The sequence below is a fragment of the Patella vulgata genome, chromosome 3 (assembly GCF_932274485.2).
Source record: "Patella vulgata chromosome 3, xgPatVulg1.2, whole genome shotgun sequence".
Lineage (NCBI taxonomy): Eukaryota > Metazoa > Mollusca > Gastropoda > Patellidae > Patella > Patella vulgata.
Genome location: NC_065881.2, coordinates 3,976,787 through 4,037,734, shown reverse-complemented (window position 1 = coordinate 4,037,734; position 60,948 = coordinate 3,976,787). Strand labels below are relative to the sequence as shown.

Here is a 60,948-nt window from a genome sequence, read left to right as displayed (position 1 = left end):
TTTAGTTATACTCTGTTAACCACCCATAGATGTTTTAATGACAATAAATCATATACTTTATTCAGCTCGGCGCAAGACTTAACATGAATAGATGCAGTTCGTTTAACTTGAATGTAGATATTATATATCTATTTTCCATATATATGACCTTTCGGTTGAATCATATCATAATAGTATCTTATTTCATAGTTTTACGTATTTGTCGACAATATGGTGTACTTGTTCTATTGTTCCATTTAGCCCATGAATTTTCTTGTTTCACTTGACTGAACAAAACATATTGTAGGAATGTAGGCTTTTATAGATTGAACAAAAAGCTGATAAATGTTGAGATGTGTGGAACATGGTCGAGACGATTTGTGACAAACCTCAGACACGATATATATTTGATGCTAGTGGAGCATCAGAACAACATGATTATTTCATTGGAAATGGGGCGCAAATACCCAAAGGAGTCGGACAAACTCGAAACCAACTGTGTCTCCTTCACTGGGCCCATTCAATGCCTGTCAACCTGTGGAATAACATGTACATTATTTGTATCTGTTAAATTGTGCGGTTTATATATTAGATAAATATTATTATTTACACATGGGCGGGAAGTGATAACGTCTTACCCCAAACAAATTGCAAAAGAAACCAGAAAGTTTCGGAGAGCTCTATCTCATATCACGTCACTTATGAAACATATGCCTGAAACACATGTCACTTATGAAACATATGCCTGAAACACATGTCACTTATGAAACATATGCCTGAAACACATGTCACTTATGAAACATATGCCTGAAACACATGTCACTTATGAAACATATGCCTGAAACACATGTCACTTATGAAACATATGCCTGAAACACATGTCACTTATGAAACATATACCTGAAACACATGTCACTTATGAAACATATGCCTGAAACACATGTCACTTATGAAACATATGCCTGAAACACATGTCATGCTGTTAGACACCTTTTCTTTAAATTACACTGATTTTACACTGGTTTTAAGCTACGCTGATTTTAAATGTTTTATCCATTAGACAATTTAAAGAAATTTCTATTTTCGAAAAATTGATAATACAATTAATGATCGATGACCGAAAACTGTCACACAATCCGGAATGGCTCCAGACCAAAAAATCATGGAATTTCAGGCATTTATTTTGTCGGCTAGAAGGCAAAAAGGTTTTATCTCACAAATTACTATTTAAATTTTCATTTTTCACTTTACCCGTCTGCACAAACAATCAGGCCTCAAGTTCACAAAGCATTCTCAGACTGAAGTTAAGAATTTACTCAAAATTGTTGGCCATATTTTAACTACAATATAACCCTTTATAAAACTTTTGTTGTTTTAATGTATCAAATACATCAATAAGACACAATGTGCAAACGGTGTCTGAAAGTTGAGTAATTTCTTAACGTAAATCTGAGAATGCTTTGTGAACTCAGGGCCTGATTTTTAAAAGCGTATGCAAGTTAAATATATTTAATAGCGTTTTTATCTGGTGTATCTTTCATTTCATTTTCTCATAAATTAGACTATATTATTATAACCATAATGTGCGTTTTTTGTTGTATAATAATAATAATAATAGTTTGTTCAGCTATACTTTTCGCGTAAAAAAAGTATGTTTTATCTCTTTTTCGCGGAATTCTATGACATAACTATCTACATCCCTGTCGGGGCAGCCGACTTCGACACAACAGTATGGTAGGACATAAAATAGATAGTGAGTAGGTACAAATACTTGGGACCCAAGATGGCGTCTTTGTACACTTGACGTCATATGAAATTTCTGGCTTCACAGTTGTCGCAACTTTATCTATATACGACTTTGGTACTATTGAAGCATTATTGATACATATAACGTCATATAATATTGATGCATAAAACGTCATACCATATTAATACATATAACGTATTGATACATATAACATTATATAATATTGATGCATAATACGTCATACAATATTGATGCATTAAACGTCATATAATAGTGATACATTGATACGATACACATGAGTTCAAAAATATAAATTTAAATAATAGCCTGCATACAACGTTAAACGAAATTGATACATATAATGTTAAATAACATATACATTCATATAATACACCTATCACTGCCAATTGATAATAACGTTTAAAAAATACATAACGCCGTTTTTAGCGCGTGTTTCCAGACACACTATAATATAATGATTTATTGTGAATCACAACTTTCTAGAAGAAGCACAGTTACATTTTTGTAAAATTTATGTCACAATTGTATATGTCTCCCTTTTCTGTAATCTTTGTATCGTCATTGATGTGTGGGGCCGTATTTAAAGCTGTATTATCATTGTTATAGGGGATTTTATCAAACTCTTGTGTAGCAGTCCCGTGTTGCGAGGGTAAAATATCTTCCATGGCCTTACCCAGTGTTTCTGGTAATAAAAACCAAGTCAGAAAACCACTTAACCCCAATATTACTATAACTATAATATACGGTACCATCTCATTATCACTCTGAAAGTATAGAATAACACTATATCATATGGTATCATTATTACTCTGAAAGTATAGAATAATGGTATCATTATTACTCTGGAAATATAGAATAACACCATATCATATGGTATCATTATTACTTTGGAAATATAGAATAACACTATACCATATGGTATCATAATTACTCTGAAAGTATAGAATAGCATTATATCATATGGTATCATTATCACTCTGAAAATATAGAATAACACTATATCATATGGTATCATTATTACTCTGAAAGTATAGAATAACATTATATCATATGGTATCATTTTGAAATGAAATGAAATGGGGTTAACGTCGTACTGTTCTGCTCCTATACTGGACCAATGAAGACCGGCATACGCCATGCAGTGTGCTATGAGGGAAATTTTGCCCGGGCAGCGGCACTATGGCCTACTCTTATATCTAATACCGACTGCCAAGGGATCTTTTACGTGCACGGCTATGTATAAACGGGACCTCGGTTTTTCAGGCCCCCCGTCCTGCACCACTGACAAGGGGAAACCACATCGGAAAATCCTGATATTGGCCAGGGATCGAACATATTATTTTGAAGTGACTATGTCAATATACACAATGCAGATTCTCATTATTACTGTGATTATCACTCTGATAATATTCAATAGAAACTATGGTAACCGATAATCTTACCCCAGCAAAAATAAAAGGTGCTACAATTCCTCCAATACGTGCAGCCATGCTGGAAGCACCATATCCCAGATTTCTGTAATAAACACGTAGACATTTAACAGACATTCATGGACTAAAGTGGGGTTTAAATGTATATTCAACACAGACATGTCATTTTGAGACTAACACATGGTCACTTCTGTGGTAACGTGTGAAATGATAGGGAGAGGACATTTGTCAGAACAACGACGTTTTCGACTTATCTTCGTCGATTCTTTTACTTGCACACCGTTGTGTACAATAGTGGTCTACAGTTTTCCGTACCATTCAAATAAGGCCCCTCCATCTGGGCATTGACACGCTCGCTCATTAGGTGTGGGACACCACCATGTAAGCCCCTCTATCTCGGCCTTGATTAGACGTTGTATCTCAAAGGTGGATTTAGCCAAACTTCCCCTAACGCTAAATGTGTCAGAAGGAAGGTAAATCTCATTCAATATATATGGGTGACGGTTTACGTGACGACGTCATCTTAACTGACAACAGTAGGATAACTTTCATTGGTTACTGTCATCTTACCTGACAACTTTCATTGGTTACTGCCATCTTACCTGACAATAGTAGGATAACTTTCATTGGTTATTGTAATCTTACCTGACAACAGTAGGATAACTTTCGTTGGTTATTGTGTCTATTCCACCCCATGCCTTGCCTGTAAATATTCTAGCAGCCAATGATAGACCTGTTATAATTCCTCCTCTATAACTTCCGGTTACTGAAACAAAACACCATTAGAGTCAAAAGGAAGCAGGGTGTGATGACCTACATATAATTCGACTATTCAACTTATTTATCGTTTGATGTTTGTACCTGTATTCTGAACGATGACAACTCCTGCACAAGACAGTGTACCTCCAGCAAACATTATAGTTGCTACACAACGTCGACCATATCTACAAAATAAACAAAGAACATATTACACTCTCCAACAGCAAAGTCATCTGTGTTAGTTCTAAATTCGGTGTCAACAGATCTCCTCTTGCTTCTTTTAAAGACAAATCCAACTAAATAGACAGGGGCTGGCTGGGCCCTCGGACCAATTCGTTTCTTCGGACCCCCATCGCGGTGACGAATGCGTGACATGACGAGAAAACAAAACTAGTTTGCACCCTACTCATATAGACCCCTTTTCCCCTCGGATTTAAGTCATCATATATTTCATAGGATGTAAAAATGCATTTGATTTTTTAATTGTTTTTTCAATGGGGGACCGAGACCCATCCCCCCGCCCCCGTCGACCCGTATTATATGGGAGATGGATTAACACAAATTAAATATGTCCCTGTGTTACATTCATTACAAGGTTTACAGCGAGAATCTTATCATGGGGGATAACTCCACTGTCCACCAACATCAAACGGTATAATGTATATTTCAATAAATCTGCCATTTATAATATATTGCTTCTTCCGTTCTACAACCAGGCTTTTACTTGGTTTAGTATAGATCTGAACTTATCAAATCAAGTTGACCCTTTATAAATCTTATTATATATCACACTAGCGTGTTGGGGAGGGATTATCTAATACAATCAAATAAGGGTTTGTCTTTAAACAAAACCAAATGCGTGTAGATAACATTTTGCTTTATGTTCTGTAATGTGTATTTCAATAATATTAGTTCCTATGTAGACGCTGGCCCTTTACTTAGTCTCACATCGTCCAAAGTCCAAAATAAATTGGGAGGGGAAATAACTCAACTTGGACTAGTAATTATCTTCCCAGCGTTAAATCCATGGTGTTTCGATATATTGCTAGGTCTGTGCCGTTTTTAAAGGCCATTTGACTACTTCATGCCTTTTTATTTCATGATCCGTTCAGCTCCGAATCATAAATATTCACTAAAACCTGACAGACAATGTAAAGATGACATTCAAAAGAGGTGAAACGGGAGAAAAACAGCAGTGGGAGGAACCGGAGGAAAACCCACAAGGCTGGACAGGTAACCCTACTCCTTGTCACATACAAGCGAGGATTCGAAACCACGCCACGTGACCTTATGATACAACAACGCGCACGCGTTAACCATTCGGCCACCAGACTCCAGTACCATATATCTAGCCTCGGCTAAATGAAAAATTCCGCCATTGGAACTGCTTTCAAGTTACCAGATTACAAATAGCGGCACCCACGAGGACGCATGTGAAGAGTGTTTATTCATACAAAGCTTTCAATGTCTGGCTTTTTTTTTCAAGTTTTTCCGATCTTCGTTAAACAAGGGACAACTTTGCAATGAAAACTCTTCGAACGATGCCATTTCTAGAACTTCGTTCTAAAAGCGGCAATGTTTCCTAATAAATAAATCGATAGCCGCATTGCAATTATACAGCCGAGGCTAGCTGCAGGGTACCGGGATCAGCCGAGGTTTACCGAGTGATTGCAAATGATTTAAATAATACCTATTAAGGGCATATATAACTGGAAGAAAAACAGGAAACTCCAAAATATTCATCAGGAACAGGTTCAAGTAGAAATTACCAGAAAATTTCCCAACACCAAACGAAAACCCATAATACGAAGCCGAGACACACATCCTGAAGAAAACCACATTTAGATCGTTTGTAAACAGAAATAAGTATTCAAACCAATACAAAAATATTTTTGAACTATGCGCGCGCAATCACATAGTGTGCAAAATCTGAGGTCTAACTAACGATCCTCTAACCAAAAACTGTTTTGATAAAGTGAAATTTGGGAGGAACATCGTGGACATTTCTGGTATCACAACAGGGGCCTTCTGGTCTGTGAACAAGCATCGTGACTTAAACTGTCTGTCTACATTATAAAGCTTCACTTAAGAGCAGACGGGGGGGGGGGGCGATTGGTTAGCACGTGCGTGCTGTATCATAAAGCCTGTCATTGAGTCAACTTGCGTGGTTTCGAATTCCCGGTTGTACATGACAAGGAGTAGGGTCGCCTGTCCAATCTCGTGGGTTTTCTCCGGGTCCTCCGGTTTCCTCCCACGCGCAAGCGAATTATTGAAATCAAATTTTAAAAAAAACACATGTTAGTCCCGAAATGACCTAGTTTGTGTCGAGTCGACGTTAAACCCCATTTCTCTCTCTCTCTCTAAGAGCAGACACTAAGCTAGTTGATCGACATTTTAATTCCTAATTCGACGATATTAGTCGAAATCATTAAGTATACTTCGAAAATTTTGAGAGGTAATTTTTCGGCTTAAAATTAATAAAATTGAAAATGTTAATTGGTCTATGTGTGTATGGCAGATGCGAAACGAGGTAGAATCCCACTACAAAATAGCATACTAATATTTTAATAGGGCTGCAGAATGGAAACTAGGTTGACAAATGCCTGGTTAATGATTTAGCGGCGTACTCATCGTGCCGCACCATCGTTTGAAAGGCTGCTGAAATAGGGAAACTCACCAAACCACCTGAAGGACTAAAGTATGTCTAGCAAGCTTCCGGTTTCTATATAAATCTATGTACGAATATTTCTTTACTCCCTTCGTTCTGTTCTGTTCCTCGTCCCTTATTTTCATGATGATGTCCCTGGTGTTAACAGGTTTAGTTCTTCCATTCATTACTGCCACACCTTCTATGATTCTCTCGGCCTCGTCCAACTTACCTTTAACAGATAACCAGCGGATGCTTTCGGGAACAACGCTTCAAAGTACAAACAGACAGATTCAGCGCATAAATCAGAGGAAACAATAAAAATTATAAAATCTTCATAACTACTCTATTAGAGTCTTTTAAAATATTTTGAACCGTTTATGTGTATTTCGAGAAGTCTGCTGAAAGGTACGATGGACAATTTAGAACGCATGCTCATTCGAAACTGCATTGACAGTCCTTATGATCTGACACTCAAATCGGCGTCGTGATTCGATATTTCTACATACACGGAACCCTTTTTACATAAGCTTTAAACATACTTACAACCAGCCCAATAAAAATGGTAAAGTACTAACTCCAGCAGCGATATGCACATAACTCCAGTCATGCATCAACCATGCAGCAAGAGCCAAAAAACAAACCCCGGTAGCCCAGAAAGGAACAACAGTTACAGTCGGTCTCCATTTAAACCCCAGAAACTCTACAGGGAACATGCTGACCACCAAATAAGATCCAATAGTCGTTCCAATCAAACAGCGCATGACAATAAACGCCTGCCATGACGTAACAAATGCTATAGCAACAGTTAGAATAGAATGAAGTAATAGAGTAAGGTAAAAGGTTTTTTTACGACCAAACGTATCAGCTGATTGTCCAGCTACCACGGCACCGACCAACACGCCAGCCATCTGTATAGACGTTATAATAGGAGTTATCCATTTTCTTTCACACATCAAATCCCACTGAAAGGTAATTAAAACAATTTGATTTGGATCTTTTCTATTTCTATAACAGATATAAACATATAGTTGAGTTTGTCATATTTCAGTTAATGACCTTCACCTTCTTGGTGAAATTGATAACGGTTCTTTAATAAGACGTTGAAATGGACAGGAAGAAGGGTTAGCCAAACCAATACGTCGGGTGTTTTGGCACCATGTTCTTTCTGTGGCCCCCTCTTGTCAGCGGTGCAGGACAACGTATAGTCGTTCGGATGGGACGAAGTCCGGTATACATATTGGAGTGCAAGTAAAAGACCCCCAGCAGATGGAACGTGAGTGATATAAGAGTATGCCGTAGCGCCGTTATCCGGGAAAAATGGCCTTCATAGCGCACTGTATGGCCTATGTCCGTCTTCATTAATCATTAGGGTCGCCTGTCCAACCTCGTGGGCTTTCTCTGGGTCCTCCGGTTTCCTCCCACTGCTAAAGACCCTACGCGCATGCGAATTATTGAAATAAAATTAAACCCTATGTTAGTCCCGAAATGACCTAGTTTGTGTCGAGTGGACGTTAAACCCCACTTCTCTCTCTCTCTCTCATTATTCATTAGCCCAGTCAGAGCAGAACAGGACGTTAAATTCCATTTTATTTAATTACATGGTTACGCGTACAACGTCAATAGGGGATTTGTGCCTTCAAATCGAGTAGGGGATTTGTGTATCTGATTCTTCGATTTCAAGGTCTCTTTTACTTGCTCGACAATATGTACACTGGTGTTTTACACTCCAATAAGGCTGCATCATAAGGTCTGTCATTGAGTCGACTGGCGTGGTTTCGATTTCCCGGTTGTACGAGACAAGGAGTAGGGTCGCCTGTCAAACCTCGTGGGTTTTCTCCAGGTCCTCCGGTTTCCTCCCACTGCTAAAGATCCCTACGTGCCAGCGAATTATTGAAATAAAATTGAACCATATGTTAGTCCCGAAATGACCTAGTTTGTATCGAGTGTGCGTCAAACCCATCTCTCTCTCCCTCTCTCACTCTCTCTCCACCCCAATAGAACGTGAGATTACAGGGGCTTGACTGCCACCTATGGGTTGTGTGGCTCACTAAAACTGGTTTAAAATGATTTATTTGTGTTGTATGTATATATTTGGTTGACAAAATGAAATATGATGATAAACCAACAAACATAAACACACAGAATCCGTGTCAATATTTATATGGGGTAGAATTCTATTAACATACTTATAAAAAATGCAAAGAAGATATGTCGCACAGAATGACGTACGTTTTAGTTAAAGTTACAATTTCATATTTTTAAGTTTTATTATTAAAATATATTAAAATAAAGCCCTAAAATAGATGGTATTTATAAAAAGTCCTACCTTGTTAAAGAATAATGTGGGGGGAACAGGAGGACCTGGAGAAAAGCTACGAGTTTGGACAGGACACCCTACTCCTTGTCGTGTTCAACCAGGGAATCGAAACCACGCCAGTTGACTCAATGACAGGCCTTATGATACAGCGCGCACACGCCCAGAACATAGAGAAACTCCTAAATATCCCTTACAGTAAAAGTTGGGTTCTCTTGTGGTAATATTGTGAACTTTGCTTCCTTTTTCTCAATGGACGGGCTTTGTCCAAATGCCTCTTGGGCTTCGGGTTTATTGGTCTGGTCTGCAAGATGGGGAGTAGGGTGGTGAGGCGGAGTACGGGGGGGGGGACTCTCCAATACTTTTTATAGTATCACCACCTAATTCAAACCATACCGCCTATGTATATAATCTCCAAAGCAATGGCATTCTTGACATAGTTATCTCGAGCGCCTGAGATAATTGTAATTTACTTGTCCTAAATCAGCCACTGCAGTAAGGCTCTGATTATCTTGGTTTACTGTCTTATCAAAGTCAAAGGTAGTATTATTCTAGACTCGTGTTAAATCATTCCAAGGTTAATAAAAAAATATTTGAAATTGAGTTACGTACCTCTGTAACCACGGTTCTGGCATAGTCATCATAGACTCTAGTACAAGTCGAGTTACCGTCATCAGCACAATATTTATACGTCACATTATTCCTGCTATTATTAGACATGACGTCATCAACACACCACCAATCATTGACGTAAGCACCAAATGACATCAGAAGCATGTTGTAGCCTATCGAAAGCTTAGGTACCAGAATCATGAAAAGCATCAAAACTTGGAATTTCCCATAAGAACCTATTTCTTCTATTAAATTATCCAAATGCATCTTGTTCCAGTAATACAGACAATAGTTTAATTCAGAATGGACAATCGATAGTTTCACCACTCTCTCTCTATAGTATGTTGGTATCAATACAGATTTGGGTCCATTTTTATTAAGTTTTAATCTTTTTCTCAAGTGGTTGTTGACAGAGAGACAACTCCCTGATCATAATCTTGTTTATATGACCCTCGACCTATATTTTTATCGGATTATTATTATTATTATTACGATGACAATGTTATTATTTTAACATATATGTTCATCATTTACAATAGAGTTCAGATGTCGCTTTACAACCCATACATGAGTGGCATTTAATACTTGTGTGCTGACACACACAAAATTGAATAGTCTAAAATCAATAAACTATCGACACGTTTCTTCCATTCTTCAGAGAGAGAGAGAGAGAGAGAGAGAGAGAGAGAGAGCGACAGAGAGACAGACAGAGACAGAGAGTGATAGAAATGTGGTTTAACGTCCACTCGACACAAACTAGGTTATTTTGGGATTAACATATGGTTTAATTTATTTCAATAATTCGCTTGCTCGTAGGGGTCTTTAGCAGTGGGAGGAAACCGGAGGACCCGGAGAAAACCCACAAGGCTGAACAGACGACCCTACCCCTTGTCATCTACAAACGGGGAATCGAAACCACGCCAGCTGACTCAATGACAGACCTCATGATGCAGCGCGCACGTGCTAACCATTCGGCCATCTGCCCCACCCCTTCCATTCTTCATAGAGGACAGAAATGTAATACGAATAGTTTTCTAATTCTTATTTGTAAAAGAGAAACAATCTTACATTTAGAAGCGGATATTTATGGTGGCTGATTGGTATCATGTCGTAATGTCGTGATGTCGCCTTTCATAACGCGACAACCCGACAACCCGACATCACGACATTTCTACCCGACAACACGACAACCCGACAACCCGACATCACGACATTTCTACCCGACATCACGACATTTTTACCCGACATTACGACACTAAAAATGTCGTGATGTCGGGTAAAAATGTCGTGGTGTCGGGTTGTCGTGATGTCGTGATGTCGGGTTGTCGACTTTCATGATCAATGTTATAAGCGGCCACGATGATATTCATAACAAAAAACTGGCAATTAAGAAAATGGTTGATCAAGTGGAAGTAGATTCACACCCACATTGCAGTTTGAGTTGCATTCGTATCTATTTGTATACGTCCACATTCATAATGTGAACCGTCTTCATTAGCTCAGTCGGAGCAGAACAGTAGGACGTTAAACTCCATTTCATTTCATTTGTCACGCCCACTTTTCGTGAATATTTTGTAATTCTTATGAGATTTTTTTCAGACTTGGCATGATCAAGACAGGATGGTAAACACTCTACAGGTTGCAAATTTTATACGCACACATTGAAATATATCGTCGTCGCCCCCGTCTGTCCGTCAGTCCGTCCGTCGGTCAGATTGTGGACTCTCTAGGGCCTAAAGTTATCATTCGATTGGTTTTAGACGGGGAGCCTTTCATAACGCGACAACCCGACAACCCGACATCACGACAACCCGACAACCGGACATTTTTACCCGACATTACGACATTTTTAGTTTCGTAATGTCGGGTAAAAATGTCGTGATGTCGGGTAAAAATATCGTGGTGTCGGGTTGTCGGGTTGTCGTGATGTCGGGTAGAAATGTCGTGATGTCGCGTTGTCGGGTTGTCGCGTTATGAAAGGCGACATCACGACATTACGACATGATACCAATCAGCCACCATATGTAATAGATATCTTTAAGAAATGAAACATCCCCAGTTTTTATATATTATGACCTTCCATGGGAGAGCTTTGTAAAGCAGTATAAACCTAACAAATACAATACCACTAGCAAGTGAAGGAGAACCGTACTACATGAGAGAGAGAGAGAGAGAGAGAGAGAGGGGGGAGGGGGAGAGAGGGAGAGAGAGAGAGAGGGGGAGAGAGAGAGAGAGAGGGGGAGGGAGAGAGAGAGGGAGAGAGAGAGAGAGGGAGGGAGAGAGAGGGAGAGAGAGAGAGAGAGAGAGAGAGGAGAGGGGGAGAGAGAGAGGGGAGGGAGAGAGAGAGAGAGAGGGAGGGAGAGAGGGAGAGCGAGAGGGGAGGGAGAGAGAGGGAGAGAGAGAGAGACACACACACACACAGAGAGCTTTGTAAAGCAGTAACCTTACAAATACAATACGACTGGTAAGTGAAGGAGAACCGTACTACATGAGAGAGAGAGAGAGAGAGAGAGAGAGAGAGAGAGGGAGGGAGAGAGAGAGGGAAGGACAACCGTACTACATGCAAAACGAAATCGACAAGACAAACCTACGGTGAAGACAAATTAGACAGACATTGTAAGAAATAAACCACAAATATCAAATCACGTGAATGGATCCGAGGGCCAGTAACAAACGCCAACTGCGCTGCACAGTTCCGGGCCAGTGATAATACAGGCTTCAGTCAAAATGAAAAAAAAATCTAATAAATACTTATACATGTATTATACAATAGATATTTTTCCACGGTTATGTATGTCACATTATATTACATAATATACGCGTAACACTTGTATAAAATTTATTATATAACATTCACTAGTTGTTTGCTTCGTCTCTTACGACGATTAAAATGTCTTATTGAAAGGGTTAATCTTTGTAGATTTATCTGTAACCCCCTTAACGTGTTTAATAATGCTCCGAGTTAAGTTCTGAACTGATGATAAAGTTAGTTAATGTACGACAAGAGAAATATGGCCAGTATTACTTGCTATGTCAGTCTCGAATAAACATGTCTATATATAGTAATGTCCAAAAGAAAGTATACACACTTAAAATATGACTACGTTTTGTTTAAAGCAACAAAATGTGATAAAACTACACTGAACATGTCCCGTGCATCCAAACTCAATATTTCTAACCAAAAAAACGGCAAAACAAATTGACATCGTACCCAAATAACGCATACAATGGAAAAACGACTTTGTTTGAAGCAGGACGAAATGCTCCGTGTATACTTTCTTTTGGACATTAGTATATTTTATTTGGAAGCTACGATATTGTTTCGCGGGTATTAAAGCAGTTGCCAATATCACTCTTCAGTTATGGTCAGTGAAAAGAGAGTTGTGTCCCTTCAATTAAAATATATACTACAAGAAACCCGTGATTATGCAACTGGACAGTCGAGTAGGAAACCAAGTGAGCCTATGGACACATAATTCTGTTTTTTAAAGATGAAGGTACAAATCGAAAAAAGTGGGTGTGACCTTTTGAAAAATTGCTATTGACATATATATATATAAAGGGGCACATAACTCTATTCTTTAGGACCTTAAAATAGACGAAGATGATTGTAAAAGCACGTATTAATGTAATATGAATGTATGTAAAATGATTTATATTCAATTTATAATAATTTGTATTTGGTGAAACACTTTTGCAGTCCAAATTGATCTGGGGTCACTTACGCCTGCTTAGTAAATTCTACAAGTTTTTAAAAATGAATATTTTGTTGGTTTTTTTTTGTTGGTTTTTTTTTGTGAATCAGCCATTACTAATTACTTTTGCCTTGTCTGGAAGAATAGGTTTTATTTTTGTCCATTACAATTGGCGCCCGAACCCATTAAATACACGATTCTTGTATTGATTTTAACATGTTCGTTTTATTTTAAATATTGAATATTATGATGCAATATTATCACGGCAAGATACCAACATCAATAAATATTGAAATGGACTAATATTGAATTTTTGTTGGTTTTTTAATTTCGAATTTTATGGAAAATATTGAGTTAGAGCAGTGGTTCTCAACCTTTTTTGCCAACGGCACACCTTGGAACACATGAATAAATAGGGGCACAGCTGGCTAAATATGAAAAATATTTGAAAAACATGGTAGGTTAGGCGGCATACAACTGTAGACAGAGACTAGTCATAGACACAAAGATTGACTCAAAATAAGTAAAGAAAAACACAGCTATGAACTTATCAGTAGACAACAGTGAATACTCGACCGGTATTATACGGTGTCTGGATAAAACCAGACTTTTATTTTATAAAAATAATGTGTAGAAGAAATTTACCTTTCGTATCAAGTACAGCACATGGGTCAATCACTGTATAGACCTCTAAAGGAACGGGAATCGATTATCAGGTCACCCAACAAAAAAATCGACCCAAAATCTTAAAAGGGTTACGTGTCCGGATAAGGGAGAGAGGACGTGCGAGAGAGAGGGTGTGAGAGAGAGAGGGCAAGAGTGGGGGAAGGGGGAGAGAAGGAGAAGGGAGAGAGGACGAGCGAGAGAGAGGGTGTGAGAGAGAGAGGGCAAGAGTGGGGGAAGGGGGAGAGAAGGAGAAGGGAGAGAGAACGAGCGAGAGAGAGGGTGTGAGAGAGAGAGGGCAAGAGTGGGGGAAGGGGGAGAGAAGGAGAAGGGAGAGAGGGCGAGCGAGAGAGAGGGTGTGAGAGAGAGAGAGAGAGAGAGAGAGAGAGAGGGGGGAGGGAGGATGAGAGAAATGGAGTTTAACGTCCACTCGACACAAACTAGGTTATTTTGTGTATAACATATCGTTCAATTTTATTTCAATGATTCGCTTACGCGTAGGGGTCATTAGCAGTGGGAAGACAATGACCCGGAGAGAACCCACGAAGTTAGACAGGCGATCCTCATGGTCTAATACTCCCGTCAGACCGGAGTGGCGTTCGTTTTTAGCAAAGGTTCTGCGATCTGACCTGGAGAGCTATGAGAAAGCGGCTTTATTCAAGTTGGTAATTTTTGGGGACATTAACTCACGTTGTGTTCACTATTGCCGGTGACCTTGTTCATTTTCTGGTCGCCGTACGGTCGCAGAAGCGCTGTAAGGACACAATCCCGGTCTGATGGGGACATAGCACACTCAACTCTCCTGAACACCATTGAGGAAAACAACCTGAAAATCCACAGGTTTTCGTGGACCCCAATCCTCATAATGGTGGTTCGGCTATAAAAAGAAGTTTTTGATAAAAAAAAAAACATAACTCAAATTATACATGTGCTGATAAATAGTACAATTGTTTAACGCCCCACTTTAAAAGTTATTAAATTAGTTGGTGTTGAAGTTGATCCTCTACTTGACCTCTATACAACAAGTTAATTAGTTTAATTATTGAACAATGTAATTAATTAGTGAAAGTACAACAATTAAAATCTGACCTTCAACAATCATCTGATGTTTGGGTAACAAGGTTCCCAGTTCAAAATGAAATGTAGTTTAACGTCCTACTTTTCTGTGCGAGCTGGGATATTGACGATCGGCATACGGCATACAGTGTGCTATGAGGGGGATTTTTCCCGGGCAGCGGCACTTTGGCCTACTCTTATATCGAATAAAATGAAATGAAATGGGGTTAACGTCCTACTGTTCTGCTCAGAATGGGATAATAAAGACGGGCATACTACGTCATACAGTGTACTATAAGGGGAATTTAACGGTTCAATTACGTTCAAGCAAACGACTAGACACTGTTCTTTGTCAGGCTCCCCGTCTTGCATCTCTGGCAAACAGAAACTACGATAGAGTTCCCAGATGTTAACTGTCAGGGAGGGCAATATTGCCCGCGTTGCGATCTTTCCGCCTACACGTCTTAAAATTCCAGTTGCCAAGGCTTCTTTTGTGAGAACGTCAGCTGTCAAGGCTTCTAATGTGTACACGAATAGACGGAGTTGGGGGATGCTCGTACTATCCGAAGGACTAGGCACAACACGTGCATCCTATGACAATGTTCTCGTCGACCCCCTCTGGGATTCGAACCCGTACTACTGCGGCCCGGCGTAATAACAATTACCACCCAATTGGGTAAGACGCTAGCTCACTAGCCTGGAGGTCGGGTGTTCGATCCCTGCATTGGCCGAGAAAGTTCATCTGGATTTTCCGACGTGGTTTCCCCTTGTCAGTGGTGTAGAACGGAGGGCCTGACAAGGACAGCTGTATAGTCCTTCGGATGAGACGAAAAACCGAGATCCCGTGTATACATTTGAATGCACGTAAAAGATCCTTTGGCAGTTGGAATTCGATATATGAGTAGGCGATAGTGCCGCTGCCCTGGCAAAATTTCCCTCATAGCACACCGTTTGGCGTATGTCCGTCTTCATTAGCCCAGTATAGGAACAGAACAGTAGGACGTTAAACCCCATTTCATTTCATTTCACCACCCATACTTGCTAACTAATGCAACATAGTTAAGGCATCATGGTGTAAGAGCTATCTGTCTATTGACGGTCTTTAATTATTATTTAGACATTTACTCTCTCTGTCTCTCTCTGATCTTACATCGTGCGTGTTTAATGAGCAGTGTTAAGGAGGATTTCGTTTCGTATTTCCTTTTGTTGGTAGACGGGGGTGGGAGCGAATGGTTAGCGCGTTATATCATAAGGTCTTCCATGGAGTCAACTGCTAAAGACCCTCAACCGCAAGCGAATTGTTGCAATAAGAATTGAACCATATGTTAGTCTCGAAATGAGTCGGGTTGACGTCAAAATATCTCTCGCTCTCTCCCTCTCTCTCTCTCTCTCTCTCTCTCTGTTGGTGGACCCCCCACCCACCTGGTTAGCGATAGGCCTCACCAGCAACCTTAATAGACTAATTACACTTACGATCAATGTGCACCGATTCAAAGAATGATATTGACAACGTATAGAGAGAGTTTTTATAGTCATTTCAATTGTGATCATTTCAAGCGAATCATAGAAAGTATATACATGTTATAGAATTGATATGAAATATTAATGTACACAATTTTTTTACAATACATCATGCGCTAGTATGTCGGTTTCATTTTGATGTCTTTCTAAATAAATTATGACTGCGTCTCAAATCAAAAGGAATGTCATTTGAGTGAAGTTATGTGACTTCAACACGACGCCTGTACGTGAAAATAAAATAAAACCAAGTACGAACAATCCAAACCATAAGACAGAACTCGAAGTCCTGAAAAACGTTATAGGCAAAATAGTGTAATCAGGCAAAATGGTGTAATCAGCAAATGGACTGTTCACCGTGTACAAAATACACGACAAGCAGTGGTAACAGGTGTCCGGAAGAGTAAGCTTACCCTGCCTGGCGCCACACCCGCCAAGGAACATGACAGGGAGTAGGATCGCCTCTTTAACCTTTTTGGTTGTCGCTGGGTCCCCGGGTTTCTTCCTTTCCTAAAGACCTCTACGCGTAAACGAGAAATTGAAATAAAATTTTACCACATGTTAGTCCCGATATAACCTAGTTAGTTTTTGTTGCATGGACGTTAAACACCGTTTTTCTGTTTCTCCCGAATACAAAAAAAAAGACAGATTGGTCTTGTGAAGTGCAGTTGATTGTGTATTACTGGTAACATGCCTAACGAGAGGCGGCTGGGGGGGGGGGGGGGGGTGCAGCCCGTGGCCCCGCCCCAGGGCCCACAAGAGTCTATGGGGACCATGAATATCAAATTTCAAAATTGAAATGGGCAATTTTGGTCCACAGACCTTTTAAAAAGATTTTTGATTCCTCAGAACATAATATATAGCGTAACTGAATCAGCTAGATATGACTAGAGTGGGAAGGTGTGGGTGGAGGGGGGGCAAGAAAGATCTCGCCCAGCACATTGTTTTCCTCCCAAGGGCCCTGGGCTGGTACTGTTTTTGTATTGCTAGTTCCTTTCGCAAATTTATCATTGGAAAATCCCAGACTTTCCGGAATTAAAGACATTAACACAAATCGGTTCAATCATGACATTCTGTCCACAGATTTATCCATTCTCGTATTACTTCCAGACTCCAATATTGTAACTCATTGATTGTTGGTCTTCCAGTCAAAAGCTCCCCCCCCCCCCACCAACTCATTCAGAACAAAGCTACTTTAACTAATGCCCAACCATTTACATATCACCTCCATTCTCAAAAACTGGCTTGAAATGAAATGAGGTTTAGCGTTTTACTGCTCTTGCCCGACTAGACTAAAGAAAAAATTAAATGTGGTTTAACGTCCTATTGTTCTACATGCATCGCGTGGGCTAATGAAGATGGGTGTACGTCATTCAGCGATGCGGGAAATGTTGTCCTGACAGTGGCGCTACGACCTACTCATATTTCAAATTCCCACTGTCAAGGGTTCTTTTACGTGCACGCTAATGTGTGCAATCACTATACATATTGACTTGCCAGACCATCCGTCCTGCACAAATCACAAGGGGATGGGTGTGTGCGTGTGTGTGGGGGGGGGGGGGCATGCTAGAATTTCCCGTTGATCTTTCTCGGCCCAACAGCGGGATTTACCACAAGGAGGTTTGGAAGTCAGCCACTAAGTCCCATAAATGAATATAAGAAAATCTTAAGAATTATAAATCCCATCGTCAACTTCGTTCACGTCGTTGATAAAAAGTCAACGCTCCTGAGGACCAGTTCAAGTTTCAGTCTGTTGAACGAGAATCCAAAAAACAGAATTGTTTTTAAAGGCCTCCCTACATGTTGTAAAATATGATCGGTTTTACCACATATGTTGATATTATATCTGTACCACTATCTGTTTCACATAGTTTGATGCTTTAACGTGCACCTAAAATATCCCTTGACAGTTGGAATTCAATGTAAAAGTAGGCCGGGTTAAATTTTCCTCATAGCACACTGTATGGCGTATACCCGTCTTCATTAGCCCAGTTCGGAGCAGAACAGTAGGACGTTAAACCCCATTTCATATGATACTCTATCACTATCTGTCTAAATGGATTCTGCTATTTTTGATTTTAGTTTTTTATTAAATTTATAGACAGAGAAGTGGGGTTTACCGTCCACTGGGCGCAAACTTGGTCATTTCGGGACTAATATATGGTTCAACTGCATTTCCATAATTCACATGCGCGTATGTTTTTTGTATTTTTTTTTTAGGGGGGGGGGGAGGAATCGAAAAAAAAACCCACGATGTTAGACAGGCGACCCTACTCCTTGTCAAGTATAAGCGGGAAATCTAAATCAGGTCAACTGACAATCTGATCAAAATACAGATATATATTTCGTTTCGTTTTTTATACTTCCAATGGCCTCTACTACATGAAGATCCGACAAGTTGTAGTGGGGGGTCGCGTCAGGGGTCATACGAACAGCGTTTAACCCTATGACGTCATTGTCTATGTAGGAGTCTTTAGACGTGGAAGCAAACCAGATTTTTTAAATGTGTGTTCGACGCGCCAGCATTTATTGTTGCGCTATACAAGCCCAATATAGTATATTAAAAGAAATAAGTAAATTTATCTATTTTGTCAATATAAATAAACTTTTACAAGGACACGGATGGTGATCTTAATTAACAGAAGAATAGCATGTATCAGTCATTTCGAGGATGTTTTTGTCTGTTCCCGCTGTTCGATTGTTTATATAAAAGACATAAAATAATAATAATCTATGAAATATTAATCATGAAATTCGATCAAAGCATAGCTTGTGTCTTAAATATTGAATACTAGCAGGATACCCGGCTTCGCTCGGGGGTCATAACTCCGAAACCGGAAGTGGTAGACTAACGCCACCTGGCCTATGTCACTCCCCGGTCCGAGCTACCCCTATACCCCAACCCTGAACAGACCGGTTCGCTCGGGGGTCATACCTCCGAAACGCCACCTGGCCTAAGTTACTCTTCGGTCCGAGCTACCCCCTATACCCCAAATTTCAGACTCGGGGCAGACCTAGTGTAGCCGTCAACCCCGAACAGACAGACAGACAGATACCCGGCTTCGCTAGGGGGTCATAACTCCGAAACCGGAAGTAGTAGACTAACGCCACCTGGCCTATGTTACTCCCCTGTCCGAGCTACCCCTATACCCCAAATTTCAGACTCGGGGCAGACCTAGTGTAGCCGCCAACCCCGAACAGACCGGCTTCGCTCGGGGGTCATAACTCCGAAACCGGAAGTGGTAGACTAACGCCACCTGGCCTATGTTACTTCCCGGTCCGAGCTACCCCTATACCCCAAATTTCAGACTCGGGGCAGACCTAGTGTAGCCGCCAACCCCGAACAGACAGACAGACAGACAGACAGACAAACAGACAGACAAACGACAGTCACAAATATATATATAGAAGATCAGGAGCCCATATTTCACGGTAACAACATCAATATGGATTGAAAGTACCAATATTGAATTCTAATTCGTGTTTTTAATATTACCAATATTATAGCTACTATTGAGTTTGTTCTATACTACATTGTGTTGGGTGGTCGGATGGCTAACACATTGCGCGATGGATAATAATGTCTGTCATTGACTCATGTGGCGCGGTTTCGATTCCCCGGTTGTACGTGACACGGAGTAGGTTTGCCTGTCCAAGCTCGTGAGTTTTCTCCGGGTCCTTCGATTCCCTCCCAGTGCGAGCAAGCATTGTATTAACAACAGACGTCAGGACTTCTTCATACTTAGTAGACAACAGGTAGACGAAGTGTGTGTTAATTAACGTCAAGCGATAAACAACCGAGAGCAATTAGTGCCGTCCACTTAAAAGAACAATTAAATTCGATCATTGATTCTAACAAACTATCGAATTCAAAGTCCGTGAAGACAAAATAGATCAGCAAGAGACACCTGAAGGATAGCATAATCTTACAGCCATGGCTCACGGTGTAACACTGGTCCTAATCATGTCTATGTCGGTTGTTTGCGCCACAAACAAAATGTGTGCAAACCTGGACACTTTCGGATATAAAGTTTCAAGAAACACTTTCCGTACTGGAGAAATGATTTTAACAGTTGAAGGAAGTGAATTGGTCACATGCATGCGAACATGTCTTGAATATAATCTGTGTTCATTTATCAATTTCAATACTGAGTTGGTTGTATGCCATTTGATGACACCAAAAGACAATTTGATGACTCAAGAAGGCACCCCGACCACTATCGAATCTCTGGGTGTAGTGTCCAGCATGGCGAGTTCATGGACCAAGGATATATTGCGTGGTCCGTGTTTCAATCACAGTTGCCCGAATAATACCCATTGTATCGTTCACGATCAAGAGATGGGCGAATGTGAAGTTATTGGTTGTGTGGGTGCACCATCGGTATCATATATTAACCAAAGCGCTTTTCAGATCAAGACTACGTGGCATATAGACGAGGTTGTCATGTTACCGTGTTTATATGAATCTTCAGGGTCAGCGAATTGTACTTCCGGTGGCTCCTGGTCTGAATTTGAATGTCAACGAGGTAAGTTAAAACTGGACAGGAAAAATAATACAGAAAATTACGTTCGAACTCTGAAATCACTTTTATCTTAATTTGTTATTGTTTCATTTAATCTCTGGTTATTTCCAATTACCGCATAAAAACTACAGATACACTGAAACTGTATAAGGCATTTGATGAAATAGCATAACGTCTTAAGCCTTTGATGAAATAGCGTATCGTCTTTAGCCTTTGATGAAATAGCGTATCGTCTTAAGCCTTTGCGGCACAGGGACTCATTGAGTATGATGCTGGCTCACAAGAGTTCCTAGGTTCGATCGCGGTGTTTTCCCAGACAATTCCTGGTTCTATATTCTCCTGGTGCAATAGAAAAGTATTGGCAAGGAATAGCGTCTAGTTCTTTAGATAAGGCAAAATACCGAGGCCCCTGAAAGTCGCAAATTGAACTTATAGTAGACCCGATTGGCGAACAAGAATTAAAGTGTTTCAATATGAGTCATCTCTGTGATAGCTGGTAAATTATTTGGAGATATTTCCGATCAAAAGGCTGTATTTGTTTAATTTCAGTTCCGCCGACAGACTGTTCCGATGCCGTTGATAAAAATTACACTGTAGGGGATACCCCGATCATTATTGACGTTGATGGCAATGGTCCATTAGAGAAAATAGAAGTTACTTGTGATGGGAAGTCTACAGTTATTGGTAAGTTTACAGTTATTTATATGTTTTCTGTTTTTAGAAAGTTTACAGTAATCAGTAACTTAACTGTTATTTATAAGTTTTCTGTTTTTAGAAAGTTTACAATTATTAGAATGTTTACAATTACTAGAAATAAAATAAAACCAAGTACGAACAATCCAAACCATTAGACAAAATTCAAAGTCCTAAAAAACGGTATAGGCAAAATAGTGTAATCAGGCAAAATAGTGTAATCAGCATATGGACTGTTCACCGTGTACAAAATACACGACAAACAGTTAAGTTTACAGTAATTATTAAGTTCACAGCTATTATTAAGTTTTGCAGTTATTATTAAGTTTACAGTTATTAGCAAGTTTACTGTATTTAGAAAGTATTAAAATACAAAATAAATCATAGCGAGGTGTAATTCTGTATCTACATTAAAATATAAATCTTTAATGAAGTCATTACTTTCTTCTGATCCTATATTACCATCAAAGCAGCTAGGCGCATTACCACACCAGCCTTTCATCTGCTGAATTTCCTGCCAAAATGTATTGGTTTTTTTATTTAGAAGGTTATTTGAACAAATGCGATCACTATTATTCAACTTCAAAGACCTGAGAGAATAATGAGTCCTGGTGCGTTGCCATATATCGACAAGATATCCAGATCGTGTCTTTCCATAGCATATACGCCAACATATGGATATTGTTCTGATGTGATTGTTCTAGTCCGGTTTAGAGTGTGGTATTCTTCGACATGCTGCAGATACTACAGTTAACGATAGTATTCAAATACTCATTTAGAATTGTCCCTGAAAGCTACACGGCTTAGTCCCGAAATGACGTTATTTTTGTCAAGTGGACGTTAAACCCATCTCTCTCTCTCTCTCTCTCTCTCTCTCTCTCTCTCTCTCTCTCAATACTTTATCTGGACCTAAATCAAAGTTGTTAGCTCCTAGAAAGATCAAATGTGTGGATGTCTGCCTGAATGGTAGAACAGCCGCCATTTGGTTTCACGAATGCGCCACAAGCTGTTCATATGAGTAACGGATCCTAAAACTAAAGGTTTTATGATTTATTGTATCATATAATTTTAACCCAGGAACCGAAAGGCTTTTATGATTTATTATGACATAAAATTTTAGCCCAGTAATCCAAAAGTTTTTATCATTTATTGTATCTTACAATTCCAGCCTAGGGATCCAAAGCTTTCATCATGATTGTAACATCTAATTACAGGTCACGATACAACAAATAGAACATATATAGACGACTACGAGCCGAAGTATTCGTATAAACTTGATCTACATTACACAGTCTCATTAGAACACATTAAAGTCATCAAACAAAATGCCGACTATTGTGAGCAGTTTCTGCGATATGAATGCTTTGGTGCGTTACGTTCAGACGCAGCATGGATAAATATGCATCATCAAAGAGCATTATATTTTGCTGGGAATGGAACTGACAATGATGCATGTGCTTGTGGTATTGAAGGCTCGTGTGATGCAGAGGGTGTGAAATGTAATTGCCAAATAAACGACGCTGTTTGGAGAGAAGATTCGGGTTTCATTACAAACATCACTGCTTTGCCAATGATTACCTTTGAAGGCGGCGATACTGGTATCCGAAGTAAGTCAAGCGTTGGTTCAATTTATCAATATATTCATTTCTCATTGTCTATATTTAAACTATTTGAGCAAGAACACGCAGCTATTATCAATATCTCACATAATACATATTTAAGCAATGTACATAAATGTTATCGGTCGACCAATAGATTTTTCCAGACCCTAATCACAGACAATTCCACAATTATGTGTCAATACTTGATTATTCCTAACATTTGACTGATTGTCTACTAAACGCCATGGATACCAGAACATCATAAAGTTATAATCGTTCATTCGTTCTGAAGGGTTAACGTCCACGTCCACCTTGGGTGATATTGCTGACAAGTGTTTCATAAGAAACTTGCCACGTGGGCGTACAGTTAGATTTTGAAATAAGCGTAGGTCGTAGCGCCGCTGTCCGGGCAGAATCTTCCTTGTAGCACACTGCATGACGTATCCCCATCTTTATTATGTTATTATATTACTCAATCTTATTAAAACACAGATCCTATTTCGTTTCGTTTTTTTATAGTTCAAAATTTCGTTTTACTTGTCTTCACAACACTAAAATGTGAACGAGTTGTTATATTAGCAGCGTTCTGGTTAAAGTGAGGGATTAGTCAATGAAACGATCTGTTACGTCAACGCTGATTGAATAATCAATATCTGACGTCATAGGGTCAAAAGCCGCTGGTACGACCCCGACGCGACCCTCCACTAGAACCTGTCAGATCTTTATGTAGTGTAGGCCATCGAAAGTAGAAAAAATGAAACGATATATAGATGGTATATTACTTATCGATGTATGAACGATGTTGATAACTGCAGGGGACCGGGCTGAAGACCCAAGATAATCAATATATATAGATTGTATATTACTTATCGATGTATGAATGATGTCGATAACTGCAGGGGACCGGGCTGAAGACTAATATAATCATTATCAGACGCACTGAGCTATGTCAATCGTGTTATTGGTCGATTCCTGGGTTTTGCCGGACCCTAACCACAGACACTTCCATGTAAATAGTTCAATATTCAGACAATTGACTTGCTGTATAATAAACGCCAAGAATAACAGAACATCCAGACGTTATAATTTTATCCTCGTATTTTTTTTTACATTGCAGATGGTATAGATGAAAGAGCTTATGTTACAATCGGACCACTTCGTTGTCAGCGATTAGACGTATGATATGATCATGGTGGTGGACAATACCCTAACACATCGGCAAGATAAGACCACGTTCTCATGTAGTTGAAGGACTTGAATTTACGTTGTTTTTGATGGACTGGTCTCTATGATATTCTGTTTGAAGTTCGGCAGTATGTGGAGGTTTTTTAGTCAGGATTGTCTCTAGAAAATCCCATTTAGATTCATTTTGTTTCTTCACAAACCTGCCTTGTATGAATTGTCTGATATCATCAAGTCGAACTACGGACAAACGTACCTTAATTGACCTCTATTACTTGAAGTGGAAGTATCTTGATAGCATTAGATTAAATTTTTACCGTTGCCAGTGGATACATCAAATGTTTGCCAGACCAGTGTAATATCATCAAGTGTTAAACGTTTTAAAAGAGACATAATTACTTTATAGAAAACTTGGCAGTTCTAATTCGTTATAAGAGTAATACCGTGGTGCCCTCATAGCACACCGGCTATTACGTATGCCCGTCTTCATTTGTATATTTTAAATATTTATTTGCGTTGTGATATTTATTTTTAATTTTTAAAAATTCGTAACTGTGATATTTGTTTTTATTGATATATATGAATAGTGATTCATAACTGTGATATTTGTTGAAGTGGAAGTATCTTGATAGCATTAGATTAAATTTTTACCGTTGCCAGTGGATACATCAAATGTTTGCCAGACCAGTGTAATAGCATCAAGTGTTAAACGTTTTAAAAGAGACATAATTACTTTATAGAAAACTTGGCAGTTCTAATTCGATATAAGAGTAATACCGTGGTGCCCTCATAGCACACCGGCTATTACGTATGCCCGTCTTCATTTGTATATTTTAAATATTTATTTGCGTTGTGATATTTATTTTTAATTTTTTTAAAAATTCGTAACTGTGATATTTGTTTTTATTGATATATATGAATAGTGATTCATAACTGTGATATTTGTTTTTATTGATGTATATATGAATAGTGATATAATTTAGCCTGTCTCATATTTCATCCTATGTTTGACGTAATATAATTATATGCCCGGATAGAATCAACATTACGTGATATATACCTAAAGATAACCATCATAAATTAATTGTTTATTGGGTATTAAATATATTTTTATATGTTTAGTTTGAACTCTCACAAAAAGCTTCACAAATGATAAATATCCATTTGTATATTTCACACACGGACATAATAAAATTCTTCAATCCTTAAAATACATATATATTCTAGAAATCATTTTATCATTGATATAAATTTAAAAAATAAAATATCTTAGAAATCTAAAAAAAAAATTACGAGATTTTCTATTTGACTTTACCGGTCCGAGGTGGCTCAGTGAGTAAGGAACTGGTTTAATAACCATGGGGTAAGGGGTTCGATCCCTAGAAAGTACCTCGAGGTGGTTTCCCCTTGTCAGTGATATTGGACAGTCGAGTATCTAGTATTCTGATGAAACGAAAATCCAAGGTTCCGTTTACACGTTGACGTGCACGGAAAGGGGCCTTGGCAGCCTAGCCTAGCCTAGTGTTTAACTTCCGCTTCCACCGATGGTCATATCGCAGACAAGTTGTCTTACTTTATTATGCTTAGCACACGATGCGCATGCGTGTGCGAGGAAACCGGAGTAAACCCACGAGATTGGGAATCCGTCCTTATATTAACTTTGTAATTGTCAACTCTCTAATAACATCCAGACTCTGATCGATTATTGGAACTCATCCAGAACAAAGCTAACTGTATAATTGCACTAAAACCCACCGGTTAACACAGTATCCCTGTTCTCTTAAACACCTTCACTGTCTCTTAAATATATGTATCAAACTGTCCTGAAATGAAATGAAATGGGGTTTAACGTTCTATTGTTCTGTGCCAACTGGTCTAAAGAAGATGGGCGTACGCCATTCAGTGTAGTATTTAAATGGTCTGATCCCTGGTAGCATTGTTTATTACCAAAGATTCTGTATTCATGAAACAAAGAACCACTCTATGGAATATTTATTACGAAAATCAATACAGAACATGGCTTCGAGTGTTTCAACGAAAAAATTAAATGCAAATCAGCATATAGGCAATTAAAGGTTGTGTAACTCGAGAGACGTTTTGTTTTCAATAATTCGCTTTTCGTAGGGTTCTTTAGCTTTAGCAGTGGAATGAAATCGGAGAACGTCGAGTGTATATAAACTAATTTACATTCATTTATAAAATTTATTTCTGTAATTTCTGTACGGTTATGTTTTTTGAAATACATGAGTGATCAAAATTGAATGGCAGTCGTTTCCGTCTGGTTAATCCAGTCTACAAGATTATTTCTTTACCATTTTGGTGTTTGTGGATCAGCCATTTTTTAAATTGGGATTTTTTTTTCTTTCTTTATTATAAATGATGCTTGATACCATAGAGAACTCGACACCGGGAAAATATTTTTAAAAATTGTGACTGCGTCTTAAATATTGGATAATTGCTTCACGGTAAGGTAACAAAATCATTATATTGAATTCTAATTCGTGTTTTTAAATTTCGAATTTTTGAACTATACCCCCTTTAATATCCATAGTGTCTTTACAAATAGCTAATAAATAGTTGTCACAGAGAGAGAGAGAGAGAGAGAGAGGGAGAGCAGTGAGGTTTAACGTCCACTCGACACAAACTAGGTCATTTCGGGACTAACATTTTTTTTCAATTTTATTTCCATAATTCGCCTGGGCGTAGGGGTCTTTAACTGTGGGAGGAAACCGCGGGACCCGGAGAAAACCCACGAGGTTGGACAGGCGACCCTACCCCTTGTCACGTAAAACCGGGGAATAGAAACCCCGTCAGTTGAGTTGTTCCAGCTATGCTAATTGGATTGAAATACAGACAGACTTCAGGAACTTTTCATACCTAGTAAACATTAGGTATAGAGACAAACTGTATCATGATTTCTTTGAATTAGAACTCGAGGTCTGTAAGTAACGTCAAGCACTATTACCCCAGAACAATTAGTCACATCGATTTTAAACGCGATAGAACTCCGTGAAGTCAAAAGAGTTCAGTAAAAACCTCCTGAGGGAAACATGTCATTTGTCTAAGCGTCATTTATGTACCTGGATGAGAATAACACATAACACAATTATATGGAATACAAGTTACTTGAAGGATTTATTTCTGGCGACGTTTCAACGACATTATAACTTAGCTGCATTGTAAATTACGGCCATGGCTCATGCGGTAACGCTGGTCTTAATCATGTTTATGTCGGTTGTTTGGGCCACAAACAAAATGTGTGCAAACTTGGACACTTTCGGATATGAAGTTTCAAGAAACACTTTCCGTAATGGAGAAACTATTTTAACAGTTGAAGGAAGTGAATTGGTCACGTGCATGCGAACGTGTCTTCAATATAGCCTGTGCTCATTTATCAATTTTAATTCTGAGTTGGGTGTGTGTCATTTAATGACACCAAAAGACAATCTGATGACTCAAGAAGGCACCCCGATCACTATCGAATCTCTGGGTGTAGTGTCCAGCATGGCGAGTTCATGGACCAAGGATATATTGCGCGGTCCGTGTTTCAATCACAGTTGTCCGAATAATACCCATTGTATCGTCAACGATCAAGAATTAAGCGAATGTGAAGTTATTAATTGTGTGGGTGCACCATCGGTATCATATATTAACCAAAGCGCCTTTCAGATCAAGACTATGTGGCATATAGACGAGGTTGTCATGTTACCGTGTTTATATGAATCTTCAGGGTCAGCGAATTGTACTTCCGGTGGCTCCTGGTCAGAATTTGAATGTCAACGAGGTAAGTTAAATCTGGACAGGATAAAATAATACAGAAAATTACATTCGAACTCTGAAATCACTTTTATCTTAATTTGTTATTGTTACATTTAATTTCTTGTTATTGCCGATCACCGCCTAATCTGTTCATCTCGACGATCGGTACCTGATTGAATACTGTCAGACAGCATTTCCGGCAGTCTATTTTTCAAAATTTTCTGGGGGAGGTCTCCCATACCCTCCGTAAGGATTCCCTGCTTTGAGGCTCGTGAGTGGGCTTCGTCGAGATTCGCAAGTCCGTTCGTTTGACACTTTACCTCAACGACCAGTGCCTAAAATACTGCCAGACTGCATTTCCGGCAAACTGTTTTTCAAAATTGAAGCTCGTGCCTTTGCCCCCTTAACCATGGACTTTGCCCCAGCTTTGCCCCTTCAATCACCGACGGCTGGCGCCGCCACTGATTATGATGCTGGCTAACAAGAGTTCCTAGGTTCGATCCCGGGGTTTGCCCAAATAGGTTCCTGGTTTTGTATTCCCCTGTTGCAATAGAAAAGAATTGGCAAGGAATAGCGTCTAGTTCTGTGGATAGGGCGAAATACCGATCAAAGGGCTGCATTTGTTTGATTTCAGTTCCACCGACAGACTGTTCCGATGCCGTTAATAAAAATTACACTGTAGGGACTACTCCGATCATTATTGACGTTGATGGCAATGGTCCATTAGAGAAAATAGAAGTTACTTGTGATGACAAGTTTACAGTTATTGGTAAGTTTACAGTTATTTATATGTTTTCTGTTTTTAGAAAGTTTACAGTAATCAGTAACTTAACTGTTATTTATAAGTTTTCTGTTTTTAGAAAGTTTACAATTATTAGAATGTTTACAATTACTAGACAGTTTACAGTAATTATTAAGTTTTGCAGTTATTATTAAGTTTACAGTTATTAGCAAGTTTACCGTATTTAGAAAATACAAAATAAATCGTAGCTAGGTGTAATTCTGTATCTATATTAAAATATAAATCTTTAATGAAGTCATTACTTTCTTCTGATCCTATATTACCATCAAAGTGGTAAGGCGTACTCAAAGCTATTAATAACGCAATGCCAAATTCAAAGTTTATTTACTGCAATAACTTTTAACAAATGTACATAACAATTGACAAAATCGAGATAACAAGCATCTGTGGATAATTTCATGAAAGAATTCACTACAAATGCACAAAACCGAAACGTCAGAGAACTATAAAACAAAGCAGGGGTCAGCTGAAGTCATTATCGGGTATTTCCACCCTGAGCTCTTACACATGATTGAAGTCGCCTTTGCATGGACTGGCACAGATGTCTCATTACACGCTGTGGGATTGTTTGCCAATGATTTTGGAGTGCCTGTACCAACTCTGCAACAGTTCGTGGTGGCACGGCTTGAGTTCGAATCCGTCGTCCAAGTTCATCCACAAGGTGTTCGATCGGGTTCATGTCGGGAGACATAGCGGGCCAATCCATAACACGGACATGATGATTGTTCAGAAAGTCTCATGTCAACCTGGCAGTGTGGGGTCGGGCGTTGTCATGCTGCAAACCTATCTGACGACGGACGCCATGTTGATCCAGCAATGAAAGCAACACCGGACGAAGGATGGCGTCAACATAATGTTGAGCGTTGAGATTGCCTTGGACCACCGCCAACTGGGACCCGAAGTTGACGTTAATAGCGACCAAACCATGACGCCACCTCCCCCGAAACGATCCCTTTCCAGCAAGCAGTTACGGGCAAAGCGTTCATGTCGACATCGGTAGATACGGTGACGTCCATCAGGAAAACTGAGGTTGAATCGGGATTCATCCGAGACGATGACATTGCGCCATGGTGTGTTGTGCAGATACCCCTGATTTGCGGCCCATTGCTGTCTGGTAAGTCGTTGACGATGCAAAAGGATTTGACCTTGGTAAGGTCGACGGCAGCGTAAGCAGCCAGACGCCTTCGGACTGTTTGAGGGCTGATCTGGCGTTGCCGTGTTCCAACAGTTCCCCAGTAGCAGTAGCTGACTGGAACCTGTTGCGAAGATGCTGTAGTCGGGTGTGGCGATCTTGAGCAGCGGGTTTGCGTGGAAGCGTTGTCTGAGGCGTGCAATGGTCGATGGGCATTAAAGTGCCAATAGCTCAGTTCCTGTTTTCTTGTGTAAGGCGTGGCATTTTTCCGAAGAGATGAATGTTGAAATTTTGATCTGTATTTAAAGGGCCAGAGTGCAGGGAATGCAGGTGCAAAATGTGTGACATGGGACAGTTTAAAATAGTGTTACGTTTGCACAAACAAAGTTCATTACCGAGAACCCAGCAAAAAGAAACCCATCAAAAGTTTCACCTATGTGCCATAAGATAGGAAAGGCCAAGAAAACGTTTACCAGAAATATTTCACGAATTAGGCATTGCGTTCTTTATGACTTTTAGTATATTTAGATGGTTATTTGAAAAAAAATGCGATCACTATTCAACTTCAAAGACCTGAGAGAATAATGAGCTTTGGTGGGTCGTCATATATCGGCAAGGTATCCAGATCGTGTCTTTCCATAGCCTATATGCTAACATATTGTTATTGTTCTGTACTCTCTAATATGATTGTTCCAGCCAGGAAGGTATTCTTCGACATGCTGCAGATATTGCAGTTAATGTGATCCTGTTGAAATACTCATTTAGAATTGTCCCATGAAAGCCACACGACCTAATTCCGAAATGAGCTAGTTTGTGTCGAGTGGACGTTAAACCCCATCTCTCTCTCTCTCTCTCTCTCAATACTTTACCTGGACCTAAATCAAAGTTGTTCAGAACAGCAGCCATTTGAGTAACGGATCCTAAAAGGTTTTATGATTTATTGTATGATACAATTTTAACCCAGGGACCGAAAGGCTTTTTATGATTTATTATGTCATACAATTTTAGCCCAGTAATCCAAAACTTTTTATCATTTATTTTATCTTACAATTCCAGCCTAGGGATCGAAAACCTTTTATCATGATTGTAACATCTAATTACAGGCCACGATACCACAAATAGAACATATATAGACGACTACGAGCCGACATATTCGTATAAACTTGATCTAATTTACACAGTCTCATTGGAACACATTAAAGCCATCAAACAAAATTCAGACAACTGTGAGCAGTTTCTTCGATATGAATGCTTTGCTGCGTTACGCTCAGACGCAGCGTGGATAAATATGCATCATCAAAGAGCATTATATTTTGCTGGGAATGGAACTGACAATGATGCATGTGCTTGTGGTATTGAAGGCTCGTGTGATGCCCAGGGTGTGAAATGTAATTGCCAAATAAACGACGCTGTTTGGAGAGAAGATTCGGGTTTCATTACAAACATCACTGCTTTGCCAATGATTACCTTTGAAGGCGGCGATACTGGTATCCGAGGTTAGTCAAGCGTTGGTTCAATTTATCAATATATTCATTTCTCATTGTCTATATTTAAACTATTTGAGCAAGAACCCGCAGCTATTTATCTATATCTAACATAGAACATATTTAAGCAAGGTACATAAATGTTATCGGTCGACCAATAGATTTTTCCAGACCCTAACCACAGACAATTCCACAATCCGTGTCAATACTTGATTATTCCGAACATTTGCGACTGACTGTCTAATAAACGCCATGGATACCAGAACATCATAAAGTTATAATCGTTCATTCGTTCTGAAGGGTTAACGTCCGCGTCCACCTTAGGTGATATTACTGACAAGTGTTTCCTAAGAAACTTGTAAGAGGTTAGTAGTAATCACACGTGGGCTTATGTCGTAGCACCGCTGTCCGAGCAGAATCCTATTTCGTTTCGTTTTTTTATAGTTCTAAATTTCATTTCATTGTACTTGTCTTCACAACACTAGAATCTGGAAGAGTTGTTATATTAGCAGTGTTCTGGTTAAAGTGAGGAATTAGCCAATGAAATGATCTGTTACGCAACTGTGGGTAAACCACTAGAAACGTTAATTCTGATTGAATAATCAATATCTGACGTCATAGGGTCAGAAGCCGCTGGTACGACCCCTGATGCGACCTTCCGCTAGAACCGGTCAGATCTTCATGTCGTGTGCAGTGTAGTCCATTGAAAGTATAAAAAACGAAACAAAATATAGATGTGTCTTTTAATCAGAGTGTATATTACTTATCGATGTATGATCGATGTCGATAACTGTCGGAGACCGGGCTGAAGACCAAGATAATCAATATCAGACGCACTAAGCAATGTCAATCGTGTTATTGGTCGATTCCTGGGTTTTGCCGGACCCTAACCACAGACACTTCCATGTAAATAGTTCAATATTCAGACAATTGACTTGCTGTATAATAAACGCCAAGAATAACAGAACATCCAGAAGTTATAATTTTATCCTCGTATTTTGTTTTACATTGTAGATGGTATAGATGAAAGAGCTTATGTTACAATCGGACCACTTCGTTGTCAGCGATTAGACGTATGATATTATCATAGTGGTGGACAATACCCTAACACATCGGCAAGATAAGACCACGTTCTCGTGTAGTTGGAGGACTTGAATTTACGTTGTTTTTAATGGACTGGTCTCTATGATATTCTGTTTGAAGGTCGGTAGTATGTGGAGGTTTGTTAGTCAGGATTGTCTCTAGAAAATCCCATTTACATTCATTTCTCTTTTTTTTAAACTGCCTTGGATATGAATTGTCCGATATCATCAAGTCCAGCTACGGACAAACGTAACTTAATTGACCTCTATTACTTGAAGTGGTAGTATTTTGATAACATTACATTAAATTTTTTACCGTTGCCAGTGAATACATCAAATGTTTACCAGACCAGTGTAATAGCATCAAGTGTTAAACTTTTCAAAAGAGACATAATTACTTTATAGAAAACTTGGCAGTTCTAATTCGATATAAGAGTAATACCGTAGTGCCGGTGTCCGGGGGAAAGTCCCCTCATAGCACATCGGATATTACGTATGCCCGTCTTCATTTGTATATTTTAAATATTTATATGCGTTTATTTTTAATTTTAAAAAATTCGTAACTGTGATATTTGTTTTTGTTGATGTATATGAATAGTGATTCATAACTGTGATATTTGTTTTTATTAATATATATGAATAGTGATTCATAACTGTAAAATTTGTTTTTATTGATGTATATATGAATAGTAATATGGTTTAGCCTGTCTCATATTTCATCTTATGTTTGACGTAATATAATTATATCCCGGATAGAATCAACACTACGTCATATATAACTAAAGATAACCATCATAAATTAATTGTTTATTGAGTATTAAATATATATTTTATATGTTTAGTTTGAACTCTCACAAAAAGTTTCAAAAATGATAAATATCCATTTATATATTTCACACACGGACATAATAAAATTCTTCAATCCTTAAAATACAGATATATTCTAGAAATCATTTTATCATTAATATAAATTTAAAAAATAAAATGTCTTTAAAATCTAATAAAAATTACGAGATTTTTTATTTTACTTTACCGGTCCGAGGTGGCTCAGTGAGTAAGGCACTGGTTTAATAGAAAGTACCTTGAGGTGGTTTCCCCTTGTCAGTGATGTTGGACAGTCGTATATCTAGTCTTTCTGATGAAACGAAAATCCAAGGTTCCGTTTACACGTTGACGTGCACGGAAAGGGGCCTTTGCAGCCTAGCCTAGCCTAGCCTAGCCTAGCCTACTGTTTAACTTCCGCTTCCACCGATGGTCATATCGCAGACAAGTTGTCTTACTTTATTATGCTTAGCACACGATGCGCATGCGTGTGGGAGGAAACCGGAGTACTCGAAGTAAACCCACGAGGTTGGAAATCCGTCCTTATATTAACTTTGTAATTGTCAACTCTCTAATTACATCCAGACTCTGATCGATTATTGGAACTCATCCAGAACAAAGCTACCTGTATAATTGCACTAAAACCCACCGGTTAACACAGTATCCCTGTTCTCTTAAACACCTTCACTGTCTCTTAAATATATGTATCAGACTGTCCTGAAATGAAATGAAATGGGGTTTAACGTTCTATTGTTCTGTGCCAACTGGTCTAAAGAAGATGGGCGTACGCCATTCAGTGTAGCATTTAAATGGTCTGATCCCTGATAGCATTGTTTATATAAAAGAGAATATAAATAACTACCCAAGATTCTGTATTCATGAAACAAAGAACCACTCTATGGAATATTTATTACGAAAATCAATACAGAGCATGGCTTCGAGTGTTTCAACGAAAAAATTAAATGCAAATCAGCATATAGGCAGTTAAAGGTTGTGTAACTCGAGAGAGATAGAGAGAGAGGGGGGAGAGAGAGGGGGAGAGAGAGAGAGAGGGGAAGAAAACGGGGGAGTGAGAGAGAGAGAGGGGAGAGAGAGCGAAGGGAGAGAGAGGGGAGAGAGAGAGAGAAAGAGAGAGAGGGGAAGAAAACGGGGGAGAGAGGGAGAGAGAGAGAGAGAGAGAGAGAGAGAGATACGTTTTGTTTTCAATTATTCGCTTTTCGTAGGGGTCTTTAGCAGTGGGATAAAATCGGAGGACGCCGAGAAAACCTACGAGGTTGGACATCCGACCATACTTTCTTGAAACCACGCCACTTGACTCAATGACAGGTCTTCAAAATGGGTGAAAAACGCATATGAGTGTATATAAATTTACTAATCTACATTCATTTATATTTTGTTTCTGTAATTTATGTACGGTTATGTTTGTTGAAATACGTGAGTGGTCAAAATTGAATGGCAGTCGTTTCCGTCTGGTTAATCCAGTCTACAAGATTATCTCTTTACCATGTTGGCGTTTGTGGATCAGCCATTTTTTAAATTGGGATTTTTTTCTTTCTTTATTATAAATGATGATTGATACCATAGAGAACCCGACACTGGGAAAATATTTTTTTTAAAAATTGTGACTGCGTCTTAAATATTGGATATTTCACGGTAAGGCAACAACATCATTATGGATTGAATAGGTCAATATTGAATTTTAATTCGTGTTTTTAAATTTCGAATTTTTGAACTATACTCCCTTTAATACCCATAGTTTCTTTACAAATAGCTAATAAATAGTTGTCACAGACGTTGCATTCACACAGCTGTGCTAGTTGGACGTTATCATACTTAGTAAACAATAGGTAGCGAGACAAACTGTTTCACTATTAGTCCAGAATAATTGGTCACATCGATTTAAAAGAGCGATAAAACTCCGTGAAGTCAACTCCGGAGGTATAACAAAATCAATTGTCAAAGCAGCATTTAGTAACTGGATTAGACGATTATATGGAATACAGGTTACTTGAAGGATTTATTTCTGGCGACGTTTCCACGACATATAACTTAACTGCATTGTAAATTACGGCCATGGCTCATCTGGTAACGCTGGTCCTGATTATGTCTATGTCGGTTGTTTGGGCCACAAACAAAATGTGTGCAAACCTGGACACTTTTGGATATGAAGTTTCAAGAAACACTTTCCGTAATGGAGAAACTATTTTAACAGTTGAAGAAAGTGAATTGGTCACGTGTATGCGAACGTGTCTTCAATATAGCCTGTGCTCATTTATCAATTTTAATACTGAGTTGGGTGTGTGTCATTTAATGACACCAAAAGACAATTTGATGACTCAAGAAGGCACCCCGACCACAGTCCAATCTCTGGCTGTAGTGTCCAGCATGGCGAGTTCATGGACCAAGGATATATTGCGCGGTCCGTGTTTCATTCACAGTTGTCCGAATAATACCCATTGTATCGTCAACGATCAAGAATTAGGCAAATGTGAAGTTATTGGTTGTGTGGGTGCACCATCGGTATCATATATTAACCAAAGCGCCTTTCAGATCAAGACTATGTGGCATATAGACGAGGTTGTCATGTTACCGTGTTTATATGAATCTTCAGGGTCAGCGAATTGTACTTCTGGTGGATCCTGGTCTGAATTTGAATGTCAACGAGGTATGTTAAAACTGGACAGGAAAATAATACAGAAAATTACATTCGAACTCTGAAATCACTTTTATCTTAATTTGTTATTGTTTCATTTAATCTCTGGTTATTTCCGATTACCGCATAAAAACTAAAGATACACTGAAACTGTATAGGGCATTTGATGAAATAGCGTATCGTCTTTAGCCTTTGCGGCACAGGGACTCATTGAGTATGATGCTGGCTCACAAGAGTTCCTAGGTTCGATCCCGGTGTTTCCCTAGAACATTCCTGGTTCTATGTTCCCCTGGTGCAATAGAAAAGTATTGGCAAGGAATAGCGTCTAGTTCTTTGGATAAGGCGAAATACCGAAGCCCCTGCAAGTCGGAAATTGAACTTATAGTAGGCCCGATTGGCGAACAAGATTTGGAGGTAGCCCTTAGAGACCTCGATTAAAGTGTTTCAATATGAGTCATCTCTGTGATAGCTGGTAAATTATTTGGAGATATTTCCGATCAAAAGGCTGTATTTGTTTAATTTTAGTTCCACCGACTGACTGTTCCGATGCCGTTGATAAAAATTACACTGTAGGGACTACTCCGATCATTATTGACGTTGATGGCAATGGTCCATTAGAGCAAGTAGAAGTTTCTTGTGATGGCAAGTTTACAGTTATTGGTAAGTTTACAGTTATTGGTAAGTTTACAGTTATTGGTAAGTTTACAGTAAAAATATTGGTAAGTTTACAGTTATTGGTAAGTTTACAGTTATTGGTAAGTTTACAGTTATTGGTAAGTTTACAGTTATTAAGTTGACAGTTATTGGTAAGTTTACAGTTATTGTTAACTTGGTAGTTATGAGCATGTTGGGAGTTATGAGCAAGTTGGCAGTTATTATTAAGTTGGCAGTTATTAATAAGTTTACAGTTATTTGTAAGTTTACGGTGATTTATATGTTTTCTATTTTCGGAAAGTGTACAGTAATAAATAGCTTAACTGTTTTTAGTAAATTACAGTAATTATAAGTTATTAGTAAATTACAGTAATTATAAGTTATTAGTAAGTTTACAGTAATTATAAGTTATTAGTAAATTTACAGTAGTTATAAGTTATTAGTAAATTTACAGTTGTGTTTACAGATTATTGGTAAGTTTACGGTTATTAGTGCATGTAAGTATAAAGTTGTTAGAAAGTTTACGATTATTATTTATTTATTTCACATTTATTCGTACATTACAATATTTACAATGTATATATATATATTAGTCAATATATAAGTAATTATTTCATTACAATCTTTTCTATGTATGGTACTCCTTTGTGCATATACGTTTGGAGTTATTAGGTAGTGTTGAGAGTGAGAAATGGGGTTTAACGTCCACTCGACACAAACTATGTCATTTCGGTGTAATGTATGGTTCAGTTTTATTTCAATACTTCCCGTGCGCGTAGGGGTCTTTATCAGTGGGAGGAAATCTTAGGACCTGAAGAACACCCACGAGTTTGGACAGGCAACACTACTCCTTGTCAAGTACAAGCGGAGAATCGAGAAACAAGACACAGGCGCGTTAAATCATTCACTTCCATCCCAGGGTTTGTTTTGTCTTCTATAGTGTTATTTTCTCCAGCCTTCTTTCAGACTTCAGCTTTACAAGACAGCAAAGGACACTTCAATTCTATGCTTTATGGATTTTTATTCATTAGTATTTAATTAAATATATAATAGATAACTTGAAGATTACATACACAATTAAGGACAGACTAAAATCGTAAATTAATTGTTTGTTAAACATTTTTATCTGATATTTATTTTAATGTATGTCTTACCTTATTTTAATTACATTATTTTATTTGTGTATTTAATTTGTTTGCCGTACTTCGTAAAGCGCGCAGGCGGATTGGATGCCCGAATGGTTAGAAAGTGCGTGCTGTATCATAAGGCCTGTAGGGTTGACTGTCCAACCTCTCGTAAGTTTTCTCCGAGTCCTACCACTGCTAAAGACACCTACGCGCAAACGAATTTTTAAAATAAGATTAAACCATATGTTAGTCCCGAAATTACCTAGTCTGTGTCGAGTGGACGTTAAACCCATCTCTCTCTCTCTCTCTCTCTCTCTCTCTCTCTCTCTCTCACTCTCGTGTAAAGCGCGCGCTAGCACTTAGTCGTTGAATGTTTAATTTAATTTAATATCGCCATACAGTAGGAGGGGTTCATTGTCAAATTTGACACTACAAGGAAGGGTTGATGAAAACTGCCGCGTGCTGGTTTATCTATCCTTGTTTGCTTTACTATCGGTTCTTGCATAAGATTTACTGTATTGCGCATCTTTGCTTTAGTGTGTTACGTTTAATTTGATCGGGAGACGTGTTCGTCGACGTCAATGTCAAACGACCACATTGCAAGAATTGGCCGTGGCACTGCAAGAGGAGTGGGTCAGATTGCCCCAAATCGTGATTGGACGATTGATTAGGAACATGCCACGACGAATTGCTGAATGTCTGAGGATTGGTGGAGCAATTACTCATTATTAAGACAAAAATCAAAAACGTCCATTTTCACTTTGGACGGTGTATCTCTTTGCTAGTGAAATGGGGCCGTCAAATAAGCCTCCCATATGAACTGTTTATGTTCATGTGTAGGCAATTGGCCTGTTATTAACATACACTGGTTACCTCTAATAAAAACAGCATTTCCGTAGTTTTGTATTGTTTCTGAATATCCCCTACCTTTTTTGAAGAGTATATATAAATCGTATCTAGAGACACCGTAGACATAACTAATATTATTAATATTCTTGGAAGAACTTCCATGTAAGGCATGACGGGCACATATCTTATATGTACCCAATCGAAATTAGTGCAGAAATATGCAGGTATTACGTGAAGGCCTTGATAAGATGTACGTAGTTAAAGCGAGATCAAGCCTTTTATTGAAGATGATGTAAGGCATGACGTGTACACATTCATTATTATTTTGAATTGAACTAATAAACTGTTTTACAAATCGTTTATAAAGCTGAGCTTCAACAGATAAATCGTGACTAATTAAGGGAATAAGGACAGTATGTGTTCGACATGGAATATCCAACAGTCTTCAAATGCATTTACTTTAAGTACTGTAAAATTTCAATGGACCCATCGGGGAAACCTACAGTTGATAACCGTACAGTGACGTTAAACCCCATTTCTCTCTCTCTCTCTCTCTCCCTCTCTCTCCCTCTCTCTCTCTCGTAAAGCGCGCGTTAGCACTTAGTCGTGGAATGTTTAATTTAATACGAGGCTAGATTGTACATTTTCATAGGGAACTTTATTGTTCTGGACTTGCATACTGGCCCTGGGAAACAGACTAAAATCCCCGTTTGACCGATAAACGGTTCTGGTGTACATGGTCTAAATGTCTTTATGTCTGATCCAAAATTCTGTGCCTTTAAATTGACTACATCTTTCTGATTCGGGTCAAAACATAAACTGTCGATTTCAATAGATTCTACGGCTACAGATTAAAGCACGATTGGCCAATCGGAAAGTAACAGAAATAAACAAACCTAGACAAAATGCTAAAGAAATAATGCATTAGATCAATCGAACTCAATTCAATACTTTATCTGGACCTAAATCAAGGTTGTCAGTAGCTCCTCGAAAGATCAAATGTGTGGATGTCTGCCTGAATGGCACAACAGCCGCCATTTGGTTTTACGAATGCGCCGGGGTTGTTCAGATGAGTAACGGATCCAAAATGTTTTATGATTTATTGTATCATACAGTTTTAAGCTAGTAATCTAAACGTTTTTATCATTTATTTTATCATACAATTAATTTCAGGCCACAATACCACAAATAGAACATATATAAACGACTACGAGCAGAAATATTCGTATAAACTTGATTTACATTACACAGTTTCATTGCAACACATTAAAGCCATCAAACAAAATGCCGACTACTGTGAGCAGTTTCTTCGATATGAATGCTTTGCTGCGTTACGCTCAGACGCAGCGTGGATAAATATGCATCATCAAAGAGCATTTTATTTTGCTGGGAATGGAACTGACAATGATGCATGTGCTTGTGGTATTGAAGACTCGTGTGATGCACAGGGTGTGAAATGTAATTGCCAAATAAACGACAACGTTTGGAGAGAAGATTCGGGTTTCATTACAAACATCACTGCTTTGCCAATGATTACCTTTGAAGGCGGCGATACTGGTTAGTAGTACTTGCAATACTGTTATCTACTTCGAGAGCTTAGTCAGGCACTGGTTCACTCCACAATAGATCATGGATTCGGTCGCGGTGTTGTCTGAGAAAGTTCTTTGGGATTTTCTGGGTGGTTCCCCTTTGTCAATGCTGTATTTTGGAGGCCCTTGCAATGAACAACGTATAGTCGTTCGCATGGCACGAAAACCCGATGACGTTGAATTTCGAAATAAGAGTAGGCCTTAGGCCCATAGCACCGCAGTCCAGCTAAATTCCCCTCATAGCACACGTATGCCCGTTTTCATTATGCTATAACTATTATATACTATTCAAAAAAAGTAGGGGATATTTGATTTTGGGGGCATAATACTAAAATATGCAAATGACTACGAAAAAAGTCACTATAGAACCTAACGGAAGAAACAATTCCAGTTACATGTGACGCCCAAACGCACCAATAGCTACCGCATGGAATGCAGGTGATGCTTGGGATCATCATGGGGGTCCAACCCAAGATTTGCACGACTCTGACTTTGAATGTTACAGTCATTGTGGCATTGAATTCCAGGGTGGAAACATCAGTTTAATTGTTTTAGTGACCAGAAAACAAATTTTGATATGCGTCGGCTTACCCAAAATGAAAGGTTACGTGCCCTTGGCATGCTACAGATCGGCACAACACAGGCGGTTGTGGCGCGGACGATGAATGTTTCTCAGTCTGTCATAAGCAGGCTATGGTCCAGATACCGTGATACACAATCTGTACAGGACAGACCACGCTCAGGTCGACAACTCAAGCCCAGGATAGATTTATTCGTACCTTGGCCTTGAGAAATCGTGTCATCACAGCAAATCAGATCAGCGCTCGTCTTCAAACAGACACTGGTGTGAGAGTGAGTGGCCAGACGATTCGGAATCGACTGCATAGGGGTCACCTTCGCGCCCGACGTCCTCGCGTGATCCCTTGTTTGAGAGATCATCACATTCAGGCAAGACGTCGTTGGTGTAGGGATCGTCAACACTGGGATAATCGACGCTGGAGCAATGTGATGTTTTCAGATGAGTCAAGGTTCACTGTTGATTTTTTGGACAGACGTAGGAGGGTGTGGCGTCGTCGAAACGAGCGCTTCCAAGACGTTAACGTCATCAGACATGATCGATTTGGGGGTGGTTCTGTTATGGTGTGGGGAGGCATCACTGTTGCTGGAAGAACGGCTTTACATGTTGTTGCAGGGCGTGTTACAGGCCAGTACTACCGGGACAACATCTTGGCAGTCCATGTTGTGCCGTTCGCACGACGTCATGGCCGCCGTTTCATCTTCCAGGATGACAACGCAAGATGTCACAGGGCCAGGATCGTTACAGGTTACCTCCAACAACAGAACATCACCACATTACCTTGGCCAGCACTGAGTCCCGACCTCTCCCCCATCGAGCATGTCTGGGACATGCTTGGACAGAGGTTACGTCAACGTCAACAACGTCCTGCCAATGTCCAAGAACTTGCTGCTGCGTTGCAACAGGAATGGGACAATCTGGACCAAAATGACCTTAGACGTCTCATTAGGAGTATGCCACGTCGGATCAATGCTTGTTTGGCAAACAGAGGAGGATTTACCCGTTACTGACTTGGTTGTGATGCTGTGGTTACTTTGCTGTTTGACCCCGGGTATCATTTTACCCTTATAATGGTCAGTCTGTGCCTTACTTAGTCTAACGATCATTTGGAATAAATCGATGAATGTGAACTTCATTTCATTTTGTCATTTGTTTCTTCGTCAGTTTCATTAGGTGACTTTAATAACACTTAAAAATCAAATATCCCCTACTTTTTTTGAATAGTATATTAATGTTTGATCGATGTCTCTAACAAGGCTATGCCACATCTTGTCAAAACTTCAAAGGGCATAACTTCGCCAAGATTATAGTAATTTGAATAAATGTTTCAGTATTCATTTCTTAGTATCTACACTCAAAGCCATTTAAAACGCAATGCCAAATTCAAAGTTTATTTACTGCAACAACTTTTAACAAATGTACATAATAATTGACAAAATCGAGATAACAAGCATCTGTGGATAATTTCATGAAAGAATTCACTAGAAATGCACAAAACCGAAACGTCAGAGAACGATAAAACAAAGCAGGGGTCAGCTGAAGTCGATTTCGGGTATGTCCACCCGGAGTTCTTACATATGCCTGAAGTCGCGTTGGCATGGACTGGCACCACAGATGTCTCACTACACGCTGTAGGATTGTTTGCCAATGATTTTGGAGTGCCTGTGCCAACTCTGCAACAGTTCGTGGTGGCACGGCTTGAGTTCGAACCCGTCGTCCAAGTTCATCCCAAAGGTGTTCGATCGGGTAACGAGCAAAGATGTTCAAGTCGACGTCGACAGATACGGTGACGTCCATCAGGAAAACTGAGGATGAATCGGGATTCATCCGAGAAGATGACATTTCGTCATGGTGTGTTGTGCAGATATCCCCGATTTGCGGCCCATTGCTGTCTGGTAAATCGATGACGATGCAAAAGGATATGACCTTGGTAAGGTCGGCGGCAGCGTAACCCAAGAGCAGCCAGGCCCCTTCAGACTGTTTGAGGGCTGATCTGACGTTGCCGTGTTCCAACAGTTCCCCTGGCAGTAGCAGTAGCTAACTGGCACCTGTTGCGCAGATGCTGTAATCGGATGTGGCGATCTTGATCAGCGGTTATTACGGGTGGCGCTCCAGGTCGGGGTCGATCGGCAACTCTTCCAGTGGCGTTGTCTGAGGCGAGCAATTGTCGATGGGTGGACATTAAAGTGTCTGGCGACGGCTACCTGTGAAGCCCCCTGATCCAGCATGTCAATGGCTCTGTTACAAGGCGTGGTATTTTTCCGAAGTGATGAATGTTGAAATTTTTATCTGTATTGAAAGGGCCAGAGTGCAGAGAACTGATGGTGGGTTCAAACCCAGAACTCCACAAAAAGAGACCCATCACAATTTCACGAATTAGCCCTTGCGTTTTTAATGACTTTGGGTATATATATATTTAGACTATTATAGCAAGAACGGCTAGCTCTTTATCTAAATCTTACATTAAGCAATGTATATAAATGTTATTGGTCGACCCCCAGATTTTGGCGGACACTAGCCACAGACAATTCCACAATTATGTGTAAATACTTGATTATTCCAGAACATCATGAAGTTATAATCGTTCGTTCTTAAGGCTTAAGGTCTACGTCCACCTTGGCTGATATCGCGGTCTAGTGTTTCCTAGAAATGGCAAATAGTAGGCTTAGACTAGGATAGGCGGGAGATACGATCAGGAGGCCAATTCGATCTAGTTTCCTTTGGTAAAGACCGAATGCCTTTTGCAGGGGAGCGTCCAATGTAAGTTCATCCAAAGGATAGACCGAAGGAATGAGGGGAGCCTTGCCATCAACGCTGGTAGCTGGGCCAGGCGAAAAGTTATAATCTTAAGCGCATGTTTTTTTATATTGTAGGTAGTACACATGAAAGAGCGTATGTTACAATCGGACCACTTCGTTGTCAGCGACTAGATGTATGATATATGGGCGTGGCGTATCGTACCAAAACGGCTAGATCTAATTATTAAGTCCAGCTCAAGATTTCGCCAAGGTCGTCGAGATGCAAATAACGTTGCGATTGTTGGCGTGATGGTAGGTTAGGTTTGGAATAAATCTTAGGGCTAGGATTAGCGCTAGCCCTGTTTACATCTCGTGACCTTTAAGCAAACTTAACGTTGGTCTTATGAAATGGGTCTAACCTACCAAAACAACCGGCAAGATATTTACACCAGGGACGGACCATAGAGTTATATACAGAAACTAGAGTTCGGACTAATCATGTGACTCGCATGACAGGTTTTTATTATAAATTTTAATTGTATACAATTCAATATTTTAAATATTTATATGCTTTGTGATATTTATTTTTAATTTTAGAAAATTCGTAACTGTAATATTTGTTTTTGTTGATGTATAGGAATAGTGATTCATAACTGTGAAATTTGTTTTTATTGATGTATACATGAATAGTGGAATAATTTAGCCTGTCTCATATTTCATCCAATGTTTGACGTAATATAATTATATGCCCGGATAGAATCCACACTACGTCGGGGGGTTGGATGGCTGAATGGTTAGCGTGCGCGCGCTGTATCATAAAGTCTGTCATTGAGTCGACTGGCGTGGTTTCGAATCCCCGGTTGTACGTGGCAAGGAGTAGGTCGCCTGTCCAACCTCGTGGGTTTTCTCCGGGGCCTCCGGTTTCCTCCCACTGCTAAAGACCCCTACGTGCAAGCGAATTATGTAAATAAAATTAAACCATATGTTAGTCCCGAAATGACCTAGTTTGTGTCGAGTGGACGTTAAACCCCATTTCTCTCTCTCTCTCCCCCACACTACGTCATATATAACCATCAGCATATGTTTGATGTAATATATAGCCCGGTTGGAGCTGACGTGCCAAAAAACTCCGTTTCATGTATTCATTCATGTATTCATTCATGTGAATACATGACGTGTTTGAGAAGTTAATAATTATGGAACATTTTGCCGAAGATGTGATTTCTACTCACCAAAACAACTATTTGCAGGTTGAACAGATTCCATGCATACTACGTTGATTTTAACCAAAGAAAAAACTTTCATAAATTTTTGTATTATATTATGAAATATAATATATTTTTATATGTTTGGTTTGAAATCTCACAAAAAGCTTCACAAATGATAAATATCTATTTATATATTTCACACACGGACATAATAAAATTCTTCAATCCTTAAAATACATATACATTCTATAAATCATTTTATCATTGATATAAATTTAAAAAATAAAATGTCTTTAAAATCTAATAAAAATTACGAGATTTTCTATTTGACTTTACGGGGCTGAGGTGGCTCCGTGAGTAAGGCGCAGGTTTGATAACCATGGGGTAAGAGGTTCGATCCCGAGACTGTACCCTAAGGTTTCCCCAGTAAGGGATGCAGGACGGAGTGCCCGTCAAGGAACAGTCAGCGTTTAGTCTGTCTGACGAAACGAAAAACCAGGGTTCGGTTTAAACGTCGACGTACACAACAAAACGTCCCTCTTAATACCCTGCATGGCGGGTGGTCGCCTTTATTAGCCCGGTTAAAATGAAATGAAATGGGGTTTAACGACCTACTCCTACCCTGGGCTAATGAAGACGGGCATACGCCATACAGTGTGCTATGAGGAAAATATTGCCCGGGCAGCGTCGCTACGGCCTACTCTTATATCGAATTCCAACTGCCAAAGGACCTTTTCATGCACGCCTATTTGTACACGGTATTAGCCCGGTTGAACAAGAACAGCAGAACCTTATTATAAATATACTACCAAGCCAAGTCAATATATGATATTATCATATCCTTAAAAACATCCAAGTAACATAACAACTACTTACAAAATGACTACTGTCTGACTATTTTAATTGACTATTTAACATTATACAAAACAAAAGACGACCTAGAGTTCTTCGTGGCGGATATTCCCAGTAACAAAAATCATTTGTTCACAAGTGAAACATATCAATTTTACAGTGGTTCAGACAAGCTGTGGGAGAAAGAAAAACTTGCTACTTTTATTAGAATATTGGAAGCCATTTTACAATCCAACAATTTATTAGATTTTAAAGGTGATTTCCCACGAAAGTATTTATAGGGCATTTATTTCCAATAAAGGTATGGTATTTTTGGAATGGTACATGTAAGAGATGACACCCAATCTTACTAGAAAAATAATGGATTCCCTAAAAAAAACATTCATGAGATCCACACAGGACAAAAAAGTAAGGGGATCGCTGCTTGGGGTAGTTTTCTTCCGATTGAAATGTTTTGATAAGGGTTTGAACAAATTTTGATATATAATTTAGTATGAATATGTTTATAGCTCAAATAAAATAATCAAATCACACAGTTTGTATGTGGGAAGGCCTCTTTAATGCTAAATGAAATTATCCTGGCATATACATAAACACAGCAAAAAATAATATTCATAAATAGGTAAAATAAATTAATCAATGCTGAATTTAATGTAATAGGGCCTAATTGACACAAATTTAAACTAAAATATTTTAAGAAATGAAATGAAATGGAGTTTAACATCCTACTGTTCTGCTCCTATGCTTAGGCTAATGAAGACGGGCATACGCTATACAGTGAGCTGTGGGGGAAATTTTGCCCGGACAGCGGCACTACAGCCTACTCTTATATCGAATTCCAACTGCCAAGGGATCTTTTACGTGCACGCCAATATGTTCACAGGACCTTGGTTTTCGTCCCATCCGAACGACTAGACAGCTGTCCTTGTCAGGTCCTCTGTCCTGCATCACTGACAAGGGGAAACCACGCCGGAAAATAAATATTTTAAGAGAATGCAAGCATTTCATTGGTATATCAATAAAATCTTGGTAGGAATTTGATCTCTTCGTCAGTGAAAGAACTGAATTTTAACATATTTTAGTTTATTTGCAAACATATTTTAGGATACTATTTTGTGAATAAGGTCCCCGGTTTGAAAATTTAATGCAATAGGACCAGCCTTTTCATTGGCTGATGATTGACATCTTGGTGTAAATTTTAACTCTTAGCTAATGAAAAGGCTGCATTCTTAAAGTATTTTAGGTTAAGATTTCGTGAATAAGGCTCCAGGATTGTAAATATATAATCAGTGCTGAAATTCATCACAACACACAGGGGCCTGTTTCACGAAATTTTAACTAAGATAAAATCCAAATTTTAGTAATTTGATTGTAGTGCTTAGCCAATCAAAATTGAAGTATCTACTTAAATTGGATTTTATCTTTAGTTAAAATTTCGAGAAACAGGGCCCAGATAAACAATTTTATTTCTGTTTAAAATGGGGAAAAAAACATAATATTTATAAATATGTCGAATGTGTGAAATAAATTAATGCTGAATCTAATATAATACAATCAAATATATAAATTCTCTCCATCCCTACTGTAATCAAAATATAAGTTTAATTATTTAAAATATAATAATGCTTAATTTAAAGATGAATTATGTAAGATTTAGCTAAAGAGCTGTAATAGTTTTAAAAAAACATTAAAAAATTGAATATATTGCCAATTTCAGTCAAACTACTTTATTCCAGAGCAAATTTATGAATGAGGTTCGAAAAAGAAATATCATAAATAGTCCTAATTGTCAAGTACCAATGCTAGGCTACAATAATAAACAAAGTCTTGACTTCCCATGTTAAAGTTTAACGAAGATATAGCAGACATTGTCTAATCTACTCATCTATCCGATGGTCTGGAGGGTTGATATGGGCCTGTTATGTGAATAAATGTCTAATTAATAATTTATATAGCATTTGATTGAAGTCAGAAAATAGATCTGCAATCGACAGATGTAGCTCTTAAATAATTCATCTCTAATACAATAGAATCAGACTTGTAAAATATATTAATTCTCCCCACCCCTACTGTAATAAAAATATATCTTAAATTATTTAAAATAAATTAATGCTGATTTCTGTAATATATACAATAATATAACTGGGGATATACAACACATTAATATAAGTAAAATAAACTAAAAAATTGTATAATTAGACGGGACGGATTTCAGTATGTACCTGAATATACAATACATAATTTGGAATTCAATACGGAGAGACAAGTGCTATTTAATAAAAGGTATTTTTTATAACTGTGAAATGAAATGAAATGGAGTTTAACGTCCAACTGTTCTGCTCCAAATGGGCTACTGAAGACAGGCATACGCCATACGGTGTGCTACTATTTTATCAAATTATGTTATGGATTTTTTTACATGCACATCAATGTGTACACAGGCCCAGTAGAAGCAGAACAGTAGGACCTTAAACCATATTTCATTTCTCATCTTATTTCATGCGTACACGGAACCTTGATTTTTTTTTGTCTTATGCATCAATGACAAGGGGGAAACCACACCATAAAAATATTAATGAACTTATGTACACTAATGACAGCTTGTTCAAGATCAAAGACTATCTGATAGTTGGAACTTGAAATAAGAGCAGACTACAGCACCCCTGTCCGGACAAACTTTTCTTCATAGCGCACTGCATGGCTAATGCTCCCCCTAGTTGGAAAAGAACAATGGTACGCTAAACCCCCTTTCATTTCAATTCTTTAACTTACATCCAAACTTATTCACACACAGCTAAAACAATATATTTTTTTTTTTTTTGGGGAGATAAAAACAAAGTTTAAAAATAATTTTTCTGAAAAGCCATCAATTTTAACTTATCATTCAAGACCTAAAATCTGTTTAAAAAATGACAAAATAGGTTAATATTCCACATTTTATCCATTTTAAAAGATAAATCTGAATTAAATAAATTCATCACTTTGACATGCAGTTATAAAAAACATCATGTCCAATATCTCTAGAATTTTTAAATCTTGAAAATGTTAAAAAAACATTTAAAAAATCAGACATTTATTTTTGATAATAGCTGATTAGAAGGATCTGAAATATACTCATGACAAGCGCAGATTTATTGTAATATTTCATAAAAATATTTTCGCTTAAAATCAAATTGATTTCGACGTTCAGGAATGCATTAAGCAGGAATATTATGACAACACAATGGATTATTTTTGGTTAGAAAAATGTTAAATATGACAATGTTAAAGCTTTTTTCTAAACTTTATTTTTTTGGGAACATGTTTTTCTAGTTTAATGGATTTTTTGTCAGTCCATAAAATACTGGATCTTGTTCATAAAACTATCAAATTAATTTATCTTTAAAAGAATGGTAAAATAATATAATTATTGAGTTTAAAAGATTTGAAATTTGATTAGGGGTGTTCAGGACTAAATCTTTCGATTCTTGGGAATATTGTTGAAGGCGATGATCATCATTGGAGGGATTTGAATCCCTTGCAAACTACTTCATTATGAAACTGTTGAAGGTTAAAACCCTATTTGTCTAATATCCATGTTTAAAAATTTCATTGGGATTGTATCCTTTACCAACATTTCAAATCAATAATTACATCCTGTCAGTCTAACGGACCAGAACAATTTAATTTTCCATTGTTTGGAATCTTGATAAAGGAATAGCAACTTGAGTCTCCTGAAATTGCCAAACATACAAATTTGGGATTAAAGGCTTTTGAGAAGAGCCATAAATTCATTTTTGTCCCAAGGAAGCAGGAGGCAAAAATTTAAATAATTAACTCTTTTAAGGGGAAGGAAACTTTAAATAATAACCCTACATGATCCCTTAATCATAACAGATAATTAGTCACGAATTGACTTAGTTTGTGTCAGTGGACAATAAACTCTCTCTCTCTGTGTGTGTGTGTCTCATAACAAATAGATAAATAAATAAATTCACAAAATAACAAGAAATTCCTCCATATCCTTTAATTATTATATCTATCTCTTTCTTTGATTGTAAAAGGAGTTGCTTTATATTTACATATTATATAGTAATGCTATTTTAGGGGACGGAAACTTTAAATAATGACTCTGCAATAAATATACAAATAAATAAATCACAAAATAACAAGAAATTCCAACATATCGTTTTGTCTATTAAAACAGCAGTAAAATGTATAGCTCATACCATTTAAATATGCCTTTTTTTACTATCTTTGATACTAAAATTCAAAAACCACCATTTACATAAAAGTCTATAACACATTCATTCCTTTAAATAATAAACAAGGCTTTCATGTTCAGGTAAAATAAGACAATGAACCTATTTTATTTCCAGCTCTTTCTATAATGCATTTCAATAAATAAGCAATCAGACTAACACAAGAGACCGATTTGACCTATTTTCTCAAATCTGATCTCTTTTTGACCAGATCAAAGTCAAAACTAGCAAAATCTCTAGGCCATAACAAAACATTATTCTAGTTTTCAGACAATCAGACAATCGTTCAAAACATTATTGTAGTTTTCAGACAATCGGTCCCAAAAATTATTCTGATTTAACTAGTCACATCCCTTTACCCAAGGAAATGTTTCATTGATTAATGGTTTAACCTTAAAAAATAAAAAAAAGGGTTGTACAGCCCTTTTTAAGTGAAGCCGCAGTATCAAGAGAACTGGAATAATTTTTATTTAATCCGATTAAATTTAAAATACAGATCCTATTTTGATTCGTTTTTTTTATAATTCATAATTTCATTTTACTTGTCTTTACCAGCTAGGATCTGGAAGATTTGTTATATAACCAGGGGTCTGTTTCACGAAATTTTAACTAAGATAAAATCCAAATTTTAGCAATTTGATTGGATAATATTAGATTGATTTTAGTGCTTAGCCAATCAAAATTGAAGTATCTACTAAAATTTGGATTTTATCTTTAGTTAAGATTTCGAGAAACAGGGCCCTGTTTTACTTGTCTTCACTACTAGGGTTAAATAACCCGAGTTCTGGTTGCTGTGAGGGATTAGCCAATCAAATTGTGTGTTGAGCAAAGTTCTTCTCATCTAGCACGAGGAACTCGGGGTAGACATTCGCGGCAATAGAAAACAGATTAAAGCAAAAGTTACATCTCTGAATACCTACTTAAAACACAGACGCTGATTGTTTAATCGAATAACTAATGTCATAGGTTCAAAAGACGCTTGTACGACCCCTGACGCAACCAATCAAATTGTGTGTTGAGTCAAGTTCTTCTCATCTAGCACAAGGAACTTGGGGTAGACATTCGCGGCAATAGAAAACAGATTAAAGCAGGTTCAAAAGACGCTTGTACGACCCCTGACGCAACCTCCCACTACAAACGGTCAGATCTTAATGTAGTGGAAGCCATCGAAACTATAAAAAAACGAGACGAAATATAGATCTGTATGTTAATCAGATTTGTATTCACATTGTATAAAATTACATTGATTAAGGCGGTTGTTGGCTTCTGTTTAATTTAAACCAGTTTGATGTAAAAATTCTATTTGACAAATTTTTTATTAAATGAAGGCAATGGTAGTGGTTTTGTAGGATTGAGTTTTGCATCGTGTAATGGTGAATTAGGCAACGGATCGAGACGTTGTGATAAGGTAGGAGCACTAGAATGTTTCAACGGGGCTTTATCACCTTTCTTTCCTCTGGGCTGAAATTTAAATTATTATTATTATTGTACATTTTCATACATGTGCGTTTTACAAAATAAGGTTCAGAAATTAAATATACAAATAAAATAAACTAAAATTCAAATAAGACATCGGCCTACATGTAAACATTGAAATCCACTTATAATCTTATAAATGTAATTAATGCATAAACTACCATTACTATGCATAAATTAAAATGATGTATTACATATAACAAAGTTACTAATGTAATACTCATATTGATTATGCTAAGGGATAAGGGGTATTTATTATGCTAAGGGATATTTATTATACTAAGGGATATTTATTATGCTAAGGGATAAGAGATATTTATTATGCTAAGGGATATTTATTATGCTAAGATTTATTTATTATGCTAAGGGATATTTATTTATTATGCTAAGGGATAAGGGATATTTTTTATTCTAAGGGATATTTATTATGCTAAGAGATATTTATTATGCTAAGAGATATTTAGATATTTATTATGTTAAGGGATATTTATTATGCTAAGAGATATTGATTATGCTAAGGGGTATTTAGATATTTATTATGTTAAGGGATATTTATTATGCTAAGAGATATTTAGATATTTATTATGTTAAGGGATATTTATTATGCTAAGAGATATTGATTATGCTAAGGGATATTTAGATATTTATTATGTTAAGGGATATTTATTATGCTAAGAGATATTTAGATATTTATTATGTTAAGGGATATTTAGATATTTATTATGCTAAGAGATATTTAGATATTTATTATGTTAAGGGATATTTATTATGCTAAGAGATATTGATTATGCTAAGGGATATTTAGATATTTATTATGTTAAGGGATATTTATTATGCTAAGAGATATTGATTATGTTAAGGGATATTTATTATGCTAAGAGATATTGATTATGCTAAGGGATATTTAGATATTTATTATGTTAAGGGATATTTATTATGCTAAGAGATATTTTGATATTTATTATGTTAAGGGATATTTAGATATTTATTATGCTAAGAGATATTTAGATATTTATTATGTTAAGGGATATTTATTATGCTAAGAGATATTGATTATGCTAAGGGATATTTAGATATTTATTATGTTAAGGGATATTTATTATGCTAAGAGATATTTAGATATTTATTATGCTAAGAGATATTGATTATGCTAAGAGATATTTAGATATTTATTATGTTAAGGGATATTTATTATGCTAAGAGATATTGATTATGCTAAGGGATATTTAGATATTTATTATGTTAAGGGATATTTATTATGCTAAGAGATATTTAGATATTTATTATGTTAAGGGATATTTATTATGCTAAGGGATATTTAGATATTTATTATGTTAAGGGATATTTTTTATGCTAAGAGATATTTATTCTGCTAAGAGATATTTATTATGCTATGGGATATTTATTATGCTAAGGGATATCTATTATGCTAAGGGATATTTATTACGATTCTAAAAGGAATAAGGATATTCTCGTTTTGTTATTGGTTGAGAGTAGGGAACCTTCAATCTGATATTCAAATTGACATTAAATGAATAAATCTTTTTGGGCCAATTTCAGAGGATTTTATAATTTGATTCTATTTGTCTGGTGACAATCTCATTTGTTGACAATTTTACATCTATAAATACAACCAGTAATTTTGTGTTCCACAGTAGGTCAAAAACTAACATTAGTAATCTAGCAACTTAAAGATGCATTATGTAAGAGGTAAATTTGCCTATTGCAGGCCATTCTTTTCGCCTCAATGTTATATATAAATTATTAATTAGACATTTATTAACTTGACAAGCCCATAATCAACTCTCTAGACAATCAGATGCTTGCTATTTTCAATAGGTTAAAACAAGATTGTTGTTTAAATATTTAATTAAAAAAACGGATAATCAAGACTTTAACCGTAACGGTAACAATAACAATCGCTATTCCACTATTCTCTGAACAGTCATAATTTTGCTCAGAATGAAGTAATTTGACTGAAATTTTCAATATACTCATTTCTCACTATCTATTTTGAAACTATTCTAGCGTGAAATGTCAGCTCTTTATCTAAATCTTACATAATACATCTTTAGTCTTGATAAAAAAAAAATTACTGGCATAGACCTTGGTCCATCACTGAGCAACCCAATTCAATACAATTTTTTGACATAAAGAGGTTTAGTTCCTTTAAAGATAAAAAGTTATGGATACCTGTCTGACAGGCAGAACAGAGGCCATTTGGATTCATCAATGCACCTGAGTCGTTCAGGTGAGTAATGAATTCAAAACCATGCAGCAGTTTTAATTCCGAAAATTATAATTTGGAAAGAAAACATGTTAAGATAAAAGTTTAAACATAAATAGGTACTGTACCTTCGCCGTTAGTGGATTTAAAACTCCAATATTTTGAGTTGTGTTGAATATTTTATTAAAGTTGGTTTCTCTATTCACCAGTTCTAACTGATAAAATCTCTTCTCATCCTGAAATAAACAAATCAAATGAAATGAAATGGGGTTTAACATCCTACTCCAACTTGGCTAATGAAGAAAGGCATTAGCCACAGTGCTATGAAGGAAATTTTGCCCAGACAGCAGCACTGAAGGCCTACTCTTATATCGAATTCCAACTGTCAAGGGTTCTTTTACATGAATGCCAATGTTTACATGGGAGCTCATTTTTTTTTTGTCCTATCCAATCAACTAGAAGTTGTTCGTTGTCAAGTCCTCCGTCCTGCACCACTGACATGGGGGAAACTACGCGTGGAAATCCAGAGGAAGAGACATGAGTTACCGGTATATAAATATAGGGACAGTAACAATGTTGAACCTAGACTTTTGTGTGCCAGGGGCAATCTTTTGAGTTTATCCCTACGAAAATCACAACACCCATACACATAAAAAATTACTTCTGAGATATATGCAGTGTTTTTGTGGAAAATCAAATCCGTCTATAGTCCCAACAAAAAAAAAACCTTCTTTATTTTCTTTTAATGCAGTTGAGCAAATTTGCCACCCTCAAAATATTTGAAGAGAATACTTTCTAATTTTCTGGGGTAATATTCACAGATGTTCATTTATACTGGTAAATCAGTATATCCTGGTCATAATGTGTTGCATCATCAGACACTGGAAAAAACCTTGAGTTTAAATAGAATTTAAGTTTGAATCCATCCTGAAAAACCACATGGTTTCCAGTGAGCTTCATCAGATTGTGGTCATGAAAGGCTTATTCTGGCCATAAATAAACTGCCATAAGAGGGGGAGAGAGTGAGAAACGGGGTTTAATGTTGGTTGTTTCAGGACAAACAAATCGTCTTTAGCAGTGGGAGGAAACCAGAGGAACTCGAGGGAAACCTGCGAGGTTGGACAGGTGACCCTACTGCTGGTCACGTACAAGTAGAGAATCGAAACTAGACCCCTTGACTCAATGACAGACTGTATGATTTGAAGTGCACATGTTAAATTATTTGGTCACCAACACGCCTTTACCCTCTTCACAGGGTAACGACAAAGCCAACATTTCAACTTACAATTAATTCCTTGACGCGTAATTCTCGCTCGGATATAGAGTCTCGTAACTGCATGATAAGTTCCAGGTCTTCTGGTCGTGATTCACGATTTCTGTATCTTTCTTCTGCTTCCTGTAATCTGAAAAAACAAAAAGGGTGGTGAGTCCATTACTAAGGCTCTGTGGACAGACATTAAATGCCTTTTACATAATTGGCCAATAAATTATGAATGGAATGACATTTAACATATAATGTAAAAACACAAATTTATATGGAAAACAATCAGTATAGTAATGTTTAATTACTAAATGTTGTATAGGGATTTCATTTGACAACTAGTTGGTATTTTACTAAGACAGAAACATTTCAGTCTACTCTCCTGTGAGTTCTAACTGCCAAATGTTGTTCTACATGCTTATAAAGGACCTCCGTTTTCCATGCCACATCGTCTATCCAGCACCACTGACAAGGGGAAACCACACTGGAAAACCTCAAGGAACAATCTTGGCCTACACCAGAATCAAACCCAGAAATGATGGCCACTGAGCCACCATGGTTCCAACTTCCAATTGATACAGGGGACCTTATTTTTTTTTATTTATTTATTTATCACATCCGATGACAAGACTGAAATGTGCTTTATTGCTTCCAGTACGGCAAAATAGGGGGTGTTTCAGAATAGCTACGGAGATTACGCACAGTAGCGGTGTGTAAATGCAGCGTGAAGCACATAAATTGATGACTTAGTGTACAAACTACTACATACAATAATCTAATTATTCTCACGTTGGGAAATATTCTGCGTGTAAATTACGCAGCATCCGTCAATATTTGTATCTTTTTTTTTTAAAAAATGTGTGAAAAAAGCAGATTTTTGCGTGATTGTGATCTCTGCTCCCACCCCACCCTAAGTACATGTAATAAAGTATAACTTCAAATTGACTGCTTCAATTCTCAGTGAAAATTAAGAGTTACTATTACATGTGTTCTTATCTGAATAAAATTTCAAAAGCTTACTCAAACTGTATAGAAGATATTTTATCTTTTAATAAACTTTGAGCCTGGTTAAATTGGGCTACCATCTCCTCTACTTCACGGACATGATCCGACTGCAAGTTATCAACATTACGTTGATATTCGTGACGGAACTCTTCTTCCAAATGTCTAAAAGATCAAAATAAAAAATTATGGATTATCACAGGAGCGACATTTTGGTTTCAAATAGGATTCTCTACTCTGCATCATTTGCTTGATAAATGTTGCTCAGTGGTAATGAAATGAAATGGGGTTTAATGTCCTACTGTTCTGCTCCAACTGGGCTAATGAAGATGGGCATACGCCATACAGAGGAAAATTTATACCAGGACAGCGGTGCTACGGCCTACTCTTATATCGAATTATAACTGCCAAGGGATCTTTTACGTGCATGCCAATGTGTACAGGGGACCTCTGTTTTTCATTCCATCAGAAAGACTAGACAGCTGTCCTTGTCAGGCCCTCTCCGTCCTGCACCACTTACAAATGGAAACCACACCAGAAAGTTCATCAGGATTTTCGGAAGCAAACCTGTGACCTCCAGAATCTTAATCACTTAGCCACCATGGCTCTCTACATTGGTAAGCAGTACGTCTGTTCCATAGTATTCTGCCCTGCATATGTCAACACTTCACTAGGATTCTCTGAATCATTTGCAAGCATCCATGTTTAATTATATAACTGTATCATTTGCTTGATACAGAATAGAGATTCCTAGTCGAAATGCAATCTGATTAAAATCCAGATCTATATTTCGTTTTGTTTTTTTATACTTTCAATGGCCTACCCTACATGAAGATCTGACTGCTTGTAGTGATAGGTCGCGCTAGAGGTCATACGAGCGGCTTTTCACTCTATAACGTCAGACATTTGATTAACCAATCAGCATTATTGTTGCTAGTGGATTACCCACAGTTCCATGCAAAACATGTCTGAAGCTCGCCGTAACAGACCTTTTCATTGGATAATTCCTCACACAATTCAGAACATGTCAATAATAACAACTTTTCCAGATCCTAGTGTAGTAAAGACAAGTAAAACGAGCAAAACGAAATTTTGAACTATAAAAACGAAACGGGTTCTGTGTTTTAATGAGACTGAGTCGAAATGTTGCTCAGTAATAAACAAAAAAGTTTGATAAAGAGTAGGGAATCGGAGTTGAAACGTTGCCCAGAAAATCAATCGCTATAAAATTACTGAAGAGATTCTTCTTTGAGCGACATTTAGCAATCGATACATGTCATAAACATAAAAACATAATATGGAACACATTTATTATTTAATTAAAGCAATGTTTTGTTGAGGGCTCTCTCAAATTTATCAAACATCGATTTAATAAAAAAAGTAATTGAAGAGTCCAGGGAAAGAACGATCTTTTGTCTTTTAGCAAAAAAGATTTTTGGATGAGAATGCTTGACACGAACAGAACGAGTGGGTTTAATTACAACTTCAAAATGATGATTAATACGAATCATAATTACCAGTACAACAACTTACTTCCACTTTTCAGCCAAATTAAGGTCAAATAAAGGGTACAATGGACGTATTGGTCGGAAGGCCATTTCAGAAAGGCCTTGGTTCGATGTAACTCCGATCGTTTTTACCTGAAATTGATTGTTCCACAGAAAGCTTATACAATTTGCTACCACTGGGTATCAGATGGCGCCATTAACTGGGGTTCGTTGAAAAAGTGACTTAGATCGTTCTTCCCCGGGGCTCTTCAATTGTGTCCCATATTATGCGTTTATTACTGAAGAGTTATTAGAACTAGACGTTACTTGATTTGATTTTTTGCTTCATGTTTGACTTGTTTGATGTCTTGATCCCGTTGTTTCATGTCTTTCTTTAATTGTTCGATGGATCTCTTCAAAGATCTCACTTCATCTTCCAGATTACGTATTGTTCTTTCTCTCTTTTCTACCTCCTTTTGTAACTCTTCAATACGTAGATTGTTATTGCGATCCTAATAAACAGTAAAACTTCAATTAAAAAACATCAGTAGGATAAAATAATTTTTTTTTAATATAAGCATGGGATCAAAACTATGCCCTTTAGCTAAATGTTAAATCAGTCGTTCAATCAAACATCAATAATAGTGAAGGAAATGAAATGAAATGGGGTTTAACGTCCTACTATTCTGCTCAGACTGGGCTTATGAAGACAGGCATACGCCATGAAGTGTGCAATGAAGCGAAATTTTTCCCGGGCAGCAGCACTACGGCCTACTCTCCGTGCATACCAATGTATACGTAGGACCTTCGTTTTTCATACTCTCCGCACAACTAGACGCTGTCCTTAAATCCTGATGAACTTTCTCGGCCAATGCAGGGATCGAACACCCGACCTCCAGGCTGGCGAGCCAGCGTCTTACCCACTTAGCCACCATGACTCCTAATAATGAAGGATTTGTTACTAACACAATAACTTATACCAAGAGAGTCATCTGAACATCTACAAGTACAAGTCGTCTTGATTGTTTGATGATTTATTCTATGTGTATTTTGTATAAAAATGTTTTTTTTTTAATCAAAATGAAGGGTTTCAATCCTGAAGTCTAAACTTAGGCTGTCTGTCTACAGATACTAAGCTAGTTGACCGACATTTTTAGTACCTAAATCAACGATTTTAGTCGAAAACACTAAGTATACATAGAAATGAAATGAAATGAAATGGGGTTTAACGTCCTAATCAGAACTGGGCTAATGAAGACGGGCATACGCCATACAGTGTGCTATGAGGGAAATTTTGCCTGGGCAGCTGCACTACGGCCTACTCTTATATCAAATTCCAACTGTCAAGGGATCTTTTACGTGCACGCCAATGTGTACACGGGATCTCAGTTTTTCGTACCATCCGAACGACTAGACAGCTTTCCTTGTCAGGCCCTTCGTCCTGCACCACTGACAATGTCGGAAAATCCCGATGAACTTTCTTGGCCATTGCAGGGATCGAACACCCGACCTCCAGGCTAGCCATGACAGTTAGTTCCCTCTATATATTATAGCAAAGGGCTTCAGATGTCGAGGATTCGCACACGTCTATATTTAACTGAAGCTCGATGGAAGCAGACGTAAAAAAATAAAATAAAGCTTATTGCAAACACAACTCTAATGCTGACGGGAACCACGCTAATCATTGCCTTACACTGAAACCTGTCTAAACCCTTTCTGTCTTCTATCTAGCTACAAGCCATAGGATATTTAAAGTCAGCCCAGCCCTGATATTTTCACTTACCTTTTGTTTTGATAATTCTACAGCTCTTTCTAGTTCTATTCTAGCTGCCTGCATCTCACTTTCATGTTTCCTCTTCCTCTCCTCCAGATCGTTCTCCAACTTCTCAGATAATTCCAAACGTAATTTATCTACAATTAAATACATCAATCAGGTATTTTTATCCAAAATATTTGAATAACTATTGGTGAAGTTGTTTTAATGAAATTTAGTCATTTTGTACTGATGGAAGTTATTTCTCCATAATAATAATAATAATCAACTGGATCAGCGGTGTGAGTGTTCCAGCTAATAAGAAATGAAATGAAGTGGGGTTTAACGTCCTACTGTTCTACTCTAACTGGGCTAATGAAGATGGGCATATGCCATGCAGCGTGCTATAAGGGAAATTTTGCCTGGGGAGCAGCACTAGGGTCTACTCTTATATCGAATTCCAACTGCCAAGGCATCTTTTACGTGCATGCCAATGTGTACATGGGACCTTGGTTTTCCAACCCATCTGAACAACTAGATTGCTGTCCTTGTCAAGCCCTCCACCGTCCTGAACCACTGACAAGGGGAAACCACATCGGTATAAAAGTGTGTTTAAAACGTTCAGTTTTAAGATTCTTTGAAAAACTGACAAGGGGGACCACACCTAAAAATTGTGATCAACTTTCTCGATAAACACCTAGGAATCATAAACAGGATCTCCAAGGTTAGTGAGCCTACGTCTTACTCACTGACCTACTGTGGCTCCGTTAACTGAGAAAAAAACTTATTAATCAATTTTACTTATATTTTGTTTAAATCGGTGTCAAGTGATAGCCTGTTCTGTCAAAAATGAAACCTATCCTTACCAAAACAAATAGTCTTGTTACTCTCGTATGACTATTAGTTGATTTAAAAGGAATGGAAGCTTTTTGACACTATTTTCTGAAGCTGACTATAACTTCAATAATCCTACCACTAAATGTCTGACAAGCAAAATTTTGCAAGAACATCCCTGCCTCGGTTGTATGTGACAAGGAGTATGGTCCCCTGTCCATCCTTGTGGGTTTTCTCCGGGTCCTCTGGTTTCCTCCCACTACAAAAGACCACTACGCGCAAGTGAATTATTGAAATAAAATCGAATCATGTGAATTAGTCACGAAATGATCTTGCTTGTGTCGTGTGGACGTTAAACCCCATTTCTCTTTCTCTCAAAACATCCCTGGTTTGTGTTCAGATTAAGATGCCAATATGAATTTCAGAACCAGCCTTACACAACATACAGTCACTCACCTATATCTTGTTGATGTTGTTTAATGAGAGTTATCTCCCTGTCATGCCGAAGTTTATCTGCCTGTTCCTGTATGTTTTGTACAGCAGCGCGATGTGCCGTTAACTGAATCTGTAAATCATCAACATATTTCTCTCGTAACTTTTTCTCAAGCTCCTGAAATCACAAAAATAATCAGAAATTTAAATTTTGATCATCCCTTGGAGTTTCAGTACTTGTGTGGTAAAACAACATAGTTTCAAATCTAGAAGGCAGAGAACAGAACTTTTAGGCTGACCCCTGTCATGCTAGCACCCTACTGGGATAAGGCACTGGATGTGCATTTCTGAAAGACACCTTACCTAGCAGGTGCAATTTGAGAAACATGGTAAATCATGCACATGTCCAGATCATACTTTTTGGGTGGTTGAAGTGGTTGGGGTGGGGGAGGTATGATAAGGGA

At 37.9% G+C, this 60,948-nt stretch overlaps 3 protein-coding genes across 3 annotated transcripts in view; 1 reads left to right on the top strand and 2 right to left on the bottom strand.

The window, feature by feature from the left end:
* Positions 1-2,703: 2,703 nt before the first annotated feature.
* On the bottom strand, positions 2,704-17,136 carry LOC126815401 (solute carrier family 22 member 4-like). The gene is made up of 7 exons (XM_056099930.1): positions 17,128-17,136; positions 7,364-7,548; positions 5,687-5,761; positions 4,039-4,121; positions 3,823-3,943; positions 3,190-3,262; positions 2,704-2,724 (listed from the first exon to the last, which is right to left on the bottom strand). Exons 1-7 carry the CDS (start codon positions 17,134-17,136, stop codon positions 2,704-2,706), a joined length of 567 nt encoding a protein of 188 aa, XP_055955905.1.
* An 18,313-nt stretch (positions 17,137-35,449) lies between these two features.
* On the top strand, positions 35,450-45,041 carry LOC126814682 (contactin-associated protein-like 4). The gene is made up of 4 exons (XM_050540000.1): positions 35,450-36,189; positions 36,703-36,837; positions 39,981-40,364; positions 43,847-45,041. The coding sequence occupies exons 1-4, from the start codon at positions 35,598-35,600 to the stop codon at positions 43,909-43,911; spliced, it is 1,176 nt and encodes a 391-aa protein (XP_050395957.1). The 5' UTR covers positions 35,450-35,597; the 3' UTR covers positions 43,912-45,041.
* Positions 45,042-49,536: 4,495 nt separating this feature from the next.
* LOC126814672 (protein FAM184A) overlaps positions 49,537-60,948 on the bottom strand; it is a 103,218-nt gene continuing 91,806 nt past the window's right edge. The window contains exons 11-17 of the mRNA XM_050539980.2: positions 60,509-60,662; positions 59,249-59,376; positions 57,793-57,977; positions 55,997-56,143; positions 55,001-55,118; positions 53,844-53,951; positions 49,537-51,473 (exon numbers count right to left, since the gene is read on the bottom strand). Of these exons, the coding sequence (XP_050395937.1) occupies positions 51,312-51,473; positions 53,844-53,951; positions 55,001-55,118; positions 55,997-56,143; positions 57,793-57,977; positions 59,249-59,376; positions 60,509-60,662 (1,002 nt within the window). The 3' untranslated portion in view covers positions 49,537-51,311. The remainder of the gene's footprint in view (positions 51,474-53,843; positions 53,952-55,000; positions 55,119-55,996; positions 56,144-57,792; positions 57,978-59,248; positions 59,377-60,508; positions 60,663-60,948) is intronic.

Bases quoted from the DNA above. Each gene is read 5' to 3' on its own strand.
- LOC126815401 (XM_056099930.1), bottom strand. The intron at 4,122-5,686 runs GTTCCTGATGAA...TTTATTTTGTAG, and splicing joins GGTAATTTCTACTTGAACCT to ATATGGTCGACGTTGTGTAG. The intron at 3,944-4,038 runs GTACAAACATCA...GTTTTGTTTCAG, and splicing joins TGTCATCGTTCAGAATACAG to TAACCGGAAGTTATAGAGGA.
- LOC126814682 (XM_050540000.1), top strand. From the start codon at position 35,598: ATGGCTCATCTGGTAACGCTGGTCCTGATTATGTCTATGTCGGTTGTT. The intron at 36,190-36,702 runs GTATGTTAAAAC...GTTTAATTTTAG, and splicing joins TGAATTTGAATGTCAACGAG to TTCCACCGACTGACTGTTCC. The intron at 40,365-43,846 runs GTTAGTAGTACT...TTTATATTGTAG, and splicing joins CTTTGAAGGCGGCGATACTG to GTAGTACACATGAAAGAGCG.